The 72,089-nt window shown below is 38.5% G+C and overlaps 4 protein-coding genes and 1 pseudogene across 4 annotated transcripts; 4 read left to right on the plus strand and 1 right to left on the minus strand.

Annotated features, from left to right (window-relative positions):
- Positions 1-2,081: 2,081 nt before the first annotated feature.
- On the plus strand, positions 2,082-6,913 carry LOC121243118 (myrcene synthase, chloroplastic-like). The gene is made up of 7 exons (XM_041141175.1): positions 2,082-2,224; positions 2,313-2,580; positions 2,675-3,050; positions 3,496-3,711; positions 3,805-3,943; positions 6,256-6,504; positions 6,603-6,913. Exons 1-7 carry the CDS (start codon positions 2,111-2,113, stop codon positions 6,903-6,905), a joined length of 1,665 nt encoding a protein of 554 aa, XP_040997109.1. The 5' UTR covers positions 2,082-2,110; the 3' UTR covers positions 6,906-6,913.
- A 13,804-nt stretch (positions 6,914-20,717) lies between these two features.
- LOC121242305 lies at positions 20,718-21,299 on the plus strand. Its single transcript, XM_041140190.1, has one exon. It carries the CDS (start codon positions 20,718-20,720, stop codon positions 21,297-21,299), a length of 582 nt encoding a protein of 193 aa, XP_040996124.1.
- A 2,508-nt stretch (positions 21,300-23,807) lies between these two features.
- Positions 23,808-26,566, plus strand: LOC121242307 (annotated as a pseudogene).
- Positions 26,567-67,628: 41,062 nt separating this feature from the next.
- LOC121242308 (protein FAR-RED IMPAIRED RESPONSE 1-like) lies at positions 67,629-68,705 on the plus strand. Its single transcript, XM_041140191.1, has 2 exons — positions 67,629-68,332; positions 68,465-68,705. Exons 1-2 carry the CDS (start codon positions 67,629-67,631, stop codon positions 68,703-68,705), a joined length of 945 nt encoding a protein of 314 aa, XP_040996125.1.
- A 1,858-nt stretch (positions 68,706-70,563) lies between these two features.
- Positions 70,564-71,071, minus strand: LOC121242309. Its single transcript, XM_041140192.1, has 2 exons — positions 70,817-71,071; positions 70,564-70,728 (listed from the first exon to the last, which is right to left on the minus strand). The coding sequence occupies exons 1-2, from the start codon at positions 70,982-70,984 to the stop codon at positions 70,564-70,566; spliced, it is 333 nt and encodes a 110-aa protein (XP_040996126.1). The 5' UTR covers positions 70,985-71,071.
- Between the last annotated feature and the right edge of the window lie 1,018 nt (positions 71,072-72,089).

The following is a 72,089-nucleotide window of genomic DNA, read 5'->3' on the forward strand; positions in this document are numbered from 1 at the left end:
GCTAAAAAAAAATTCAGAATAAACTAGGGGTATAGTCCAATAACTTAGACAGTAAAAAAAAAAAAAAAAAAAAAATGACTTGTTTAATAGATACTTGTCTTTATAGATTGTTTGGATGAAGTTTCCTCCAATTCAATGTTTGGAAACTCTGTCCAATAAACAAAATACATCATTTGGCAATAGCACAATTGGACTCCTCACCTCTAGATCTATCGGATCTCAATTTTACTGCTCCTCCCTCCTCCACAGGTGTGCCAGGCCCATGCACGGGCACCAGCGCTCGTCCCTCCAATAAGCCATGCCACCGATCTAGACCATCCAATTTTAGATTTATGACTATGTTACAGCTTTCTTTAATAGAGAATCTTGAGAAAAAGAATGTGAGTATTTTCGTCAATGACTCCATAATCCTGATAAGATGATTGCAGTGCTTTCTTCGCAAATGTGGATCACAACTGCATTCAACAAATCCACAAGTTGGATTTCAAAACTATTTTTATAGCGGTTCCCATCCTTGGCTTGGCTAAGAAACAAGAGTCCAAGCCTAATCTATTGGTCCCATTGATTATTTATTTTTCCATTGATTTCGTCTTCATGGCATGATCAAATAACACCTGCTTCACACAATATAATGACTTACAACATTCTTAAAAGAGCAATGTTATATATGGAAGATACACTTTTCATACTATTGGCATGATCACGATTTTATTTGTAAGATGACTTAATTTTAAACTTCTCTTGCCAATCAAATCGCACAATGCCGAGGATCACGTGTGGTACACACCAACTTGTAAATATAATTAGCCTTATTTATTTGCTTACTCTTTTGTGTTAGAATATTATGTTAGAATATTACCATATTTAAAAGATATTCATAATATTCTAGTATTTATGGTAATATATATGACTTATTCCATATCATATTTAGTTTAGGGTATTGTTCGCAGCCCAACGGTTACCGCTAGCATGCCTGCTAGTGTATTTAAAATTTTTCTTTTTTCTTCTATTTTCTCTTTAACATTTTTTTAACATTCTTAATCATTAAGAAAAAAGAAAAAAACAAATATACAACTTCACTAATAGTCACTTCCTTAATCATTATGTAAAAATTAAAATAATTAAAATAATCAAGCAGTAAGTTTGAAGGACTACACTAGCATTTTCATTTTGTTTATTGTGTATGTAAATCAATCTGAATCATTGATTTATTGTATCTTTATTATTTCTCTAGTCTCATGTCCCTATAAATAGTTAGAGACATGTATTACCTTTATTTTCTTTTATTTTTAAGTAATGTTACTCGTCTTCCATTTTAGCATCATCTTCTAATCATCTCATGATGTGATATTAAATGATTGAAGACTATTTATTATATTTCACTTATAGACTTATCATTTTATAATGTCAAGTTAAGGAATATTGAGAGGATGATGATAAAAAAAAAATGATAAATAGATTTTTCTTTTATTTTTAATTTCTATATTTTGTACGTACACCATCTTCACGTGGTTGGTCTTTGCCGCCGGTAAGTAAGCTCTCATGACTCCATGAAAACAGGCTATCAACTCCCAGTACGTACTACTTATTCAAACTTCTTGACAAAATTCGTCTGACCGATCACATATGATCCAAAATTCCAGTCTTATGTTGTCAGCTACACGTACATTTTTCTTCTTGTGAGTTGTTGGCATCCAAAATTCTTCTTGTGACGTGGGAAAGCTACACCTGTCTCTGTTGGCTTTGAAAGAGCATAGAAAAGACTATTCACTGCCGTAATGGAATGGGGGTGTTGGAGATATTGACAAATTATAAATATCTAGAGACAGGTGGCCGAGAAACCGCGTTCCATGCATGGGATACTAGACTATAGCCACCAAGGATCGATATAAAAAGGTCATATGGTTGAAGGCTGAAGCATTATATGTTCCACAACAATTCATTTAAACACAAAAGCAAAGCTTCACTAATGGCTTACACAATGCATCTAATTAGCATTCTTGATTCTATACGAAATTGCAAACTCTCTACATTGCTCCCACCCAAAAGACCCGTCTCAGCTTTAACAAGAGGAAAAGGTGGCGATGTAGTATCTCATCCTTTCCATAGAATGACCCCTGAAGAAAACTCAAGTATTGACTCTACTATTGTCCGACGATCAGCAAATTACCATCCTACCATTTGGCATTATGATTACATCCAATCAATAAGAAGCGAATATGTGGTAAAGTGTGCGATTTCTATTTTTTATTGTTTGTCTCAGTAGTTTTTATAATTCTTGTCGGTTTATTTGAGAATTGGTTTATTTGTAGGGGGAGTTATTCACCCAAAAGATTGATAAGCTGAAGGGAGAAGTAACAATGATGTTTCACAAAGTGGTGGATCCTATAAAGCAACTTGAGCTGATTGACACTTTGCAAAGACTTGGAGTATCTTACCACTTTGAGGACGAAATAAGGAGGATATTGGAAAATAAACACATTACTAATCATAATGGTGATGTTTGCGAGAAGAAGAGTTTATATGCCACAGCTGTTGAGTTTAGGCTCATGAGACAACACGGATATGATGTACCTCAAGGTAAACAACATTCTAGTAATGCTTTGACAAAAATAAATATCATACTCATAAACCCTCGTTTATTTTTAACATTGATGAGCATTGTTGATTGCAGAGACTTTCAAAAGTTTCTTCAATGAAAAGGGGGATTTCAAAGAATGTCTATGTGCTGATATTGAAGGAATGGTTGCTTTGTATGAAGCCTCATTCCACTTGAGAGAAGGCGAAAGCATCTTGGAGGAAGCAAGAGATTTTGCAACCAAACATCTTAAAGAGTATGTGGATCAAAGCAAAGATCAATATCTTTGTACGATGGTGAATCATGCCCTAGAGCTTCCATTGCATTGGAGAGTGATAAGGTCTGAAGCAAGGTGGTTCATTGATGCATATAGAAGAAGAGAAGATATGAACCCTACCTTGGTTGAGCTTGCAGAACTGGATTTTAATATGGTACAAGCAGTTCACCAAGAAGATCTAAAAGAAGTGTCGAGGTAAAAAGACATGTTTATCCTCAATTTATAACTTGGATCTTAGCCTTAAAAGCTACAAGGAGATTTAGGGCAGGTTTGGATACTTGGAGTATTTTAGAAATTGTGAATAGTAGAGTGAAAATGTTTTATAAGAGTTTTGGGAAAGAAGAGAGAAAAAGTTGAATAAAAATATTATAATATTAAGAAATTGTTTATATTTTGAAGTTTGTAAAAGTTATATTGATTTTTGTGTTTGAATATTGATTAGGTAATGATATGATCAAAAGATTGGAAATTTGAAATTAAAAAGTATTTCTATTTGAGTAACGTTTGTGAGTGAAATTTTGAGAATTCTCATGTCTGCCAAACATCCCCTTATTTGATATATATTATATTAGAGAGGAAAGAAAATGCAATATATGCTCTATTTCTAAAACTAATATTATTTTCTTGTCTCGTACAAAAGGTGGTGGAGGAGCACTGGCCTTGGAGATTTGAGCTTTGCAAGGGATAGAGTGGTGGAAAATTTCCTTTGGGCAACGGGAGCATTATTTCAACCTCAATTTGGACATGAGAGGAGAATGTTAGCAAAGCTCGGTGCATTGTTGACAATAGTAGATGATGTCTATGATGTCTATGGCACTTTAGAAGAACTTGAGCTCTTCACGGATGCTATTGAAAGGTTTGCATTAATGGCAGCACACCTCAAATACTTAAAATATGGCTGCTTATCTTTGATGCAAATACTTACATATAATTTGTTCATGTGATCTACGTGGGATGTCAATGAAATGGAACAACTTCCTTATTATATGCAAATTTGTTTCCTTTCTGTCTACAACACGGTTAATGAAATGGCTTTTGACACTCTGAAGGAAAAGGGATGCAACATCATTTGGTACATGAGAAAGGCGGTAAGGCTCGGACTTTCTTATTCATCACTATTTACCCTAGAACTTATTATCTATAATAACTGTGGCGCCCCCAATCCCCCTTATATAAATACACAGGGATCGAGATGCCAGGATGGTGACAACACGGTCACACATCCCAACGAAGTGCCAGTGTGTGTACATGCAACAGTGTTCAAATAAAATAACGCAGCGGATAGTCAACTAAGTACCAGAATTTAATTACAATCAAACATCAGTAAAGATTTAAATAGCAGTTATACAGTCATTCATAAAATAATTTACAATAGTTTTAAAAATGTACAAACGAGTGATCCCAGATCACTCGTCAGGCGGAGCCGTCTCCTCAGGCTCGCCCTCCTCCTCCTCATCAGCATCAAATCTGCGACACCACAAAATGGTCTCGCAGGTAAGTATAACCCAAACAACAACGTAATACAAAATGCATTAAATGCAACTAACATGCATGCACATGAAAACATGCATTTTTCCACAAAACATCATTTTCCCCGAAAATGATAAATTTCCAACACACACCAAAATCCCATTTTGGTCCAAATTATCCGTAAATCATTTTCCCAGAAAATGATTTACCCAAAAATCAACTCGCACTATTTTCCCAGAAAATAGTGCATTAATACCAAATGCACCATGCATTATTTCCATATGCACCATGGTCTCCCCTATGGACCGTCCGCACGTCCTGGCTTCGCAGCGGTGCTCAGTTCCGCGCCCAGCGCGTACGTGGCCAAGCACTCACACTACGCAACGAGCGATGCCCAGTTCCGCGCCCAGCGCGTACGTGGCCAGACATCCTCTAGTCCCCGCCAGCAGAAGGACCACGGAGTCGGCACGAGACCATCTCGTCCGATCCCATTGTCGCCCGGCGGCAACCCAGGGGACGTTACTCAGTATATTCCGCTCCCGAGTAACCAGAGGAGCTCCACCGAGTTAATGCCCCATCTCGGCTTGGGGTCGTGATACACACGCACCAAAAATATTAACACATAAAATCATAGCTTTTCAAAGCACATGAACATGAATGCAATACACGAAAACCCAGTTTTCTTTTACAAACATGATCATGCATGAAATGATGAAATGCACATGTACCAACACAACATCCAAACCAACAAATACCAATCCAATCAAATCCAACCAAACAACTCCAATCACAAATCCATCCGACCCCCGAACTCCTCGGACTCAGTCCGGCATGCCAAAAATACAGTGAAATGGGTTAGTGCAAAAATACATTTAAATTACGAAAGTTCTTTGGAGAAATACTTACAGTGCAATATAATAATTTTCCGAGGATCGCGAAGTAGAAAAAGGCGACGTTTGAGCAACACCACAGTGTAAAATACACTGTGGCCGTGGGTCACAGATACCCATTTTTCAACGAGGACAAACGAAGACCCAAGATTGATAGGGTAGGGCCTAGGGAGGTCGGTGAAGCTAGTGGTGGTGGTGGTTTGCCGTGGGTGGCGGCGCAAGGGGTGGTTTTAGGCCAAAAAAGTGCAAATCGGAGATGGACTTGGTGGGGCTTCACCGGTGACGGATCGGAGCTGGGGTTGGGTCCAATGGGTTGCCAAGAGGCCGGGGATGAAGTGGTAGGAAGATGGTGGCCGGAGGTGGCGCGACGGCGGCGCAATGGAGGAAAATGTGCCGCGGCGTCGTGGGTTTCGTGGGCTTCGTGGAGGCTAACGGCGGCACGAACGGCGGTGATATTGGTGGGGTAGGACGGCCGGCGTCTGGGGAAGCTGTGGAGCCGGGCGGTATCGACCACCGCCGGCGGACGGCGGCGCAGCTGGTGGGGGGAGAAACGGACGCGGGGAGAGAGAGAAGAGGAGAGAGAAACGTCCGCATGGGAAGAAAGAAAAAAATAAGGAAAAAGAAAAAGAAAAGAAAAAAAAGAAAAGGAAAAGAAAAAATAGAGGGAAAAGAAATGAGGTCCAATCCTCATAACTTGGGTCACAAAAATGATCCAACGGAAACGATTTTAAAACCACAAGTTAAATAAAATAATTTAAACGTAATGGTAAAGTCAAATTGAAATAATTAAATTCCACAGTAATTAATTTAAATATTAAAAGCAATTTAAATGCATAACAATAAATAAATATTAAGAAAGCATATAAAAATAATTTCCACCAAATAAAAATCATAGAAATAAACTCACTAAAAATCCAACCAATTTAAAATAAGAGAAATTATTTTAATTACATAAAAATAATTCCTTCAGTAAAAATACACTAAAATACGGGGTGTTACAATAACTCTTCTAATTCATTGATCCACCACCAATCTTTTAGTGGGCAGATATATGCAAATCTTATTTGTTGGAGGCAAAATGGTTTTACAACGGATATACACCAAGCCTTCAAGAATACCTTGAATATGGATGGATGACAATAACAATAGCAAATATACTGGTGCATTGTTATTTTTTCGTCACAAATCCCATAACAAAGGAAGCCTTGGATTCATTGGAAGAGTATCCCGATATAATTCGTTTATCATCATTCATTGTACGACTTGCAGATGATCTCGGAACATCTACGGTTAGGAAATTATACTATCCTAATTCTTTTTTCAACATTTATTTGGGCTACTTCACATGAACATAGGATAACATGTTTTTATGTGTTTTGTAATGTAGGATGAGTTAAAGAGGGGGGATAATCCTAAATCAATCCAATGCTACATGAACGACACTGGTGCCAGTGAGGAAGATTCTCGTCAATACATGAGATCCTTGATTAGTGCAACATGGAAGACAATTAGTGGAAATCGCATTGCAAGTTTTCCATTCACTGAAACATTTAATGAGATCGCAATGAACATTGCAAGGGTGTCCCAGTTCATGTACCAGCATGGAGATGGGCACGGCATTGTAGACCGTGAGACTAAGGACCACGTGTTAGCGTTGTTTATTCACCCCATTCCCATAGCTAAGAATTGATGAATGATTGGCTATATTTCTACTTTTTTCCATGTTTATTTCCTATATTTGGAGATTGCATCATATGTCAAAGGTAACTTGTCTTTTTACCTCACTAATAATACCGCTCCTTGCGAAAATAAATGATGTACAAGCCATTCGAAATTCAATAAGTTTCTTGTTTCTCTTGGAAAGAAATACAAGTTGATCTCTATAATATTATAGATATATTGCATGCTACATTTGTTTCATGATATATATATATATATATATATATATATATTTATATCCCTGCATGCACACGATGTAGATCAAGCCGAATTGATTTCTGACTGCGTGTATGTAACTATTTTTACGTACTTTTTTATTGTTCATCTCAACAGTTTTTGCATTGTCGGGACTAATTGACTGATGAAGAGAAACATTTATTGGTGTTAGTATTTTTTAATAAATAGTTTTTTGTAATTTCTTTTTAATGTTCTCATTAAGATTGGGAGTTAGAATGGATTAATTGTTTTCTGTTTTTTTTACTATAAAACATATACTTCATTTCAAAGATTAAACATTACACAGTTTGTCGAACAACAACTCCCTGCACATTTCCTCAGGGCATTCCTCAACCCAAACTAATTCCTCTCTAAGAGGTAAAGCCAATCTAGCCAATTTGTGTGCTACCTTATTTCCTTCCCTGTGATCATGTATAATATCCCATCCCTCTCTATTAACAAAGAAAGCTCTAATATCATCAATCAAGTGTCCATACCAGGAGCACATGTCTTCTCTGCTACCAACATCAGTCAAGTTCAACTCCACGCACAATTCCACTACCCTCCACAGAGCTATAATCTCAGCCACCACTGGCTTAAAGACACCCTTCTTGCTCATACATAGTGAAATCTGAACTTCCCCCATTGAATCTCGAATGATAATGCCAGCACCCATTCTGCTATCTTCAAGTCCACAACAGCATCACAATTCAGCTTTAATCTGTAATCTGATCTCTCACCACACCTTGAGGATGAACTGCTAATTTGCTCCCCTCTTGAGCCTACTGAAACATCTCCATACTTGGATTTGTGAAGGTTTGTTCAAAGAAAAATCTGTTTTTGTCCCTCATAGTGACATCCACCCAAAGAGAGTCCCATAACACTATGAAGTCCTTCTCTGATCCATTCCATTTCTGAATGGAAGCAGGGAGTTCCAGCCACACATCAGAAGCAGCACTGCAGCCCCACAACACATGCTATACAGTCTCCACTTCCCTCATGCAGACAGGACAAAGCTGGGAGTCATAAATCTTCCTTATGAACAAGTTTTTCCTAGTTGGAAGACATTCATTTAAAAGCTTCCACAAAAAGGTGTTCACAACACCCGGGACATTCAACCTCCATAGCCTCCTCCATACTTCTATCAAGCTATCCATCTCATGGATTAATTTTTGGATCGTTAATTGAGTGCTTATTATTAAAAAACACCATCTAGTTTAACCCGTAAGAAAAAAAGGTCTGCATTTCTTTATTTTGGAATAAAATGCCTCTCAGTCCAGCCGCCTCTACGTTATGGTTCAAGATAAGCGGTTTTCTCCTTAAGAAAACAAAACTGAAGAAGTAAAGAAAACAGAGCATTACAACCATTCGAAGAAATGACTCAACGAAAAGTAAAGTCTGATCCAAACTCATCTTCTATTGGTATATATTTTCTACTCTTCATACAACCACAACAGTGTAGTATTTATAGGCATTATATGTCCTATATTTACATAAAGAAAATGATAAGAAAAGACTAGTATTCGGTTACAAAAGTATTCGAGAATCTTCCTCCATTCCAGCACGTTCAAGGTGTGAGTTAGTTAGGAATGCAGTGCAGAATATTCCAGTAATGCTGAGTCACTATTTGCTCCTTTATCCCCCCTCGATGCAAACGACATAGGCAATATGGTTAAGTTTGATCGTAATGCAGAGAAGCGAGTAGTGGACAGAGGTTTAGTAAGTATGTCAGCCAGCTGGTCATTACTGGAGATAAAAGTCACATGCAGTGCCTTGGCAGCCACACGGTCCTTCACAAAATGAAAATCAAGATCCACATGCTTGGTTCTAGAATGCAAAACAGGATTTACAGAAAGATAAGTAGCACCCATAGTATCACATAGTAGAGTAGGAGGATCAGCAAGACAAATTCCTAATTCTCGAAGAAGAGATTGTAACCATAGTAATTCACAAGCCGTGTTGGCGACAGACTTGTATTCAGCTTCAGTTGAAGAGCGAGCAATCGTGGGTTGCTTTTTGGAACCCCATGCAATTAAATTTGAACCAAAAAAGATACAGAAACCACCGGTAGACTTCCGGTCATCAGGGCAACTAGCCCAATCAGCATCAGAGAAAGCTATTAGCTTAGGAGAGGAAACAGAAGAAAAACAAAGAGCGAAGGTAGCAGTTGAACGAAGATACCGAAGTATTCTTTTAACTGCTTGCCAATGAGACGTGCGTGGACAATGCATAAACTAGTAAACTTTGTTAACAGCGAAAGAAATATCAGGACGAGTAAAGGCAAGGTACTGAAGACTTCCAACGACACTACGGTAAAGCTGTGGATCCTCAAAAGTGGATCCATCAAGAGCACTAAGTTTAGTCGAGCTTGCCATGGGGGTAGACACTGGTTTACAGTTATCCATATTATTGCGGGACAATAAGTCAGAGATATATCGGGACTGAGAGAGAAACAAACCAGTGGGGTTACAAGTCACTTGTATTCCTAGAAAGTAATGTAAGGTGCCTAAGTCTTTGACAGGGAAGGTAGTGCGAAGAGCTGTGATGAATTCAGTGATAAGTACAGAATCAGAAGCCGTAACAATGATATCATCTACGTAAATAAGTACATAGACAGTTGCAGAACCAGAATTAAAGATGAACAAGGAGGAATCAGAAACAGATGCATGAAAACCCAAAGCAATTAATTTTGAACTTAGTTTAGAAAACCAAGCCCGTGGGGCTTGTTTAAGCCCGTAAATGGATTTTTTGAGTTTACATACATACTGAGGAAAGTCAGAATTGACAAACCCGACAGGTTGTTGCATGAAGACGTCCTCCTCTAAGTCTCTATGAAGGAAGGCGTTCTGAACATCGAGCTGATACAAAGGCCAATGCCGAGAGACAGCAATGGAGAGTAATCAACGGATGGTGACAGGTTTTACCACTGGACTGAAAGTCTCAGAATAGTCAAGACCAGGTTGCTGATGGAACCCTTTAGCAACCAGTCGAGCTTTTCGGCGCTCTAGAGTACCATCAGCATGCCTCTTGGTCTTGAGGACCCATTTTGAACCAAGAATATTCTGAGAGGGATGAGGGGGAACCAAAATCCACGTTTTATTGTGAAGGAGAGCTTCAAATTCACAAGCCATGGCAGAACGCCAGGCAGGGAATTTCGAGGCTTCAGTGTAAGTGGAAGGCTCCTCAGGAATAGGCTTAGCTTCGGTGAGATGAGATGATGGATGAGTAACGGGCCAAGATATAGTGCCATCAAATCGCTGTTTTGGTCGAGTGGTGTGTGTTTTGGATCGGGTGAGCATAGAGTGGGTATTAGGCTGCAGATTTGAAGAAGGAGGCACGGAGGAGGCCGAAGATGGTATTAATTGGGACCTAGAGTCAGTAGAGGAAGGAAGCGGTGCGATCTGTGAAGGGAAGGAATTAGGATTTGTGGGGATGGGTGTCGGCGCTATCGTGGTAGAGAAGGAATTAGGGTCTGATGAGGAAGGAGACGACGTGGATGTGGGTATGGGAGGATCACGTGAGAGCAGAGACTCACCTGGAAGGTTGGGTATGGGACGGTCGGATTGATGGGGTTGAGTTGGGCCGGATGATGCGGAAGGAAGATCTGGTAAGTGGGAAGAGGTTTCGGGCCCAACAGGTAGAAATCCAGAAGCTGTTTGGTCTAAGGGATGGATCGGAGGCATAGACGCTGGGGGACCAGTGTTGTGGGAAAAGGGAAAATTGTTTTCGTCAAAACACACATCCCGTGAGATGTACATTCTACCAGTTGGAATATGAAGACAATTATACCCTTTATGATCAGATGTATAACCAAGAAAGACACAAAGCTGAGAGCGCATGTCCATTTTGTGTTTATTGAAGGGACGTAAATTTGGCCAACAAGCTGAGCCAAAAACACGTAGAAAGGAATAGTCAGGGGTTTGGTTAAACAGAATTTGAAAGGGGATTGATTTTGTAGAATTGGGGTGGGCATGTGATTAATAAGAAAAACGGCAGTTTGAAAAGCATCAATCCAAAATTTAGTAGGTACAGAGGATTGAGCAAGTAAGGACAGTCCAGTTTCAACAATATGACGGTGATGCCTTTCCACACGACCATTTTGAGGATGAGAATATGGACATGTTATTCGAGGGAAATACCAAAATGTTGTAAAATTTTTGGAAGTGGGCGGAATTCACCTCCCCAATCCGTTTGTATTGCAATGATTTTAGAAGAAAAGGTATTAGTTATATATTGAACAAATGCCAAGAAAATAGTAGTTACATCAGATTTAGCATTTAGAGGAAAAAACCAGATGTATTTACTAAAGTGATCGATAATAGACAAATAATAACGAAAACTATTGGAGGAGAGCACAGGCGCTGGTCCCCAAACATCTAAAAATAAAAGTTGAAAAGGTTGGGAGGATTGAGATGGTGAGGAAGGGTGGGGAAGAGCATGAGCCTTGGCTTGGAAACAAGCAGCACATGGTGTCAGATTATTTCTTGTAGTAGTAACAGGAAGATGAAATTGCTGTATGGTAAAGGCAGTAACACGTGAAGACGGATGACATAGACGAGAATGCCAAATTTGAGGGGAAGTACGTTCACCAATAAGAGCATGTTTGGACATGGCCTGAGCATCAGCAGGAAGCACATATAAGCCATCCTTAATGGTTCCTTGAAGAAGAACCGTCTGTGTGCGCAAATCCTTCACAAGAAAATCAGAAGAATTAAACTCAAAGAAGACATTATTATCATGACAAAACTGACGAACAGATAATAAATTTCGTGAAATAGAGGGAACATGTAATAAATGACGAAGAAGAAATTTGCCATTTGGGGTGGGAAGAAGTCCAAAGCCAGAGTGCTGAATTGGGAGAGAAGAACCATCCCCGATGCAGACTTGATCAGTGCCTTGATACTGACGGGAGTCAAGATTCAAGTTAGAGAAGTCGGCTGTAAAATGATTTGTAGCCGCTGTATCAGGGAACCAACTGTTTAGATAAGTGGGAGTTTGAGTGTAGGTAGTGGTATTAGCCGAGGAGGATTGTGGAGGTGGTAACTGATGGGCATGATCAAAGCGATGGTGACAGACCATGGCAGTATGATCGATTTTGTAACAAACCTGACAGACAGGACGATTGGAGGAGACATTAGAAAAATAGTTTGGAGATGAGGGAGCTCGACCTCCTCCTCGTCCACGCCGAAAACCACGACCACGGCCTCAGTTTGGTGAGGAAGGAGAGAAAGGTGGACGAACAGAAGTGGAGTTGGCGGAAAGCGAAGTACCAGAGAGCAGAGACTGAGTTTGATGAGTGAGGCGTGATATATGGTTAAGAAGATAACTGAATATTTGAGAAGAGGATAATGAATCAGGTCTGGTGGAAATGGACGTGACCAAGGATTTGTAGTCTGAGCCAAGACCAGCCAAGAGATAGACATTGAATTCTCTAAAAGAAATAGGACAACCAGCAGCAGAGGGGGAAGAGGAGAGAGCTTTGACTTTATTAAAATACTCGGTAATGGAGTCACTTCCCTTTTTAAGAGTTGCTAATTGGAGATGTGTTTGCATAAGATGGGCATCAGAATGAGCAGAGTAGAGGCCTTGAAGAGTTGTCCAAACCTCATGCGAGGAGGAACAATCCGTGACCTGGGCAAGAATGCCATCGGTAAGAGTAGTGGAGAGAGCAGAAATAAGTAATTGATCATGAAGAATCCACTTATCATACTCAGGATTAGGAATATCATTAATGGTGGGAGAGGGTTTACGGCAAGAACCATCCGCAAAGGCAAATAATTGGTTGCCTTTGAGAAATGGTATAACCTAGGATTTCCAGAGAATAAAATTTGTGGTAGAGAGTTTGATTGTGATGGTGTGGGCAGCAGAGGCAGTGAGATTGGGGTTGGGAGGAGGGAGTTTAGCCATGGAGGATCATAAAATGGGACGGAGGTCCTAAGGGCTCTGTGATTCCATGAAGAAGTAAAGAAAACAGAGCATTACAACCATTCGAAGAAATGACTCAACGAAAAGTAAAGTCTGATCCAAACTCATCTTCTATTGGTATATATTTTCTACTCTTCATACAACCACAACAGTGCAGTATTTATAGGCATTATATGTCCTATATTTACATAAAGAAAATGATAAGAAAAGACTAGTATTTGGTTACAAAAGTATTCAAGAATCTTCCTCCATTCCAGCACGTTCAAGGTGTGAGTTAGTTAGGAATGCAGTGCAGAATATTCCAGTAATGCTGAGTCACTATTTGCTCCTTTAAAAACGAACACTAAAGTGGTTTTTTCTTATATATATATGTGTATATATATATATATATACTAGTTAATGTGCAACGTGCAAAGGGGCGCCCAGTTGCATTGCACTTTATGCCCAGTTGTCAAAACTACATGCTTACTTATCTGGTTATGCCATCCCTATTTTTTGCATATTTTATATAATGATTATTGACATTTGTTTCCCTCTTAAATATGAGAATTTTCAAGTTTAAAATGGTCCAAAAAAAAGTAATGCTAGTTACAGTTATAGGTTGTGCAAAAATCGGGTATTATTTTTAAAAAAGAGTGAATTTATTATTTAGAAAATCATTTTTTCTGAAGATCTTATATTTAAGTTACTATTTTAAAAGAGTATGCAATGCTTGCACAGTTTATAATTGCAAATATCATTTCTAAACAAAATAAGTAGGTACTAATGGTTTCCAAAAGGGAAATATTTTAGTAACAAAAGAATTATATAAAAGTAAATCATAAACTTATGTGGGTTGATATAATAAGTTTGATTGTAAAGTTACTTTTGTTATAAAGTAGATATGAAGAATACCATAAATTCAAGTCAATTTATGAATTTACTTTTAGGTAATATTTGTGCTATGTAATTGTGAGGGAGTTATCCCCTAGGTCAGACCAGGAGAAAGGCCCGGGTTGGGGGCCGGACCAGGAGAAAGGGCTCGGGTAGGAACCCAAACATGAAGTCTTGGGCAAGCCGAGCACACTAAGAAGACTCAGGCTCTAGCCCAGCTATGAGGTCTGGGCCGGGTCGTGTATACGTCAAAGGTCCAACTAAAGAAGATGCGAAGATAGGAAACCGTGGCAAACATATGGTAGGGAAGACAGTCTGGAAACCACTAGCCAATGGACAAGTACACTCACTGACTCTAAATATTGCCACCCAAACATGACAGAAAGAGAAGAAAAGCTAAGGAAGGCACGCCGCATTAATGGAGGAAATGAAACTTAGAGAGGAAGGCACGCCGCATTAATGAGGTAGAAGGAAACTTAGAGGGGAAGACATACCGCATTCAATGCGACCCAGGACTTGGAACGCACTGGGAGAGGCCCAGTGTCAGGAGCAGTCATCATCAGACCTGAACATCCTATAGCATGATAGATGGGCAACATGAGTGTCCGATCTCCTACTGAGAGACACCCCACTACCATGAAGGCCGGACCATTGGGTATAAATAGTCATCACCCATGAACTATAAAGAGGTTAACCATCTATATACATTTCTACTATTACTTTCATCCCCAATATTGAGACTAACTTGAGCGTTGGAGGTACCACGGACCTTGAGCTCCCCATTCTCCTCTTTGTAAGGAAGAGTCTAAGAGCTGCCAGCGTGGAGTTGCCCAGGCCCGCGAAACACGACATCAACAGTGGCGTCGTCTGTGAGATCTTTGTTTCCCATAAATAGCGTGTCGTTCGTATGCCATTGATGAGTGTATGAAAGTGTACTCTAAATACCCTATTATTAAACTAAAATGCAAAAATGTTAATAGAAATCATTGAAATTAATGTGTATTCTTGAATTGAGTTTCTATTTACTTTGGAATATTCCTAAGCAGATTTTTATGTTTAATTTCAGAGTCTATAAAAGAGCAAGTACAAACCCATTCAAATTCAAAGGACTTTCAAGTGGCAAGACGTTGGAATAACCTAAGAACTTTCAACGAGTGTAGGACTCTTCAAATAAGGACAATGATGGGGTTTGAGAGTAATTCGGATCAGAGTCCAAAATGCGCTAGGAGATAGAATGAACACACTTTAGTATTTTATAGTCACTTAAAAGCCCTCCCGAAAAGAACTCACTTGCAGCCATTAAAATATCTTGAGCAACTACAACAGACCATTAAGATTTGATAAAATGCAATATTGGAATGAACTTTGCAAGGATGTCCCAATGCATGTACGTAGCAGCATGGAGATGGGCACGACATTGAAGATCGCAAAACTAAGGAGGACCAAGTCTTAGCATTGCTTATTCAATATCCCATCTCTCTACCTAAAGATTGATGAATATTGACTGATATATCCACACATGTGATAGACGCTTCAACTTCATAACTACATAGAAATATTTCGTTTCTTTGTTCCTTTTTCTTTCTTATACTTGGAGACTAGATGCGTCAAATGATAACTCCAGTCATATTTCACAAGTCCTCATGATATCTAGCCCCTTATGAAAATACATCATGTGAAAGCCAAACCAAAACTAGCTTGTTTGTCTTAAACATAAATAAGAATGCTCTATAATACTATAGATATATTGCATGCTACATTTCTTAGTTGACTTCGCTGCGTATGATGCCGAAACTGAATTGATTACTCAAACATTTTATAATTTTATGATCAAAATGAATCTTTTAAAATATCTACTTTATATATTGGAGAGGATATTCCAACCGGTTAGTCCTACATGGGCCTAGGCCGTTACTCAAGCCCAAAGCCTACCTCACTACCTGAAACCCAACTCAGTATCAACAAGATCCAACCCATGCCACTGTCAATATCAACTGGATAACTATCCAATGGTTGCAAGGGATCGAAACGGTTATCATTCAAATTTACTAAGAGATGAACCCTCATCTCCAAGTTTGAATTTGAATAACAGATGTGTCCATTATCATTTAATAACAGAACGGTTCAAAAGCTTTATATAAGAGGAGAACTCATGTATGTAAAGGGGATCCGATTCATTGGTATTAAAGAGTTATTTTGGTCACTAACTTAGGCATCGGAGACGTTCCCATGAACCCCCCAAGCCGTCTTACTCTTTGATTATAGGTGATCGTGAGGCAGTGACGGTGAAACACGTCCATAACATATATATATATACATTTATATTTATATTTAAAAATATAATAAGTTAAAGTTTCTTATAAAAGGATGATATATTCATCATGGAGCTTTTCATTTTCGCTCTAGCTGCTAGACTTCTTAAAAGTTCCAATTTGCGTACTCAGCTACTTTCGTGTATCAGTTTTTAAAATTTATTTTGAAGTAATGCTTCTACGATTTCATGCCATGTCATTACAGGGTGCCGCAACCTAGGTGTGTGATTCAGGTCACACCGCTTGGACACACGGTCCAAACCGCTGTGCTTGGGTCCTTCCGAGTACGTACAGTATTGTAGTTTAGGTTTTCTTTATTAGTTTTTTATGTTTTAGTATTAAAATAATGATTAATGCTAGATATAGATGTGAAGTGTGCATGTATCGTGTAATTCTTTTGAAAAAGAGTGAGGTTCACAATTAAAAACAATTAAAAAATTAATTTTTTTTCAAGTATATTCCATATTTAGTCACTTTTTTCAAAGGGATTTTGCAATACTTGTGCACTCCACAACTATAAATATCATTTTTGTAAAATATTTTTTCAATTTTTTAATGATGTGTAACAAACCCTTATTGGAGATGATGATGTATTTTAACGGATTTGTAACAATATTTTCATGTGCGCTACAAATTTGCTGCTAAAAGTCCAAAAAACGTTGCAAAAAATTTTTTCCAACGAATTTTTAATCGCTGCAGGTTGGTTGTCAAAAAACGAATGCAAGTTCTTATTACCATTGATTCACTATAAATGCTGCAAAAAATTATATTTCCAATGTTTCCTTTTCTGTCGCAAATATGCAAGTAGGAGTTAGAAAAAAGCCCTCCAATTGGAGACGCAATGCGTTGCAAAATCCTTTTCTCGTCGTTAATAAATCGCTGCAACAAATGTTTTTGTGCCGGTATTAAATAACTTTTTTGCAGCGTTCCAAGGAATCGATGGGAATGAAAAATATTTGTGTCGGTTATTGTCGCTGCAAAATGTATATTTCTAACATTTCCTTCCCAGTCACAAACATGCAAGTAGGCACTGGAAAAAAGGCCTCCAACTGGTGATGCATTGCGTTGCAAAATCCTTTTCTCGTCATTAATAAATCGCTGGAATAAATATTTTTATTAAAGAACTTTTTTTTGCAGCGTTCTAAGGAATCAATGGGAATGAAAAATGTTTGTGTCGGTTATTGTTGCTGTAAATGTCGTATGCATCACCGCAATTAGCCTTATATCATTTTTAATGCTCGCCACAACCATATATCATGCAACAGTCACTTTTTCCCAACCACATTCCCATTTCACTGCAACTGTCCAATAGTCACATTTTATTTCTAGCAATTCCGGCTGAAATGGAAAGTCGTCGGTATACATGTTTTTGTCCTGATGATTTGGATATGTAAACCGACGTAAATATCTATTATATTTTTAAGTTTCCCTCAATAGCATTCATTCATTCTGGAAATGCATTTTGTTAGGAACCTTGCTGGGACAATATTGCTGCACATGATACACTACTGGCACCAGTTTGTGAAACTCCTATGTAATACTCGGCCCAGGGTCTGGGCCCATGAATTTTTTTTGTTTCTTATTTGTTTTAGTTATGGGGACTCCACATGGCGTCGCTTCCAGGTAAATCTTCCCCCCCCCCCCCCCCCCCCCCGTTTTCATTTCCTTTGTTTCCTGTAACCTCTGTTTTGTCATGCCCAGTTTCTCTCCATTGATTTTCCCTCTCCCAATTTCTTCTCTCTTTTGACTCTAACCTCTTCCCACGTTACTACTTTTTATTCTCGGTTTCCCACTTGAAAAATTCCCTCATTGCATTTTGAACTACTCAGACTCTCCCTTTTACACAGATTTTTGGTTCATCCTTGGCTAGCATTGCATTTTTTGTGAGCCCTCGAAATCTCATCGTCGTTGGCTGGTTTCCACGACGGTGAGCCATCGTTCTCTCTCTCGTTCTCTGTTTCTCTTTGCCTCTTAGACAATTTCGTGATTCTTTCTTTGGGTAATGGCGCTGTTCAGCTTCCTCGTGGGTCTCGAAATCCTAGTGCCATTGTCGAGTCCTCTCATCAGGAGTGCTATCATTGATAACTATCCCTCCCACTCACTGATTTCACTCTTATTTTTGTTCTATCCTTTGTTATTGCACACACAAACCCTCTTTTACTCTGTTTTTCTTTGGTTTGTTTTTCACGCACAGACCCACTCTGTTTTCGTTTGCCGTGCACACACTTAGACCCCTCAATCTTTCTTTGCGCAAAACACTATCTCTTTCACTAGAGATTTCAGTGAATTTTGGGCTTAGATTTGAGTAGGTTGCTTTGATTTGAGGTGGTGCGAAGCATTTGTGACTCTTTTAGGCAATGCTCTTTCGAAGCTTTTGGTAGTATTTTTGGGTATTACATGGTTGGGTTTTGAAATGTGGATAAGGTGTAGTTGATATGGTGGTAGTGTGGAATTTTAATTACATGGCGGATGGGGAATAGTAGTGATCAAGGGTGGAGTGGAATTTTTGTTGTTGGTTGTTTTTCTTTTGATTAAATGCATGTCGCCAAGAGGTGAGCTGTATGAGTTGTGTTTGGCTGCTGTGTGGAGATGTTAGTGGCCGTATTGGGGTTTAAATGCTAATGGTTTGAGGAGGGGACTGTTTGGGTTTAATTTTATGATAATTATTGAGTTAAAAATGGGCTGTTTTGAATTATTACTCAATAAATAGTAGCTTACTGGTTTGGTTTATTAAATGTTGGGTATATGTTTTGTTTAGGTGGTGTTACTATTAGAGTTCCGACTCAAAGTGTTGATAAGACACGGAAGTCAGGTAAGCGGGGTTCATATATGAGTTTTGCATAAAAGAAATGAAATGAGGCTGTCTTTGAAATAAACATGTTTATTTTTGAAAAGAAATCTGAAAACGACCTCAGATGTTTATTCTGCATATGCATAAATTCTATATAAGAGAAAGTATTTTTTGTCATGACTATTGACATGAGCCGATTTTGTACATTTTGTTTCTGAACTATGCAAAAGAGCGAATATGAAAATCTAGAAGTTTTTGTTATGAATAAATGAAAATATTTTGATTCTGTTTATTTTGAACATGTGAAATGATCTGAAGCTATCCAGTACTTTGTTTTGACATGATGTGTCATCTGAAAACCTTGGCATGAAGTTCTGCTTCTGTATATGAATGTGATTTGATTCTGATGGCGTTTCGTTCTGTTTCTGTTAAGACCCAGCCACGGGTATAATGGTGGTTTATAACCCTACCACGGGGGTGAAACATGGTATACGGCCCAACTACGAGTATAATGGTGGTTTATAACCCTACTGCAGGGATTAAACATAGTATTTGTCCTAATGTGATGCTATGAGGTGATATGAATAGAATGTTTCAGTTTGGATATGCCAATTGAATGTTTCAGTTTGGATATGCCAATTGATTTTCTTTTTGGGAATAAGTTTGTCTTTCTAGAAATTTCACTCATATTTTTGCACCAAGTTTGGTTTATACATTCGAAAGTAAAATATGTTGTTTCTACATTCTAAAAGAAAATGTTTTGTCTGCATATCAAACGTTATAAATGCTCATGTTTACATGCTAGTATATGCTCTCTGCTTGCTAAGTTGTTGATAATTCACCCCTTAATCTTCATAATATTTTTCAGATGATATTGATGATTCAGCTAAGGATCATTATTAGAGTTTGTGGACAAGATTAGCTGTGAATGGTTATTGGGTATCTCCGGGATTAGTGCTGCTGTTGGATGTTATTTATTTATTAAGTTGATTTCAATAGATTTAGATGGTTTATGGAGGCTTATGTCAATTTTATTTTATTCTAGTTTGTTATTTGAGACATGAAGAAAAGTTGATATTTTATTTGGGTTGTTATATTGAGGATTTGATATGTGAGTATATATGGTTTATTAATTTGAAGTATTTACTTTTGATTTAAAGATTTGGAAGTATATATTCTTGGATTTGGAAATATATTAGTATTGTTGGAGTTGATTAACAGGTTATATGAGTTAACTCTTCGGACCCTCAGGGTCGGGGCGTTACAGTTGGTATCAGAGCCAGGTTTGAATTATGCATACTATAAACCTTGAAGGATTAGATACCCGTGGGTTCATAGGATGTAAAAATTTCAGCATAGGAACTTGAGGACTATAAGGATGATCATGTGGATATTTAAGTTTGAGTTTCTAAAAACCTTATGATTGATTTTGATGGGATTTGAGGTTTTAGATTTGGCAGATGTTAGGAATTGAAATCGTAACTTTGAGGTTTTAGATTCTAATGATGTATGTGAATATTAAGTGATGTCAGGCTTAAATAGTTATCTGATATATATGTATTTGTGTTTATACGCATATTTTATTTATTTTATTGATTTATTTTATTTACTTAGTATTTTTGGCTTTATTTATTTTAGAACGTTTCACCAAGTTTAAGCTTTTAGGATGGCGGCTTGTCGTCGAGTTCGAAGCCTTGAAGATTTGAACGAAAACAACAATGATGAGGGTTGCACGTTTGAACAATTTAATCGAACGCATCCTTCCATCTTTGATGGAAGAGGAGATACGAACGCAACGGAGGATTGGATACAAGACATTAAAGAAATATTCAATGTTTTGGAGTGTACCGATCAGCAAAAGTTTCTGTTCACAGCTTTTAAACTAACTGGAGAAGCGAAGAGATCGTGGAATTTTGAAAAAGTCATCAGGGAAGCTGAGGGGACTGGAGTGATTGTTTGGGCTCAATTCAAGCAGAATTTCTTTGACCGATTTTTCCCCAAAGCGGATAGAAAAGCTAGAGCTCGAGAGTTCACCAACTTGGTGCAAGGGACCATGACTGTGCGCCAGTATGCTGCAAGGTTTGCGGAATTATCACGCTTCGCCACATACCTGATTCTTGATGAGGAGAGGAAGACCAGGAAGTTGGATGAATGTGTGGATTGTGATGGGGCATATTTTCTGTGTTGCTTGAACTGGAAGACATCTAGGAAATATGTAAAGTTGCAGAAATTATTGGATCAGGCGTGAGCTGTAGGACTGGCCGATACCATGTAAGATAAAAGATAAAATATGATGGAGTAGGTTTTGATACCTTACTCCCTCAAAATGTTTGTATATTTATAGTGTTGTATCAAGCTGTTTGTTACAAAAGAAATTCAAGTTTACAAGGATATGCAAAATCCTATTTTAACATACTAATTCAAAATTCAAAAATCAAATGTTTATAATTCTGTTTTTCACATTGGAGCAGACTCGGGATATTCATTTATCTCTGCATACTCAGTCAAACTAACAATTTGAACCAAAGATTTCATAATAAAGGGAAGGGACTCATGAATACCCAAACAAAGTCGATCCCAGGGAAAGTCGATCTTAAAAAAAATACCTAGAGGATTAATCTATTTTTGTCCTCTTTAAACCCAAGCATAAGAGAACAGTTGAGACTCCAATCAGGCAAGAAAAGTCATAGACACAAAGAAAGAAAGTCGAACCTAGATGATGGAGAAGTACCGCCAAGTGAGAGTGTGCAAATTTGAACGCAAGGTGGAGAAGCAATAGAGGGTAATAGAACCTAAAGGTCAACGGAGAACGGCGACAATGACAACAAACGAAGAACAAAGATGGTGGCTAGGGTTTGAGGAGAAGAAAGGTGTTTTTGGTGATCGGTTTCAAGTCTTTCGACCCATAATGGGATGTTTAAACTTGTATTAGAGTGAAGACCCTCTAAAAGCAACTTTATTCAAGTGGGCCATGTTGGATATCACAGACGGATCGGGTCCAGGGTCTTTTATGCACAGGCCTAAGTGATGGCTCATTGATAGACTGGGCCTTGAGAACTGTTTTGGGTCTGGTGTATTTTACTCCTCACACATAACTTAGTTAATTAACAAATATATAATCATAAAAAAGAGAGCAATTGTTTGCTTACATACGTAATATATGTAACCCTTAATTTCCTTTACAAAATAATATTTAAATTAAATACTATTAATTTAATACATCATTTTTTCTAACATTAGAAATTTCAATATTGTTGTTTTATATACAAATATCAAAATAATATACTATTTAAATAGGTTGGAGGAAATTCTTTCCAACCTAATGTAAGGCGGCTTAAAAAAAAATTAAAAAATGGAAGCCCTACGTTAATTATTTAAATAATGCTATTTTCTTGACGAGATTTAAATATTGCTATTTTCAATGACAGACAGGCCTGAGTTCGAGAATTCCTAGCTCGTGCTTCTAAAACAAGTGACTCCTGGGAGTGCCACTAGGAAGACTTTGACGGTTGATTGGCGTAGCCAACATTCTGTAGTAGTAGATTGATCTTTTAGACCACCAGATATGACAATTCTTCAATACATGACCAGACTTCTAGAAAAATTGTCACGTGCTTCTTATCACCATCTCATAATCAAATATTTTTTCTTAGGACTTTTGCCGCCGCTAGGTAAGCTCTCATGACAACATGAAGACAGGCTGTCAACTACCAGTACTTATTCAAACTTCTTGACAAAATTCTGCGTCTTCTGTCAAAATCTTTTAATACAGCATACGACAGCATCATTGATCATGTGATATGTAGTTTAGATAATAGAGTCATTAATACTGTATGTTTTTCTAATTTGTTTTACTTTATTGGTATTTTTAATGATCTTCTGATTATCTTATGATCTTATATTAAATAATTAAAAATTATGTATTATATTTTATTTGTAGACTTATTACTTAATGTCACGTTAAGAAATATTAAGAGTATGATGATAAAAAAATATAAATAGATTTTTCTTTTATTTTTAATTTCTACATTTTGTACACCATCTCCACGTGGTTGGTCTTTGCCGCCGCCAAGTAAGCTCTCATGACTCCATGAAAACAGGCTTTCAACTCCTATAGTACGTACTACTTAAACTTCTTGACAAAATTCTTCATGACCGACCCATATCATCCAAAAAAGTCGTTTTCTCAACATAACATGATATCTTTATATATTATTCACAACGCTAATCTGTCAGCTTATATATGTTGTCAGCTACACGTACGCGTGACAAAGGGACATTTTTCTTCCTTTGAGTTGTTGGCATGCATGAAGTAAATTTTATCTTTCCGTAAAAGGAAGATACTTTGGAAGTCACATTTGATTTTATATATATTATTGATTTAGTAGGCTGGAAATTTTTTCTTCCATCTACCAACTCGATCGATGCGAAATTTGAAACCGATCCGATTAATTTTAAATATTAGCTACCAATTATATTAATATATATATATATAACCGATCCGATTAATTATAAATATTAGCTACCAATTATATTAATATATATATATATATATTAGCAGCTACCAATTTGAACTCAATTTCTTCACAAACTCTAATAATATATACTAGATTCTTTGAAATTCGTGCACGAGTTTTCCATGCAGGATATCGTCACAATAGCGACCAGGATCGATATAAAAAGGTCATATGGTTGAAGGCTAAAGCATATGTTCCACAACAATCCATTTAAACAGAAAAGCAAAGCTTCAGTACTAATGGCTTACGCAATGCATCTTAGCATTCTTGATTCAATCCGAAATTGCAAACTCTCTACATTGCTCCCACCTAAAAGACCCGTCTCAGCTTTAACAAAAGGAAAAGGTGGCGATGTACCTCATCCTTTTCAAGGAATGGCCCTTGAAGAAAACTCAAGTATTGACTCTATTATCGTCCGACGATCAGCAAATTACCATCCTACCATTTGGCATTATGATTACATCCAATCAATAAGAAGCGAATATGTGGTAAAGTGTGCGATTTCTATTTTTTTATTGTTTGTGTCAATAGTTTTTATAATTGTTGTTGGTTTATTTGAGAATTGGTTTATTTGTAGGGGGAGTTATTCACCCGAAAGATTGACAAGCTTAAGGAAGAAGTAACAATGATGTTTCAGAACGTGGTGGATCCAATAAAGCAACTTGAGCTAATTGACACTTTGCAAAGACTTGGAGTATCTTACCACTTTGAGAACGAAATAAGGAGGATATTGGAAAATAAACACATTACTAATCATAATGGTGATGTTTGCGAGAAGCAAAGTTTATATGCCACAGCTATTGAGTTTAGGCTCATGAGACAACACGGATATGATGTACCTCAAGGTAAACAACATACTAGTAATGCTTTGGCAAAAATAAATATCATACTCAAAAACCCTTGTTTATTTTTAACAATTGGTGAGCATTGTTGATTGCAGACACATTCAAAAGTTTCTTCAATGAAAAGGGGATTTCAAAGAATGTCTATGTGTTGATATTGAAGGAATGCTTGCTTTGTATGAAGCCTCATTCCACTTGAGAGAAGGTGAAAGCATCTTGGAGGAAGCAAGAGATTTTGCAACCAAACATCTTAAAGAGTATGTGGATCAAAGCAAAGATCAATGTCTTTGTACGATGGTGAGTCATGCCCTAGAGCTTCCATTGCATTGGAGAGTGATAAGGTCTGAAGCAAGGTGGTTCATTGATGCATATAGAAGAAGAGAAGATATGAACCCTACCTTGCTTGAGCTTGCAGAAATGGATTTTAATATGGTACAAGCAGTTCACCAAGAAGATCTAAAAGAAGTGTCCAGGTAAAAAGACATGTTTATCCTCATTTTATAACTTGGATCTTAGCCGAAAAAGCTACAAGGAGGTTTAGGGCATGTTTAAATACTTGAAGTATTTTTGAAATTGTGAACAGTAGAGTGAAATGATTTGAGTGAAGATGTTTTATAAGAGTTTTGAGAAAGAAGAAAGAAAAAGTTGAATAAAAATATTATAAAATTAAAAAAATTGTTTGAATATAATTTTTTTAATATAATTTTTATTTTGAAGTTTGTAAAAATTATATTGATTCTTGATTTTCAATATTGATTAGGTAATTATGATTTGGTCAAAAGATTGGAAATTTAAAATTAAAAAGTACTTTTAGTTTGAGTAAGGCTTGGGAATGAAATTTTGAGAATTCGCATGTTTGCCAAATATCTCCTTACTTGATATATATTAGGTTAGAGAGGAAAGAAAATGCAATATATGCTCGATTTCTAAAACTAATATTATTTTCTTGTCTCGCACAAAAGGTGGTGGAGGAGCACTGGCCTTGGAGATTTGAGCTTTGCAAGGGATAGAGTGGTGGAAAATTTCCTTTGGGCAACGGGAGCATTATTTCAACCTCAATTTGGACATGAGAGGAGAATGTTAGCAAAGCTCGGTGCATTGTTGACAGTTGTAGATGATGTCTATGATGTCTATGGCACTTTAGAAGAACTTGAGCTCTTCACGGATGCTATTGAAAGGTTTGTATTAACAGCAGCACACCTCAAATACTTCAAATATGGCTGCTTATCTTTGATGCAAATACTTACATATAATTTGTTCATGTGATCTAGATGGGATGTCAACGAAATGGAACAACTTCCTTATTATATGCAAATTTGTTTCCTTTCTGTCTACAACACGGTTAATGAAATGGCTTTTGACACTCTCAAGGAAAAGGGATGCAACATCGTTTGGTACATGAGAAAGGCAGTAAGGCCCAAACTTTCTCTTTCATCACTATTTACCCTGGAACTTATTATCTATAATAACTCTTCTAATTCATTGATCCACCACAAATCTTTTAGTGGGCAGATATATGCAAATCTTATTTGTTGGAGGCAAAATGGTTTTACAATGGATATACACCAAGCCTTCAAGAATACCTTGAATATGGATGGATGACAATAACAATAGCAAATATACTGGTGCATTGTTATTTTTTCGTCACAAATCCCATAACAAAGGAAGCCTTGGATTCATTGGAAGAGTATCCCGATATAATTCGTTTATCATCATTCATTGTGCGACTTGCAGATGATCTCGGAACGTCTACGGTTAGGAAAACATACTATCCTAATTCTTTTATCAACATTTATTTTGGGCTACTTCACATGAACATAGGATAATATGTTTTTATGTGTTTTGTAACCTAGGACGAGTTAAAGAGGGGGGATAATCCTAAATCAATCCAATGCTACATGAACGACACTGGTGCCAGTGAGGAAGATGCTCGTCAATACATGAGGTCCTTGATTAGTGCAACATGGAAGACAATTAATGGAAATCGCATTGCAAGTTCTCCATTCTCTGAAACATTTAATGAGATCGCAACAAACATTGCAAGGGTGTCCCAGTTCATGTACCAACATGGAGATGGGCACGGCATTGTAAACCGTGAGACGAAGGACCGCGTGCTAGCGTTGTTTATTCACCCCATTCCCGTAGCTAAGAATTAATGAATGATTGGCAAAATTACATATATATTTCTACTTTTTTCCATGTTTATTTCTTATATTTGTAGACTGGATCATATGTCAAAGGTAACTTGTCTGTTTACCTCACTAATAATACCGCTCCTTGAGAAATTAAATGATGTACAAGCCAATCAAAATTCAATAAGTCTCTTGTTTCTCTTGGAAAGAAATACAAGTTTGATCTCTATAATATTATAGATATATCACATGCTACATTTCTTTCCTGACATATATATATATATATATATATATATATATCCCTGCATGCACACAATGCAGATCAAGCCGAATTGATTTCTGACTGCGTGCATGTAACTATTTTTACGTACTTTTTTATTGTTCATCTCAATAGTTTTTGCATTGTCGGGACTAATTGACTGATAAAGAGAAACATTTATTGGTGTTAGTATTTTTTAATAAATAGTGTTTTGTAACGTCTTTTTAATGTTCTCATTAAGATTGGGAGTTACAATGGATTAATTGTTTTTTTTTTTTTTACTGTAAAACATATATTTCATTTCAAAGATTAAACATTACACAGTTTGTCAAACAGCAACTCCATGCACACTTCTCAGGGCATTTCTCAACCCTAACTAATTCCTCTCTATGAGGAAAAGCCAATCTAGCCAGTTTGTGTGCTACCTTATTTCCTTCCCCATGTTCATGTATAATATCCCATCCCTCTCTATTAACAAAGAAAGCTCTAATATCATCAATCAAGTGTCCATAATAGGAGCACGTCTTCTCAGCTATCAACAACCTGCACCACTACCAGTGCATCTCCCTAAAAAATGACATCAGTCAAGTTCAACTCCATGCACAATTCCACTACCCTCCACAGAGCGATAATCTCAGCCACCACCGGCTTAAAGACACCCTTCTTGCTCATACATAGTAAAATCTGAACTTCCCCCATTGAATCTCGAATGATAATTCCAGCACCCATTCTGCTATTCTTCAAGTCCACAGCAACATCCCAATTCAGCTTTAATCTGTAATCTATTGGTCCCTTCCACCTAATTTGATCTCTCACCACTCTCACCACACCTTGAGGATGAACTGCTAATTTGGTCCCTTGTTGAAACATCTCTAGACTTCTCTTTGCACCTTGTATTAGCAGATATTAGCAGACTTAGATTTGTGAAAGTTTGTTCAAAGGCAAATCAGTTTCTGCGCATCCAAATATCCCTAATTGTGACAACCACCCATTCTAACTCATCTGCAGATACTCTCTTACAAAGAGAGTCCCATAACACCAAGAAGTCCTTCTCTGATCCATGCCATTTTGAACAGAAGCAGGGAATTCCAGCCACACATCAAAAGCAACACTGCAACCCCACAACACATGCTCTACAGTCTCCACTTCCCTCATGTAGACAAGATAGAGCTAGGAGTCATAAATCTTCCTTATGAATAGGTTTTTCCTGGTTGGAAGACATTCATTTAAAGTCTTCCACAAAAAGGTCTTCACAACACCAGGGACATTCAACCTCCATAGCCTCCTCCATACTTCTATCAAGCTATCTATCTCACGGATTAATTGTTGGATCATTAATTGAGTGCTTATTATTAAAAAACACCATCCAGTTTAACCCGTAAAAAAAAAAAAAATGACTGCATTTCTTTATTTTGGAACAAAACACCTCTCGGTCCCGCTGCCTCTGCGTTATGGTTCAAGATAAGCAGTTTTTTCCTTAAGAAAACAAAATGAACACTAAAGTGGTTTTCTATTTTATATATACACATATATATACTATTTAATGTGCAACGTGCAAAGCACATTTGTCCAATTGCATTGCACGTTATGCCCAGTTGTCAAAACTACATGCTTAATTATTTGGTTATGTCATCCCTATTTTTTGAAAATTCTATATAATGATTATTGACATTTTGTTCCCTCATAAATATGAGAGTTTTCAAGTTTAAAATGCTCCCAAAAAAAAAAAAAAAAGTAATGCTAGTTACAGTTATATGTTGTGCAAAAATCACGTATTATTTTTAAAAAAGAGTGAATTTATTATCAAGAAAATCAATTTTTTATGTAGATATTATATTTAAGTTACTTTTTTAAAAGAGTATGCAATGCTTGCATAGATTATAATTGCAAATATAATTTCTAAACAAAATAAGTAGGTACTAATGGTTACGAAAAGGGAAATATCTTAGTAACAAAAGAATTATATAAAAGTAAATCATAAACTTATATGGGTTGATATAATAAGTTTGATTGTAAAGTTATTTTTATTATAAAGTAGATCTAAAGAATACCATAAAGGCAAGTCAATTTATGAATTTATTTTTAGGTAATATTTGTGCTATGTAATTGTGAGGGGAGTTATCCCCTGGGTTAGACTAGGAGAAAGGCCCGAGTCGGGCGCCGAACAAGGAGAAAGGGCTCAGGTAGGAACCTAGACATGAAGTCTGGGCCAAGCCGAGCACACTAAGAAGACTCGGGCCCTAGCCCAACTAAGAGGTCTAGGCCTAGTCGTGTATACTTCAAAGACCCAACTAAAGAAGATGGGAAGATAGGAAACTGTGGCAAACATATGGCAAGGAGGACAGTCTGGAAATCACTAGCCGATGGACAGGTACAGTCACCGACTCTAAATATCACCACCCAGACATGACAAAAAGAGAAGAAAAGCTAAGGAAGGCACGCCGCATTAATGGAGGATTTAAAACTTAGAGAGGAAGGCACGTCACATTAATGAGGTAAAAGGAAACTTAGAGGGGAAGATATAACGCATTGAATGCAATCCAGGACTTGTAACACACTGGGAGAGGCCCAGTGTCTGGAGCAATCACTATTAGACCTGAACATCCTATAGCATGACAAATGGGCAACATGAGTATCCAATCTCCTACCGAGTGACACCCCACTACCATGAAGGTCGGACCATTGGGTGTAAATAGGCATCACCCATTATCGATAAAGGGGTTAACATCTGCATACATTTCTACTACTGCTTTAATTCCAACATTGAGACTAACTTGAGCGTTGGAGGTACCATAGACCCCGAGCTCCCATTCTCCTCCTTGCAGGGAAGGGTCCGAGAGCTACCAGCATGGAGTTGCCCAGGTCCGTGAAACACGGTATCAACAGTGACACCGTCTGTGGGATCTCTATTTCCCATAAATAGCGTGTCCTTCGTATGCCGGTGATAACGCACTCTTAGAACTCACGACGTGAAGAAGCTAGATCTGAAGCAATGGAAGAAAGAATAGATGAACAAGCTGTGACCATACAGAAACTCATGGACGACATGGAGACCCATTGTTAGGAGAATGATGTCTTGCGAAGGGGCGACGGGGAACCAGAAGGAGAATAAGAAAGCCATAACTCTAAGACTCGTCAAACTCCAAACACACCGGCGACGGAGGAAGAACGACGTAGTGTGCACCACCTGATCCAGAAGCTCCAAAACAAGTATGATGAGGTGGTCAAACGGGTTGGCCCACCATCAGCTGTGGACCAACTTCTCACTAGTGCCGAGCGGCAGTATATCGCCAAGGTTATGGTGGTACCTTTACCTCTGAGGTTCAAAGTTCCACAGATAGATGCATATGATGCGTCAAAAGGTCCATTGGAACATTTGGAAACTTTAAGGGCCCGCATGACCTTGCACGGTTTCCTTAGTGAAGTTGCATGCAGAGCGTTCCTCCGTACGTTGTAGGGAGTGACACGAGTTTGGTTTGGGTCCCTACAGCATAGGATTATCATTGACTTCATCGAGCTAGCCTGTCTCTTCTTAACGCAGTTCATGGCCAGCTGGAAGAGGAAAAGACTTGTTGCCTACCTTCTGACAATGAAGCAAAGGGACGATGAGAGTCTAAAGTCATACCCCTCTCACTTCAATAAAGAGCGTATGATGACGAATGACTAAGATGAGAAAATCACCTTGGCAACACTATTAGGTGGGATCTAGCCTCACAAACCCTTCATGAAGAAGATTGCTTGAAAACTCCGACTTCGTTATGGGAGTTCATGGACCGAGTAGACAACTTTATAAATGTCGAAGATATACTTCGAGCATTGACGGCCCCCAAACAAACTAAAATGGAAAGAGTGGACAAGAAGGCAGCTAACCATAGAAGAAGGTCAAGTTGAGAAAGCAATAAGGAAAGGACCCATGAAACAAAGTGTAAGGAAGAGCAAACCTCGTGTGGGAAAGCTAGGCCACGCATACATTCCAGCCTAGTAGTAGAAACAGAGAGAGCCAAACTCCCAAGACGAGCGAGGATGGGATTCATCCCATCCCATATACTGCACCTACAACACTGGTGGCCACCGAACCGAAGATTGTTTTACCAGGAGGCGAAAAATTGAGGAAATGGAAACTCAAATAGACTAACGTGGTAACGAGAGACGCAGTCAACAATGTGATGATCGTGGGCACCCTCAGAGAAGCCAAAGTCCTACAAGGAGAAGCAGGAGCCCTGCCAGGAGAAACATAAATCTTACCTAGAGGAGCATGAGCCCTACCTGGAGAAACCGAAGCCCTGCTAGGAGAAGTAGGAGCCTTGCCCAGAGAAGCGAAAACCCTGACAAGAGAAGAACTGTAGACTGACATAGAGCAAGCTTGCATTGAAGGAGCCCATATAGAGGAGAACCCTAATAAGCGAAATTCGTACAATAGCTGGAGGATATGCTGGGGGAGTGACTACCTCATCAACACGAAGGGTCCATGCCAGGAAAGCTAGTTATGAAGAAGTGTTCACCACCTATAGGCCACCCCTGGTATCAAAGGCCAACCAAGAAAGCACATTATAACTTTAAGTGAAAAGGACGAAAAAGGCTTGTTGTGCCCCCATGATGATGACCTGGTTGTAACGGTGCAAATTGCCAACTATTTGACAAGGAGAGTGTTGATCGATAATGGCAGCTTTGCCGATATCCTATTCTGGGAGGTGTTTATTCGAATGGGGGTCATGCTAGACCAGTTGTGCCTACTGCCAACACCCCTCAAAGGCTTCACTGGAGACAAGGACCAGCCTATCGGAGCAATCATTCTGCCCATCTTGGCCAGAATAGCCCTCAAAACGACAGCCCTCATGGTAGAATTTCTTGTGGTGAAAGCTCCCTCCTCCTATAACGCAATTCTCAAACGTCTAGCCTTGAACCGCTTGAGGGCGGTAACTTCCATATACCATCTTAAGGTAAAATTTTTGACTCCATCTGGGGTGGGAGAAATGCATGTGAACAAAAAATAGCAAGAGAATGCTATGCGTGTGAAATGAAGCTCGAAACAATAGAGGTCTGAACTCTCAAAGAAGACTGAGCTAGACAAATAAGTGAGAGATGAAGAGGCCCTACGGCAAGCGGAACCCAATGAACCATTAGTCTTGGTGCCAATGGACCCTAGAAGGTCGTAGCACACTATCTGAATGGGGACTAAGATGCCTACTGAGCTGAGCCATGCCATGAGACAACTCCTTGTCGAACACCAAGATGTGTTCGCATGGAGCCACGAAGAGATGCTCGGAATTGATGCATCAGTAATCGAACACCGCCTCAATGTGAACCCCAAGGAGAAAAGAATCAAGCAAAAACATTGCAGCTTCAGTGTAGAGAAGTATGCGGCCATCGCCGAGGAATTAGATCGTCTTCTAGCTGTAGGGTTCATCCAAGAGGTACACTACCCCGAGTGGCTCTCCAATGTTGTCTTGGTAAAGAAAATGAGCAGTAAGTGGAGGATGTGTGTGGACTTCACTGACCTAAATAAAGCTTGCCCAAAGGACAACTTTCCCCTACCACGGATAGGTTTAATAGTAGATTCAACGGCCAGGCATCCCCTACTCAGCTTCATGGATGCATACTCAGGATACAACCAAATCAGATTGAACTCAGATGATGAAGAAAAAATGGCTTTTATCACCAACCAAGGACTATATTGCTATAGGGCAATGCCATTCGGTCTCAAAAACGTGAGGGCAACTTACCAGAGATTGGTTAACCGAATGTTCAAAGATCAAATTGGGCGGAATATGAAAGTCTACATAGATGACCTCCTAATCAAGAGGAGGAAACCCGAACAACATCTTAACGATCTTAAAAAAGCCTTGTAAGTACTCAGAAAATACAAAATAAAGCTCAACCTGTTAAAATGTGCCTTTGGCGTCGAGTCAACGAAATTCTTAGGCTTTATGGACTCTGAGCGTGGAATTGAGGCCAATCCTAAGAAGGTCAAGGCAATTGTGAATATGCCGCCACCACAGACGATCAACGAAGTCCAAAGATTGGTGGGAAGGGTGACTGACCTAAGACATTTCATAGCCACGTCAACCAACCGTTGTCTTCCTTTCTTTAAGGTCCTTAGGAAAGCACGAGAATGGGACAACGAGTGTGGCCGTACCTTCAGCAAATTAAAAGAATACTTAGCCCATCCATTGCTCCTCAGTCAGACTAGTCCCTAGGAGGACCTAACCACATACCTTGCAATATCACCGAATGCCATATCCGCTGTAATGACTTGGAGCAGTCCAACAGCTTGTCTATTATGTAAGCAAAGCCTTCCAAGGAGCAAAGGCCAGATATCCCCGAACGGAAATGTTAGCATTCGCATTGGTCATCGTCGTTAGATGACTAAGGCCATATTTCCAGGTCCATGCAATAAAGGTACTCACAGATGTCCCACTGATGAAAATATTGCAGAAACCCGATATATCCAGCCGAATGACTAACTAGGCAATCGAACTGAGTGAGTTAAAAATCGAATACCTCCTCTGTACTATAATTAAAGGTAGGTATTGACGGATTTTGTGGCTGAATTCTCAGACTTTCCAAAAGAGATAACCATTGCACCCCAAGGCAAACCCTGGTAGGTCTACGTCGACGGCTCAACATCCAAGCTGAGGAGTTTGAATAATATTTGCATTTAAGTGATGTTTAGATATTGAGACGAGATGAGATAAAACCAACTCAACTTCCAAACAGAGGAGTTTAATAGTACTTTTTTTTTTCATACGATATTGAGATGCTTTATAAAAAAGAAAAAGACAGTGTGTAGATACTTTTGAGGATTTTTTCATGCTAAAGAGAGGTGTTTTCTCTAGTAGATATTTGTACCCAACCCCTTGTGCAGAGTTGGTTCGAGGTATATGAGGATCAATTAAGCTATTGTATCCTAGAGAAAACAAGTCAAGAGTATGCCAGTCTACTGCACTGGCTTGTTTGAAACTTTGTAATTTTTATTTTATTAATGTGTATTTCACTAACAATTTGCAGGGAGAGTCATACCCCAAAAAAGTTGATAACATGACCGGAGAAGCGATAGTAATGTCTCATAAACCGATGTATGGAACCTTTGAACTAGCAACTCGAGTTGAGTAGTGTATATCTTGCAGAGGCTTGAAGTATATTATGGCCGCTTTGAGGATGACATGAAAGAGGATATTGGAATATATATACATAATACTGATCATGATCATGGTGATCATGCTGTTGGGCTTGCATTGCTCATCATTATGCAGTACCTCCTCTTAGGGCTGAGCAAAAGTTCAAAAATCTGATTCATAATCTGCCTCCATTCTGACTTCGCTCCGATTTGGAAAAAACAGAGTCAAAGTCGAAATCTGATTTTTTTTTTAATCGGAGTCAAAGTCGAAGTCGGACGTGTCGCTGGACCGACTCCAACTCCAATCCAATCCAACTCTGACTTTATGCACCAACTCCGACTTTGACTTTGAATCCGATTATGATATTGTACATATGTTATAAAAATATGTATTTATCTATATATTTATCGTATATACTACTATAGTTATATAGTTATATAACTAGAACTTATATGGTTAGCTTGAATAATATATTAGTATGAGCTAGTTATTATAAAATAATATACTTATACAATAATACAAATAGACTAATGATAGTTTAGTATATGTAAAAATCATAGTATTATTATCATACACAATTAAGTATAGAAATAAGTTAGACACTAGTATTTAAATAAGTCTAGTATAATAAGTTAATAACACATATATTAATTTACTAAAGTATAATAATATGGAATTAGACACTAGAAAGTTTAGTTTATAATTAAGCCAGAAATAAGTTAGACATTAGTGTAATAAGATGTAATTAAACAATATAATTTAAGTATAGAAATAAATTAGACACTATTATGGAAACGATAATGATAAAACACCTACTGCTTTACTATTTTTCTACAATCTTAGAATAAAATAATATTTTTTAAAATATATATTTTAATTTTGATTTTGATTTGATGTATTTAAATTATAAAAAAAAAAATTATTAATTAGTTGTAAATGAATGGTAGATAGGTTGTCATTGTTTCATTGCTCTTATATAAATAACTAATAAGTCTAGCATAATAAGTTAATAATATGTAATACTAATTTATTGAAGTATTTGAACTCAAACTCCTTGTGATGTTGATAAAAGATATCGATTTGGAATATCGCAAATGATGATTGAGATCACTGATTCATTAATAACATGTAATTAGACACTAAAAATATGTCTAGTGTAGAAATAAATTATAAATAAGTTAAACACTAGTATAATATAATAACATGTAATATTATAGTATAATAACATGTAATTAGACACGAAAAATAATATGTAATACTATAGTATAATAACATGTAATTAGACACTATAGTGAAAATCTAGTATAAAAATAAGTTGGATATTAGTATAGAAGTAATTTAGCATTGAATGATTTAGTTTTAGTTTTTAATTTTTAAGAAAAATTGAAATTTGAAAGCCCACAATAAATTCCTTTTTAAAATGGGCTAAATATGAAGCTAAAACAAAACCCAAAATTGAAAGTCGAAATCCGACTCCGCTTTGATAAGTCTAAGTTGGAGTCGGATCGGAGTCTACACAAGTCGGGGTTTGGATTTTAACTCTAACAAATTTGGAGGCAAAGTCAGAGTAGTAGAATCAAACTCCGACTAAGTCAGTGCTCACTCCTACCTCCTCTTGATGGAGCTTTGTGGCGGAGTAGTTTTCCTAGCTATTATATATTGGCGTTATTTATTTGCTAATATTTATAATCATTAAGCTTGTATTTAAGTCACCGACGTTTTATGGGTATGTAGATACTAATTTTAATTTGCCTCTTCCAACAGGCCTAGAGTTAGGTGACTTTTTCCACAATATATTAAATAGAGTTTGTAATTTCAAGTTCCCATTTTGGGGCCGGAATATATTGCTTTTATACTGTTTACTAATTAACGGAAGTCGGTTGCTATTTGCAATTATAAGCTGATCATTGTTAATCTCCAACGCTTCATGTGTTGATCAGCTCATGTTTGTCTGTGTTTTCATAAAAGAAAGGATTTGTGAAGTCTGAAGGTAGATCACTATCAAAACTTTATTTACTCTCACTACAACAGATAAGGAAAATCTATTTGTGGCGAGTTATATATTGTCGCAAACATTAAAAAAAAAAATCCAGAAATTGTTTTATAAGAGAGAATATAAGCCGGAAAAAAAATGAACAAAAGAATGGTCTATTACGAAAATAAAAAGTACTAAAACATAATACTTAAAAAAATACAAATCCACATTATAGTTCAACTCAAACATTTTATTTATTCTTCTTCGTTAGCTAAGATGCTTGCAATGGTTTGATCATCTTCCGTATCTTGGACGCCGCTTGCGAAGACTAGAGCTTTAAACATGTGCATTGTTGTGGCCCTCACTAGCATCATCATACATCATAACATATACACTCATTAGCCTTAGGTATCATAACATTTTACTTCAATCCGACGTTCTTTAAAGATAACTCATTCGAAACTCGTTGACTGTTTTTCGTCAACCTAGGAGTTACCACTCTATTTTTACTCACTCCAGAGTGGACAGAGCGGTTCCACTAGAATAATTCTCAATCCCAGCCTTTGGGAATGTAATAAAAATTATTTTCATGTTATGCTTGAAAAATGTAGTTCATGACAAGTGCATATGTAGCAAGCTTTTATGTAAAAATGACATTTATATGCAATTTGCTAAAATGGAGAAAAAGTCACATATCATGTAGGCGTCGTCATGTACTGAATGTATCATATAACATGATGTTTCATGCACAAAATGACAATTATAACATGAATGTAGCATTTATCAATAAATCATAAATAACTTATCAAGGTGCTAGTTAGAGGCAAACTTACAAACTACCTGAGTTTAGAAAAACTTAGCGGCTGTAATCAAAGTTGTGCTAAGTTAGGATCTATACTACTTAAGGAAGAGTTTCATAATCAAAAGGTTTTTAAAATGGATATTTACAAAGATACCCCTAGATTTTCAAAAATTACGAATTCCAAACTTCATAAACCATATAGTTTCCATATTCTAAAATCATCTATGCCCTTAGAGTTCCAAAAATCAAAGTGGAACTAGCCCAAACACCCTCAACCTGTGGCATGTACTCTAGTTTATGCCCAAGTGTAACTCCAACTATTGATCTCTATGAATGCATGTATATTCAAATGTCTTTAATTGCAAATAATCACTATAATCCTTAATGAAATTTTAAAGCTTAATCTTGGGTGAGCAAGTTCATCCCAGCACTTAATCATGACTAGAAACCTTAATCTCTATTAAACTAGTCCTTAAGCATGCATGATATTTCTTAATCTTATCACCAATAAAAGGTTCAAAAACTTAGAATCAAATCATGCATTTCTCACCTTATCTCAATCATAAGATTTTTCCAAATGTTCATATTTCAAACCGAGGTGAAATAAATCAAAATTTCGCAAGTTAAGCATGATTTAACCAAACCGTGCATGTTTTGATGATCAACAAAAGATAGAAATTAAAATCTATCATGGCATGCTCTCAATGTAACAACCCGATCCTATATTATTAGGGATAAATGATGGATAATTAATTAGGTTCAATAAATAAGTTAAAGCCCATAAAAGATTTATCGGATAGATTATTTTTAATTGAACCTAGAGTTAAGGCTCCATTATTATTATTATTATAATTTTCTAAAACTCCAAACTCCTTAGTGTTAGACTCCAAACACTATTGACATTCTAGATAAAACTACTAACTATTGAATTTCCTTTTATGAATTTCAGCCATGCACGTCTCTAATTTATTTATCCACTCACATGCACATGCACATACGCCTCTCAACTCCAAAACTCCATCCACCCTCCTGTGATCCACGATACCTCGCATTCCCCTGCCTATAAAACTACCCCGAGACCCTCTAGTAATAACACAACAAAAATCGGCAGAGAAGGAAAACTCACACTCACAGCAAGCCCCACGTCGAAAACAGAAACTCCGTAGCAATTTCTCTCCATACCAGACCACCACCTCACTGGAATCCACCACAGAGTACATCCAAACACTGGCCAGTTGCACTGCAGCCTCTGCCTAGCACCACCGAGGGACCAAGTACGCCCCAAACTGCCAGCCCATTGCCCAGACCTGCGTGAGCCGTCTGTCCGTTTGCCATTCAACACCGCCCACCACCACATCACATGTAATTCCACACTGTTGCAAACCACATTAAGACAACCTCCATTCTACTTAACCAGAATAGTTGCCCAACCAACAACCTTGCAGAAACCTTCAACACTCCTACACCACCGTCGCGCAACCATTGAAAAACCACCAACAAAATACTCTGTTTTACTGCACCGAAATAGAGGAAGTATTCTTCCCCACTGTGAGCCACAAGCCAGTCACCCATGTCACGGCCATAGCTCGGTTGTGCTACCCCAACGCCACCATCGCCTCATACTCGCCTTGTCCCTCACGGTGAGCCACCGCCAAAAGATCCCACTGCTTCTCCGTCCCTTTTTGACACTGTGTTCACTCTTTCTCTCTCTCTCACTCCCTCTCTCGGCATCGCACTAGCCTCCTTCCCAGAAGTACCCAGTCGCGCCGCCTTGACTCCCAGCTGCTGTGCCGTGCAGCTCCTCCCCTTGGTGAGTTTAGTCCTCCTCCCCTTGGTGAGTTTAGTCCCCTGTAAACGTACGCCTCTCTCCCACTCTCCCGATACCCTCTGTTTCTCTACAAATTATAAGTTGTGTTTTAGGTTTCAGTAGGTGTTAATTGATACAATTACAAAAATACCCATGTTTATTTAGGATTTACGGTTGGGTATATTTTTAGGAAGATTTTAGGAAATATAGATTATTTTTAATATTTTTAGAAATTTATGCAAATTACTTGTTTATTTTTATAGGCAGCAGATTACGTGCCAAAAATAGTAGATTAGCGCTGCAATGTAAGTAGCATAATCATACCCTTACACGTATGTATGGTAAATGACATGTCGTTTATAAAAATATTTTGCATGCATGCCCTTCATTGGAAGCCCCTTTTTACGTACTCAAGACATGATAAAATTACGAAAATCTATGATTTTATGTGAAGTATTCTGCATTAAGTTATTTATGAAAAATCATGATTTTTATGAAAGGAGTTATGCATTAAAGAATTTATAAGAAGTCACGATTTTATATAAGAGTTAGGCATTAAAATAATTTATGAAAGGCCATGCATGATGTTATGTGAAGATTTATGCATTAAAGTATTTATGAAAAAATCATGATTTTATATAAGGAAACATGTATCACATAAATTATGAAAGAATGCAATTTCATTTGAAATCTATGATATGATATGACAAATATGTATGCGATTTCTTTTGAAATCTATGATATGACAAGTATGCAAGTATGATTATGATTAAGATATGTAACGGCCTATGTTATGATATGAAGACGATACCTATGTTATGGGCATATTGCATTGCCAGGTTGTACATGCTGGTAGTGCACCCAATATGTCTTCCTTATGTATGGATTCCACAACCCGTAGCCACGGGCGGAATCGGAATCTACTTAGATTCACTAACCCTAACTCACGGGGGTCAACAGTGGGTAACGGCCTATGATAAGTGAAAGATAAGTTCATGTTCATGTTAATTACGTATGTATTTATGAGAATGCACATTTTTTCAAGAAAACCTTATGTTTATTATGTTTACTGTATGATGTGTTGCGTATTGAGTATTCGATTCATTTTTGTATATTTTTATATTTTTAAACCATCCCAGGTGATGACATTTATGAGGATGAGACTACAGAATAGGATTTGACCCCGGGAAGCGAGGCAGAGGCCTAGACAGATTATGCTATAATTATTTTTATGGTTTAAGATTTAAATAAATTATTTTGGTAAGCACATGAGACTTTTGTATTTCTTTTAAATAAGTGTTTCCGCAAACTCTATTTTGGATTTTAAGTATTTATTAAATTTTGTTTTATTTAGGGAATCTTTCACATCTGGCGCGTTGTTAAAAAAAAGAAAAGTTTTTTTTTCTTTTAAATTCAAGTAGTAGTAGCGCACTGGCTCCCCGAAAATTCTAAAATGTCTTCTCGGGAAGTGGGGTGTTACACTCAACCCCAAATCTAAACCTTCAAAAATAATTCTAAGACATTAATAAATCATATCAACAAAATGCTAAGACATGCCATAGCTAAAATTCCCACTTAAAAATAATTTAAACACTTAATCTACACTTAATGGCCCAATTTTGAATTAAGCATGGTAACCTTTTCTAAATTCATCCAAAAATTACTCCAACACTTAAAAATCATAACTTGACATGTAAACTAAGATCTAGGGCAAGAAAACTTACAAATTTTATGGCCCTTTAAAGCTCCCAACATAAGAACTAAAAAACTCAAGAACTTCCAAGAATACTCACTCGGTTTCTAGTCTTTTGTACTCTAAGGGAAGATGATCCCTCAAGAACCCAAGAGGAGCTTGGAGAAGAGGTGTGGAGGAAATGAGGGGGTTGAGGGGATTTTTATAGTGCTCAAAGGAGGGGAGGGGAGCCGGTCATGGCTTGGAAAGGTGGCTTGGGATTGGTGGAGTGGGATGGTGGTGGTGATGATGGTCTTACTTGAGCTTGTGTCATGCTTTACAGGGTGAATAGTGATCTGAACTACCATGATCTCATCATGGTAGGTGCTACAAGGTTGCTAGTGGGGTAGAGCTACAGTGGTGCAACAAGGAAGAAGAGAAAAAAAAAAACCGAGGCATGATGCCTTGCCATGATGCGCAGGTATATATACCTAAACTTTGGGCAGATTTTCTTTTTTTTTGTTTGCATCCCTTTGTTTTATCTTCATGGTTGTTTTGTGCAGGTATCAAGTCACTTCTTGAAGGCTTTTTCAGGTAGTAGAAGGTGGAGGGGTGGGTGGCATGAGATGATGATGGTGCAGCTCAAAGAAGATGGTGCAATGGAGGGTGATTGGTCTAGATCTAAAGGGATGAAATGAGGTGTGATTGGTGAGATTGAGACAAAAAATGAGATGGAATTGTTTTTAGTGCAATGCACATGAAAGTACATAAGTGAGCCGATTGGGTGGATTTGTGCAATGTCATGCTTTTGCTCTTAATGACATGTGTGGGATTAATACTAAACTTCTAATTTAGTCTAAGAATGATTAAAAATAAAAATAATAAAATTCAGATAAAAAAGGCTAGAAAGATTATGAAGGGAAATTAAGCTCAAAGCATGGTTTAAAGATCACTAATCATGTAGAATTTTGATCAATGGTCTTAACCCAAATTCAAACTTTATTTTTGGTCCAAGAAAAACTCTTAGGGGCATGAGGCACAATATGGGCTTGAGGAAAACTCATGGTATGGTGTAAGAGGGCTCAAATTAGAAGGGTGAAAAATGCAAGATAAGGCATTAGGCCGTGTTGGCCTTAAAAAGGCCATGAATGAGAGTTACATGGTTTATGGGCTTTGGGTTTGGGTTGATGAAAGGCCTTGGATCTAGATTTGAGGAGGTCATGAGAGGCCTCAAGACCGGCAAGAATGGGGCTAAAAAGGCTTGTTGTAACATAAATAGGTCATGGGTCAATGCTAACACTAAGTTGTGCTTGAAAGGCCTTAAGCCTTCCTCACACTTGGGCCAAACCTTTCTAAGGCTATCCTACCAAAACTTAAATTCTTATAAGGCTTAGTTCAAGGCTTCTAAGTCTTGGCCCCTAATATTCTGAAATTTAAGGGCTTTAAGAGTAGCACTAATGGGCTTGCTCACTAAACCACTAATGCTAAATAAAATAAATCCCAATATAATATGGTAGCATAAGCTCATACTAAGGGCTAATCCTAATGGGTAAATAAGCGGGGTGTTACAATGACAAAACATGTTTAAGCAAAATCAATTTACCCCTTGAAGTAACTTCCCCATACAACATGCTATTTTGTTTTTAATTTTATGAAAAATAGGCTCCAGCATAGCAATTGTGAGAATTTTAAAATATATAGGTGCTCCAAACTAAGTAAAAGGGAATTAACCCTCCCCAATGGAAGTAACCGACATTATTAATACTTTTCTGGATTGCGGTACAAAGTTGTGTACCAAAGAGGAACTCTTTTGCGAGTTTATTAACTGCCTTGATGCATTTTCACACTTTATCAGAAAATGAGTATCTTTGCAAGATCACTTCTTGATCCATTTGTGGAAATTAGTATATCATCAACAAATAATAAATGTGAATTAGAAACATAGCCTCTTGGCACTATGAAAGGAAGAATCCACCCCTCATGTACCAATTCAGTCAAGCCTTTGCTCAAAGGCTCCTCACACAAGATAAACATATATATATATATATATATATATATAAAACAGTGGAGAAAGAGGATCGTCCTACCTTAAACCCCTGTCTAAGCTGCAAAAACCTTTATGAGTGCCATTCAAACAAATGAAATTTTTTTTTACTCTTTGAAACATTGCGTTATTAGCTTAATCCACTGAGCAGAAAAATCCAAAATGAGACAAAACTTTGGATAGATAAGATCATTTAACTCTATCATATATCTTAGCCATTAAAATTTTAAGAATGACATTCCCCCCTCTCGATTTTTTGGCTAAACTGCAGGTCTACTCCTGAGCCAATGCAATATTTTCAGTCATAATTCTTCCACTTACAAATGCACCTCGATTAGGAGAAATCAACTTTGGCAGTAAATGAGTCACAATCTTCCCACAATTATTTTAGAAAACATTTTGTAGGAAACTTGATACAAATTAATGGGCCTAAATGCGGAAAACTCCCTAGGTTTCTCTATCGTAGGATTAATGAGAGCAATAAAAGATGCTTTGTAGTAGTCACTTAATACCCCTCCTGAAAAGAACTCACTTGCTACCATTAAAATATCTTGAGCAACTACAACATACCATTAGGATTTGATAAAATGCAGTATTGGAATGAACTTTGCAAGGATGTCCCAATGCATGTACGTACCAGCATGGAGATGGGCACGACCTCAAAGATCGCAAAACTAAGGAGGACCGAGTCTTAGCATTGCTTATTCAATATCCCATCTCTCCACCTAAAGATTGATGAATATTGACTGATATATCCACACATGTGATAGAAGCTTCAACTTCAAAATTATATACAAATATTTCGTTTCTTTGTTCCCTTTTCTTTCTTAAACTGGGAGACCAGATGAGTCAAATGATAAACTCCAGTTGCACTTCACAAGTCCTCATGATATCTAGCCCCTTATGAAAATACATGATGTGAAAGCCAAACCAAAACTAGATTTAATAGTAGATTCAACGGCCGAGCATCCCCTGCTGAGCTTCATGGACGCATACTTAGGATATAACCAAATTAGGACGAACCCAGATGATGAAGAAAAAACAGCTTTCATCACCGACTGAGGAATACGTTGCTACAGGGCAATGTCATTTGGTCTCAAAAACACTAGGGCAACATACCAGAAATTGGTCAACCGCATGTTCAAAGACCAAATTGGACAAAATATGGAAGTCTACGTAGACGACCCCCTAGTCAAGAGTAGGAAACCCGAACAACATCTTAACGATCTTAAAGAAGCCTTTTTAGTACTCAGAAAATACAAAATAAAGTCAACCCATTAAAATGTGCCTTCGGCGTCGAGTCAGGAAAATTCTTGGGCTTTATGGTCTTCGAGCGTCGAATTGAGGCCAATCCTGAGGAGGTCAAGGAAATTGTGAATATGTTGCCACCACGGACGATCAACGAAGTCCAAAGATTGGCAGGAAGGGTGGCCGCCTTGAGCTATTTCATAGTTAGGTCAACCAACCATTGTCTTTCTTTCTTTAGGGTCTTTAGGAAAGCACGAGAATGGGACGATGAGTGCGGCCAGGCCTTTAGTGAGTTAAAAGAATTTGTAGCCCATTCGTCCCTCCTTAGTTAGACAAGTACCGGGGAGGACCTAATCGCATACCTTGTAGTCTTACCGAATGCCATATCCGCCGTATTGACTCAAAGTAGTCCAGCGGTCTGTCTACTACATAACCAGAGCCTTCTAAGGAGCAGAGGCCAGATATCCCCGAATGAAAATGTTAGCATTCACGTTGGTCATCGTCGTCATACAACTAAGGCCATATTTCCAGGCCCACCCAAAAAAGGTACTGACAGATGTCCTACTGATGAAAATATTGCAGAAACTCGATCTATCCGGCCAAATGACTAACTGGGCAATCAAACTGAGCGAGTTCTAAATCGAATACCTCCCCCGTACTGCTATTAAAGGGTAGGTATTGAAAGATTTTGTGGCTGAATTCTCTAACTTTCTAGAAGAGATAACAATTGCACCCCAAGGCAAACCCTGGCAGGTCTACGTCGAAGGCTCGTCCTGACGAGCAAGGGTAGGGGTAGGAGTGCACATAGTCATAGAATCTAGAAAAGAACTCAACTATGCAATCAAACTCGGCTTCAAGGCCACCAACAACGAGGTCTAGTATGAGGCACTACTGACTAGTTTGACAATAGCCAGGTCATTAGGTGCTACAAAGGCCACCAACAAGAGGAAAATTCGCTGCTAAAGGAGAAAATTTGAAGAAGTACCTCCAGCGAGTAGGAGAGGAATGTGACCTCTTCTAGTATTCCCACATATAACAAATCCTGAGGGGATAAATCCATAAAGTAGATCACTTGGCAAAAGCTCCTCAGGCCAAGAAGGAACACCCCTTCTAGATCACACCACAATCCAAATGATTGATGCGCCAACCGTCAGAATCAGCGTATCCACAGTCCATATATTACAGCCCCCTGATCGGGCCATCGACATCATAAAATTCCTTGATAGGGGACTGGTTCTGGATGACAGGGAAGAAGCATGAAAGATCAGGAACAGAGCAGCTCGCTTCGCACTGGTGGAGGGAACCTTGTATAGGAGAGGTTTTGTAGAGCCACTCCTTAGATGCATCTCATCCTAGCAAGCCAAATACGTGCTGGTTGAAATACATGAAAGAGTCTATGGAAACCACTCTGGCGGAAGAGCAATAGCAACACGAACCACACGGGCAAGATACTATTAGCCTAATGCCTTAGAGACATGGAGGACTTTGCAAAAAAACGTCCCAAGTGCCAAAAGCAAGCATCTATTCCCCATTGTCCTACCGAAGAGCTCACCTCCATCATCTCCCCTGGCCCTTTTCACAATGGGGGCTCGACCTCATTGGTCCACTTCCTGTGGGCAAAGGAGGAGTAAAATTAGTTGCAGTGGTGTTCGATTACTTCAAAAAATGGGTGGAAACAGAAGCCCTAGCAATGATCACGACTTGAGCAATTACAAACTTCCTCTGGAAATCTATAATCTGCTGCTTCAAAATTTCCCAAAGCTTCATATCAGACAACGAAACGCAATTTGATTGCTCCCATTACCGAGAGGTGTTCAAAACTCAGAATCAAAACTAAATATTCGTCTCCAGGACTCCCGCAGGCGAACGGACAGGTAGAAGCCACCAACAAGATGCTACTCAACATTTTAAAGAAAAAGCTAGGAAACCAAAAAGGGAAATGGGCCGAAGAACTTCCCAGCATATTATTGGCCTACCGAACATTGGTAAGGACCCCTACTGGAGAAATGCCCTTCGCCCTCGTTTATGGGACTGAAGCTGTGATCCCAACAAATTTGGCCATACCCACATACCGCGCACAACACTTCAACCAAGAGCGCAACAATAGAAGATTGAAAGAAAACTTGGATTTCTTAGAAGAAAGATGAGAGGGAGCAGCAAGATGAACAACAACCAACAAACGAAAGGTGGAATGATACTTCAACAAATGAGTCCGGCCTCGAACCTTCAAAGTATGAGATATGGACCTAAATCAGACGGAAGTCACCACCCAGGAGGAAGGAAAACTGGGTCCCCAATGGGAAGGACCTTACTTAGTGACAACGACTGGAAGGCCTAGCTCTTATCAACTCAAGTGTCAAGAAGGCCGCGAATTACCCCACCCATGACATACCGAGCACTTAAGAAAATATTTTTTGTAAAGGCCATAATGCTGCCCCACAGTGTGAGGTAGCAACTTGTTAATGAAATTTCTTTGAACTAATTTCAATGTTCCATTCTCCTGTCTCCTTTCTAAAAGCTTCAATCATATAAGCTAGTCCCTAGGCTGGACTTGTCGACCTTCGCGAGGTACAAGCCCAATCTCTTGATTGGCCACAAGGTATTGGCTAAGGAGCAGAGTCTTGAACTGTGCCCGAACAAAAGCCAGTGGGAACACAAGTCTCTTGACTTGCCGGCCTTCTTGTGAGGTTGCTGCCTACGACGCATTGGCTAAGGACCAGAGTCCTGAACTCTTCCCGAACAATAGCTAGTCAGAACAGAAGCCAGTTCTTAGGCTGGACTTGCTGACCTTCACGGGGTACAAGCCCAGTCTCTTGATTGGCCACGAGTTATTGGCTATAGACTAGAGAGACCTGAGCTCTGCCCAAACAATAGCCAGTAGGAACACAAGTCCCTTGACTTGCCAACCCTCATGCCAAGTTGCTGCCTGCGATGCATTGGTTAAGAACCAGAGCCCTAAGCTCTGCCATAACAACAGCCAATTGGAACACAAGTCAGTCCATAGGTTGGACTTGCCAACCTACACGGGGTACAAGCCTAGTCTCTTGACTGGCCACAAAGTATTGGCTAAGCCCTCGAGAAGCACTAGTCAAAGGGCCATCAAGAGAGGCAAATGAAATGAAAGGAAACAGAAGGAAAAGCGGCAAAATAAAAGAAAAATGTAGCAAGGAAAATGCAGAAACCATACAGCCGAATACACAAAATCATTTTATTATTTATGCAGGATTACAATGAGCAGATTACATCATAAAGTTGCAAAGTTACAAGGAACAAAAAGAAAGCTTGATGGGAAAGAATACAAGGAACAAGTTAAATCATAAGACCGTGCGGGCTGCAAGGTGGAAAAGCGTTCTAGTGCCTGACCCCTCCCTTGCCCTCGTTTCTGGGCACAAGAAATGAGTTCAGGGCCTACAGCTCTTGAAGCAACGATGAAAACAGCTCTGAAAATCAGAACATCTCGGAGTTAATTTCTACGTTGAGAACCGCTTGCCAGGCGAAAAGCCCTTCTCCACTGCTACCAAGCATGCAACGAGTTCAGTGTAGGTAGCAAGGTAGGAGAAGAGTTTTGAGGTCGAGCCTCGTAAGCAAAGAGGCAAGAACAAGTGAAGCACAATAAGCAAAAAGGCAAGAATGAGAACAAGGGGCCCAAAACCCAGTCAATGTTGGCTATGGGATGCTCCACCCTTCGACGCTTAAGCCACCATAGCTAGTGACAGCCAAAACACCACCAGAGAACATGTCGCCCACCAGGGTGTAAAGATGCCATCGGAACAATAAAAAGGATGAAGAAAAGCAAAGCAAAAGGAGGATACTGGGAATCTAGGTAGTGAGGCAAGAGTCACAGAATAAAGAAGAAAAGACAAGCAAATGGGATGAATTCCTTAACGGAAGGGAATGTCCTTATATAGGCAGGATTGACGTTTGGCCAGCCGAGGCATCATAACTCCATGAATCACCATGACTCACCACTTGTTCCCCCCTAGAGAACCGGAATCCCTTGATTATCGCAACATCCAGGGTTAATGCACATCTACTGGTATAGTGTGTCGAGATAATCCCTTGATTATCACAATATGTAGAGTTAATGCATGTCTATTGGTACACTGTGCAGAGTTAATGCATATCTACTGGTACAATGTGCAGAGTTGATGCCCATAAAAAATGGAGCCATGGCGCAGAAATCGAAGGGATGCCATTTAATGGGGAAGCATAATTGACACTATGTTGCCATGTACGTAAAATGCAAATGTCGCTCGGCATGCGGTCAGGCAAACTGGGAAATTCTTGGGGGTGTAAGTAATCAAAGAAATAAATTCTTCCTGGATAGGTCCAAGAAGAATTAGCAGGGCAACTATAAGGGAATCATCTCCACCAACAGTGTGCCCTGCCCAATTTCTAACCATTGCCCGACCCGAGTCCGAGGATAAAAAGGGAATGGAAGTGAAAATAAGAAAGAGGAGTAAGGAGGGAAGATAAATAAACACGAAAAACAGGAAAGAAAGGCGAAAAATGAAACAAAAACTCAACCATGATCAACAAAACTGAAGGTATATTCATATATTAATTTTTCAAATTACACTAAAAGCCCATGCAGGCCTGAAAACAAAAACAAAATAGGAGCTCAAATTATAGAGGAGCATCATGGAAGGCTAGGGGCATCTCCTCTCTACCTAAGGTCTTCATATGGCAATAAGACTTGCGGTCTAGAGGGAGCATTTGAAGGTCGAAGGTGCAAAGGTCAATCTCAGGGTTCTCCTTCAATTGATCTCATAGACGCTCAAGACCATCTCTGTACCCATAGATCCAAGCGTCATCATGGACAGCAGGAGCTAATCTGAGTTGAGACTCAATGAGATCCGCCTGCTGCTGAGCAGCATCCAGAGAAGACTCCAAACTGGCAGCTTCAAGTTGGAGCCGCTGAGCAGAAGTCCTTAATTTATCCCCCAACATGGTAATCTCGATATACTAGTGAAGCATTGGAGAATGAGTCTCGAAGGCATACCTCTTCTCCCTCGCCAACGTCTCGAACGCCTCGGGTAAGAAGGAGATCGAAACCCTGGTGAAGGTCGTCGAGCTCCTTCCTAGTGGATTGCAACTCCTGGGCCTTCGACGCGATCTCTAGATCCCTCAATTGGATCTCTTTACCCTTCAACGTGATCTCCAGGTCCTTCATTTGGATCTCATGATCCTTTGACCTGATTTCCCGGTCCTTCGCCTCAATCTCCTTCCTATGAGCCCGTATCTTCAGACGGTAGAACTCATTATCTGCCACCAAAGAGTCACGTTCCACGAAGAGGTCATGGATGCATGAGGCTATTTAGTGCCCGCTAAGCCCTAAGTTCCTCCTTAAGAACCTCCCAATCCTTGGCGACCATTTTAGCAAACTGATCGGTGGACTGAGATCAGAAAAAATAAAATATATAAGAAAAAGGCAGAGTGACAAACAAAAGCAACAGAAGGAGAAAAACCTACGCCAGCAAATAGAGGCCTAAACTTCTGAGCCTCTACTGCAACTGACTCCGCCCAGACCTTCTCAAAACCTAGCCCCATCTCCTGCGCCTTAGCTCCCCTAGGATGGGAAGAGGATCCTGCACCAACCAACTCAAGACCAATTTGGGGAAGTATGGACGGCGGGACAGATTCCTCCCCCCCTAGAGCAGGAGTTTCGCCCTTGGGGACCTCAACATGGCCAGAACCATTCTCGGTCAGAGGGGATGTGGGCGAGGGCCTATCCTCCACTAAGATAATGTTAATCCTGGTCAAAGAAGGTCTCTCGACTTGAGGAACCCCAGATTCCTAAGATAGACGAACAACAACAAAACAAGAGACAATGGTAGAATAAAAGGAGTCTATGCGAAGAATAAAAGAGCAAATACCTGAGAGGTTGTTGGGGGAAGGACCATCTTCCAAATGATTGAAGGGATTGGCTCGGAGGCTGTAGAAGGAGTCACCTCCATGACCAATGGTGGGCCATGCTCAAAAACCTTGGGAGGGGTCGGCTCCATGACCTCTTGGGAAGTTGGCTCGGTTAGCTCTACGATCTATTGGAAGTTGGCTCTACAACTTTTGGAAGGGTTGGCTCCACAATTTTCGAGGGGGTAGACTCCACAACTCTTTGAGGGGTGGCCTCCATAGCCATCATGAGAGATGGACGGGGAAGGGTGCCAAGACCCGTCTGCACTGGGACTACAGAGAATCTTGGGGGAGTAAGACTCGAGGACTCTGGGAGAGATACATGAGGTGTCATCAAGCATCCAACAAAGACCTCCTCCACCTGGGCAAGCCTTTCCTCAAAGGGAGTTGGCCCACCGATTGGCGGCTCACGCCGGGGAACCTCCACCTGGCTAAGCATCTATTCGAATGAAGGAAAAACCCCCATCATCGAACTAGACTCACAAGCAGCTCGATTACTGAAAGTTTGGAAGAAGAGGGAGCCAATGTCAACTTATAGAGCGTAACAAGGAGAAAAGAATGGCATAGTTTACCAAATTTCAAATATGTTACCTATTAGTTGGTCTGCCGGTGGAAATAGGCAGGCAGGAAGAGAACTCATCATCGGAGTAGCTCAGCGAGAACTGCTCTCCCCTTGTGAGGGGCTCCCGATGAAGATGGTCGTGTGGAACTCTCAGAAGCCCTCGGGCCTTATGACCTTGTGCTTCAGGTGCCGAGCGAGGAGAACCACCATACTAGCTAAAAGGAGATGTCGCTGGTGGGCGGAGTGAGTAACTAGAAGGCTGGTCACGACAACGGGCCGGTGGAGCAGTTTGGGTGGCCTGGACGGATGAGAGTGAGTGCCCCCAACCCCAGTGCAAGCAGACAAAGAGTTGGCCTAACGTTTTTCCCTAGGAGGAGAAGGAGGAACCATCAAGAACTCCCAATTGAGCACATGCGAACGGTAAGGAAGCGTTAAGTAACGCCGAATATTGGTGTTCGTCAACAACAAACCAGACTCAATGAGGGTGGGGTGAGCTGCCGCCCAAGACATCATGGTGGCAACCCTAAGTTCTTCTCTCTCCGATAGCTTGATGGAAAGAGATTGAAACTTGGCACCTTGGCCCAGACCGCTTAGACTAGGAAATCCCAACCCTCCAACTCCTCTTTTGGGAACTCCCATATCGAACCAGAAACAAAACAAAAAAAAATATTGTTGCCAATCTTTAATCGAAGAATAACGCTTCTCCAGAGTGACGAAGCATTTCTCCAAAGATTGGAATTGGAAACTACAAAGATTCCCATCAAGCCGAGTGATGCGGAACACTGAAAAAAACACTCAGGCTGTCAAATCAAGATAGTCCTTCGAAGAACCACCAAGAACTATCTGAAAGGCAATGCAACTAGCCATCATCAAGCACCAGGCATTGGGACTGAGTTGTGCCGAGGCCAATCCCAGGAGGTCTAGAATGTCCCTGATAGGGCAGCAAAACGGCAACCGCAATCCGTTGGAGAACATAAGAGGATAAAGAGCAACTCGTGTCGCCAGTCCATCGGCATCCACCGCAATGGCACGAGGACCAGGAATCTCCATAATGGTCTCTAGAGGGATGTTGTATGACCTACGGTACGCACAAAGGTCATCAATAGTCATGATGGACAGCCACTGTTTCCCAGCGAAGTAGTTGAAACGGGCTTTAGAATCGCCTCGGTTAGCCATGGCTGGAGGAAAGAGAAGATTGAACTTTAAAGTTTCAAAAATGAGAGGGAAGAGGATGAAGATCCAAGGAAGAAGACAAAGGAGAGGTCTGGAACGAAAAGGTGGCAGAAGGGATAAAAAAAGGAAGTGATGGGCTTAAATAGGATGAGAGGACGGCTGGACTTCTAAAATTGCAGCACTGGATTCGAAGGGATGTGCCAGTTGATGGAAATTGAATCAGGTTGTACCAACAGGGCGTGTGCCTTACACAAGCCAACCCCGAACAATGCGTGTTGGCATGGGAGTCCATCCGAGGGAACAACTTCGATCAATGAGGGCAGGGACAATCATTAGCTCTACGCATGGGGAAGGTGAGGCGTCCAAGGATCGTTTCGTATGCCAACAACCTAGAGAAGGTAAATGGGTGAATGTGCATGTGTGGATATCCCTGCCCTCCATCATTCCGACACGTGGCGAAGATCATCATAAAAGCCCCTCGATTTAAATTCAGAGGAACATGAAAATATTTTCTTCATAATTTTCAGCCCCCAAAGGGTGCTAAAAATTAGTGGGGTACTGTGAGGGGAGTTATCCCCTGGGTCAGACCAGGATAAAGGGCTCAGGTAGAAACCCAGACATGAAGTCTGGGCTAAGCCGAGCACACTAAGAAGACCCGGGCCCTATCCCAACTATAAGGTCTGGGCCGGGCCGTATACTTTAAAGGCCCAACTAAAGAAGATGTGAAGATAGGAAATCGTCGCAAACATATGGCAGAGAAGATAATCTGGAAAGCACTAGCCGATGGACAGGTACACTCACCGACTCTAAATATCACCACCCAGACATGACAGAAAGAAAAGAAAAGCTAAGGAAGGCACGCCGCATTTATGGAGGATATGAAACTTAGAGAGGAAGGCACACCACATTAATGAGGTAGAAGGAAACTTAGAGAGGAAGACATACCGCATTCAATGCGACCCAGGACCTAGAACACACTGGGAGATGCCCAGTTTTAGGAGTAGTCACCATCAGACCTAAACATCCTATAGCATGATAGATGGGCAACATGAGTGTTCGATCTCTTACCGAGTGACACCCCACCACCATGAAGGCCGGACCATTGAGTATATATAGGCATCACCCACAATCGATAAAGAGGTTAACATCTACATACATTTTTACTACTGCTTTCATCTCCAACATTTAGACTAACTTGAGCATCTTGGTACCACAGACCTCGAGCTCCCCATTCTCCTCCTTGTATGGAAGAGTTTGAGAGCTGCCAGGGTGGATTTGCCCATGCCCGCGAAACACGATATCAACAGTAATAGTTTTTTGCCAAAATAAGAGAATGAGACAAGGAAAAAGAAAAGAGAGGAGAAAGGAGGCAAAATGACAAGAATCTATAGGTTTACGTGCCATTTGGATTGTGAGTTGAGATGAGATGAATTGAGATGAAAGTTGAAAGGTAAATAAAATATTGTCAGAATAATATTTTTTAATCTCATTTTGTTGAAAGGTAATTCTCATTTTTTTTCTTTTTCTAAAATAATTTAAAAGCTTTTTATTTAAACATCTTCAAATGACATTTGTATATTTTTGGCATTGATTGAGTTTGATATGTCCATTTATGATTAAAGAAATAGTATCATACACTCAAAATTAAATACTTCAGTGTGTATTCTGTCCAAAAAGGTCATATCAATAAATTATGTGTCTTAAGAAAAAGTTAAAATATGTTTAATTTTACAAAATAAAGTTATATAATGTCGAATTCCATTAAAAAAATGAGACTAATAATATTTAAATAAGTTTAAAAAATATATATGTTTTAAAACTAAATACAAGAAATTTGCACACAAATTATCTTTCATTTCTTGAAATCAGAAGTTCACTTGCTAAATTTTTTTTAATCAACTTACTGTTTTGGTCATGTAGCTTTGGAAGTTTCGTTTTTCATGGTGAAGTAACAAAATAAAAGGTAACATCAGAGAGTAGTGATCAATATTCTCTTTTAAGAAAATTACTTTTGGGAGAAATAGTGTTGTACACTTTTTAGCCAGATGCGACATGGAAGTGTGGCAACACACAAACTTGGCCAGTGTTCTTCCTTCCTTGTAGCCCCAATGTTCTCCTAAATATTATGGTTGTTGTGGATCAAGCGGCGCCCCTAGTCTTGGTGATTGGTGAATCGGTCGTGTTTATCATCTTGGTGGCCTCGGCCAGAAGGCAACTGGCGGCGCATTCTATTTGCCATGAATTGCGTAAGGAACTGTTTTGCTAGCTCCTCAAAACTGTCAATGGATTTAGGGCGAAGGGCTTGAAACCAGCCTCATGCTATCCCCTTCAATGTTAGCAGAAAGGCACGAAAAGCTACCTCCCTGAAGAAGTCGTGCAGGGTCATGTGAGCTTTGAAATTTTCGAGGTCGTCAACAGGATCCTTGGATCCATCATACAGGTCGATCTGTGGTACCTTAAATTTGGGCGGTAGTGGAACCACCATGACCTCCTCTTCGTAAGGGAGATTTGTCTTCGTAAGGAGCTGCTCCACGAAAGAGGAACAACCCATCCCCTTCGCATCTCCTTGTACTTGTCAACTAGACTCCATAGTTCGTCGTGCATCCTTTTCTTCTCCATCTCTTCACTATTTACCCCCTCCGCACTGTGCGCATCTCCTTCAACTTGCCCATTTTGGGTTGGGGGTTATCCTTCTTCCGTTTCAATTCCTCATTCTCCTTTTGCAGTTGCTCGACAACTGCCATCACCTGTTTCAGCCTTTCTTCTATTTCTGCTAACCTCGTCTCCACTTCCATCATGCTTGTTTTTGGATCCCGTTGTTTGTGTGATATCATAACAGTTGGCATGTAAAAATCACATTGTTGTCTATCAAAAAAGCCCAATGACGGCACCACTGTAAAGGATGTGTTTCACAACACCAACCATACGGATGACCCACGACAATAAAGGGGTAGCACTGGTTGCCCTAGAGAGTCTCTAATGCTTAAGTCAGTAATACAGTATGAGAACAAGAGTATGTCAAAATGAAGTGAAGTGTTTGTTACCTCTCGTGGGTTATTTATAGGTAGATGTGGTGTAATGAAGACTAACTCTAATCATCATTCATGTGTGTGCATCCTTCATGATCCCTCATTAAACGAAGAGGATATCACTTATTTCGTAGGAGTTATCTTGCCTAAGATGATCGTATCCAACTGTGGGTCCTATCTCCAACTCTCTGGGGGTTATCTGCCACGTGGTTATGGTTATGGGCTCTTCGGTCGTGGCCCTCTCAACCCTAAGCTAAAGCTATAGGCTTGCTTCCTAGTCGTGGGCTTGGTTATCCAGGGGGATGCAAATATCCCCTCCACCCATATAATAGTTAGAAACAGTGTTTTCTTAAGGGACTTAAAGATGGATGGGTTGTAGAGGGTATGAATGGAAATGGGTTCAAGCTCTCTGGCCAAGTTAAAAGGCTCATCGTCTGCTTCTCCACCCATCTCATCCTCCATATATGAAGTGAAGTACTTGATTCCATTTTTATTTGTTATTTTTTTATGATCTTTTGTGGATTTCGCTTCCTCTTGCTCATGGGTTTGGAATTTTTTTGGTTGTTAATTATTTGGTGTGGTGTTGTGTTCCTACATATATAGATGGCTTTTTGGTGCCATGTTTTGATTTTACATAACATTTGCTCAGTTTTGTGCAATTCTCCTTTGTACTTGGAGATTCTTGTTTGTTCTACAAGTTTTTAGTGAGAGGGAATTTTGGATTTTTTTGGGTTAATTGACTATTCGTGTTAAGTGTCGAGACTAATGTAGATGAATCAATACTTCAGTTCCAGTATGGTCTGGGCGAGGAGTTTGCATGGCCGAGTAGCATGCCATGGGTGAGGAATCCATGACAGAAGGATCTACCCCATGGACGAGGACTCAAGTGTCATGGTGCATGGTCGTGGGGAGTGCTCAAGGGCTGTGCTGCATGGCCATGGGTGAGGGCTCAAGGGTCGTGAGCATGGTCGTAGGCGAGGGGACCACTGGTCGTGATGCATGGCCATGGGTGATGTAACCTCTGGTCGTGGTGCATGAGTGGTCCTCTAGTGGGCGAGGGGTGACCTCAGCCGAGGAGTCCAATGCACGTTTTGTGCACTACGTGCGTGGCTTCAAGCCACCATTGCTTGCCGTGTGTCAGGGTGCAACGATGGCATTCAGGCAGGACAGACCACGTCGGCGGTCCACATGGTGGCTGCCGCCACCCCTACTGTGCCACAGTGGGACTGGGCCAAGGAGTCTCGGCTATATGTAGACTCGTGTCCATGGCTAGCCTAGAGAGGATCTTTGCAGGAGGTAGGTGGTCGGGGACCACTCCAGGAAAATCAGACGACATCGGCAATAAGAGTGGTTGCTGCCGGCGAGCCCATGCAACTCGTGACGTGCTCCTGTGAGTACTCAGCGTGCCTCACTGCGCCACTTTTCAGGATTGAGAGGGACAAAAAAGTAAAATTGAAATAAAAGTAAAGCAAAAGGAGAGATAAAAAGGTAAACATGCAACAAAACAAAGGGACAAAGAAGGAAAAGCAAAATTAACTAGAAGCCAGTACCTTTCAGGATTGTGAGGGACAAAAAAGTAAAATCGAAATAAAAGTAAAGCAAAAGGAGGGACAAAAAGGGAAAGCAAACTAAATAAGGGGCCAAAAACATAAAACAACAAGCAAATGAAAGAAAACAAAGGGATAAAGATGGGATATGTGAAAAACGGAGGGGCAAAATGGAAAGAAAATGTGAGACGAAAAAACATTGTTGTAGGATAAACGCTTTTGTATATAAGAATATGTAACGCCCCGGTCCCACAAGGAGCGAAGAGTTACTCCCTGTAACTTAAAATTCACAATTCCTCAATACATTTACAGAATCCAAAAATATAGTCATCAGAATACTACAAAAATCTTTGAATAAAATCCGCCGATTCTTAGAAATCTTCTATGAGTAATCCACTATGCTTAAATAATCATATCACCGATGCTCCATAATCCTGATCCTTAGCTGAACTATCAAAATCATCTGAAAAATATATGGAGATAAGGGTGAGTTATCAACAACTCAGTAAGCAGAGGACATATACTAGTGTGTAAACATGAGTATTTTCACAGAGTTCAGAATACAGAAACAAAACATTTAAGTATCAATATGCAAATCTCAAAAATACTATCAGAAAATCAGAGCGACTTTTCGAACATTTTATATTCAGAAACCAACTTTTCATATTCAAAGACTCCTTTGGTACAACATGACTGAATATCTTCGTCTTATCATATCATATCAGAGCATCATATCAGAACAGAGACCATGTTTAACCCCTGTGGTAGGGTTGTGCATCCTGCGAAAAGCCAAACAGAACATAAATCACCATGTTACCAAAGCGATTGCACTCAGAACAGAAAACCACTATTATATCCCGTGGTGGGCCAGAGGTCACTATTGTATCCCGTGACAGGGCCAAACATCAGAGCAAAACAAAATCAGAATCACCATATCAGAATTAGAATCAGAGTCATCACAGAATCAGAAGGTCATGCCAAAGGTTTTTCAGAAATCACATCATATCAGAGTAAAGAACATCTTCAGAACAGAACGGAATCAAATCACAAAACATAATTTATGCACAAAATTTCATATTCGCTCTCTTTTTCAAAGTTCAGAAACAGAATATAAAAAATAAGCTCACGTCTACACCAGTCATGACAGAAAATACTTTCTTCTTAAACAGAATCTCATGAATAATGCAGAACAAATATCCGAGGTTGTTTTCATATTTCTTTTCATAACAAAACATGCACATATTCCAAAAAGGACCTCAGTTCATTTTATTTTATGCAAAGTCTAGCGTAGGAACCCCACTTACCTAGACTTCTTAGCTTCTCAGAAATTTCCTCAAAATGCCGAACAATTATTAATTGTCACCTATAACATAATAACGTAATTCTCATAAATTTCCAATTAATCACGTATTTCGATATTTAATCCTAAGCTTGTAAAATAACCTATTTAATTCCTCAAAACCTAAAATTACAAATCATCACTTTCTAAAATCGTCAATGCTAATTTAATAACTATGACTAAAACATTTAAAAGTTTGATCTATTTATTATTGAAAACCAACTATAAAGTTTAATACTAGATAATATAATTATCCCAAAATATTTTAAAATAAACCATAACTATTTTTAAATAGACTAAATCATATCTAAAATATAAAAATAACATTACACCAATATTGTTCACTCTAAAAATAAAACTTTACTTAATAACATGTTAAAATAATTTTCTGTAATCATAATTAAAATGTTCAAAATAAAATTTCACACTTACTGTAAAAAAAATAGTATGCTACTATTAGTACAATTTGAAAACCCTATTTATTTTCTGTAAAATTTCTTATACTTCCCGCATAAACAATGTAAAAACAGATTTAATATAAACAAAATTTCAAATTGAAACCATCTAATAATAAGGACAAAACTGAAATTCCATATCTAAATAGTACGTAGTAAAGGGTATTAATGTAACTTCTCCATTCTTTGAAAACCAACGAAACGGAAAACCTACGTAAAACACAAAACGTGCATGGGAGGGCTTACCCAAGGAGAAAACATGCCGCAATGGGCGACGTAGCGAGGGCTAGGCAGACGGCAGTGATCACAGCGAAGCACTGGAAGCGAGAGAGAGAGATGAGCGAGAGACCTCACGTAGAAAGAGAGAGGGACAGAGAGAGAGCTCGGCGTGAAAGAGAACGGAAACTCACCTTGGGGCAGCGAGGCTTGCGACGGTCTGGGGCTGGGCGTCGACCAGGGTAGTGTCCAAAGGTGGAGGCTTGTCCTCTGGCGTCTTTTGATGGCAATGGCGTCGAAGTTGAGGGGGGCTGACGACGTGGCTCACGGTGGGGATGCTTCCCCTGTTTCAGCATGTAAAAATAGAGTCCTTCACGTCCCAAAGCGTATCAGCGGCTTGGTATAGAGGTGCAGGGCAGAGCAGCGGCAATCACGGTGGTTTTCATGTTTGCCATGGCTGTGGGCAATTTCCTACTGCAGCGTTGCTTCCGGTGGTTGTTTTGGCTGAGCAAGGGGAAGCTACGGTTTCACGTCTGGGTCACGATGGTGGCTTATGGTAGCGGTTTGGAGAAGCATGCAGCGGCCTGACCTCCGGGAAGCTGCAGTTCCCGTGTGATGGTTGAGTAAAACCGTGAAACTGCAGACTGGTTTTTGGCCGTGCGTGGGTGAGTCTCTTGCCGTGCAATCTGTGGACTCGGCGTCTCACGTGGTGCTACCCGTGGTGATGCTCTTCCTCTACTGGTCGTGGGTGGTGCACTGCATATTATTGATGTCTCCATGTTTATATCCAAGTACTAGTTATTTCCCCTGCATGATGAGAATTTTATGCTTACAAAAGACATTACACATTCAATTTACTTTTCAAAGGGTGGGGAATAAATGAAAAAAAAATTAATGTAGCTAAACTTATCACCATGCATAAACATGCTTGAGTTAAATTCATGTAGGGTGGGGAATAAATGAAAAAAATTAAATGTAGCTAAGCTGCATTCTGAACCAACCCCAACCTCTTGGTTTGCGATGCATTGCAGCTGTTAGTTGGCATTTTTTAATCTAATTCCCAAAATGCATCTTGTTCTGTGGATTTGATTTCTTTTTAGATTACTGTAATAGAATATAATAGGTTAGGGGGGGGGGGTTATTTTGTTTTTAAACCAGTGAAAGGAAGCATAGGTTAGCAAACGTTTTTGGTTTGCTATTAATCTCACTGATCAATTTCTAAAATTATTGGTTAGTACTCAAAGCAGATTTATGGTTTTCAAGCTTTGCTCTTGCTCCTGCAAAACTAAGTTCAGTATTTTGGGGCTCTTCAATAAAATAAAATAATAAAAAAAAAACAATGAAGAAGGTTCTTTAAATTATACTAAGAAAAAGAACTTACTTGTGTGATCTGCTGGAACTCATGTTACAATTTGTTGTACACGTTCATCGGGACTGGCATCCTAGTCTATACAGCCTCAATCCTTGGTTGAAGTCACTCACTTGGAAGGCCACGAGATTGTCTATTTCAATGCCTCCCTTCGGATCTGTTTTGATTGAATGGTTGCATAGAATGTATGAAATTATGTCCGTAAGCACTGCAAAGTTTCGGTAATATGCAAAGTTTTGGTATTTTTTGGTTGATTTGTTGACATTGTTTATGGGTTATACATTGTTTGTTGAAGCCCGCTTCTTCATTAAGATGTCATTGTTAGCTTCTTCATCTTCTCTTCTTAATCGTACTTTGACGTGCATTTGGGTTTCTACAAAAGTTTGATATTTTACATACATGTCGTTTGTTTGTATATAATCAGGAATTACCACAATTACGACACTGCAACTATTTCAAATGGCTAGATAGCAATGAGGAAAGAGAAAAAGAACTTGTGAAGATAGAAATTGAGTTCTTACGGAATGAGGAAAAGCTTTGAAGAAGAGAGGAAGAGATTGTAAAGAGGGAGTTGGGAGTCCACAACAACCAACTTGATATTCAAAGGCAACAAGCAAATATATGGCGTGAACGCACACTTCTTCGTGTATATTGAATTATTTCTATATTAATTTCATTGTATTTTATACGGTTACAATGAAACTATATTACTGGAGGGAACTTTGTATATATTTTTGTGGCCTTCGTTGTGTATAACCTCAACCAACTAGTTGTGAACTTAGAACTTGTAAACGATGCATGCACATCTTGTAACACCCCCTTCCCGTAGGTTAGGTGTGTCACGTGTTTTTCATAAAATAAACCCGGCAATAGATCCCATAATTTCATAATTGAAAAACTCAAATTTATTAAGCGGAAAAACGTCTAATAAAACTGTCTTCCAAAATATTAATGAAATAAACTGAATAAATTCATGTCATAAAAACATGTTTTATTTTAGAAAATCTAAACTAAAAATAAATGCTCATTCTACTCCTGACCTGCCTGCTCGTAATCATCATCTTCACCTGGGTGGTTAAAAACATGAAAATAAACTAAAATGAGTCGATGACTCAGTAAGAAATCTATCACAACGTAAACGTAATAAACATAAGATTTTTATAAGAACTTTCATGCTGAGCTTAAAATTCATGACTATTCATGCTGACGCTTATACTATGTATGACTGGTTTATCTGAACTAACTAACTGATTTATCTGACTGGCCAACACACTTAACCCTGTGTGCAAGGTTGTGCACCAGCCCCACGTCCCGCTGCAGCAAGGGGAACTGCTGATAGTATTCTAGCATACTATGGTGGACCACGACTGAGTTCGTGGCTTGCACACCACCCTGAAATTGAACTGCATTGGTACCATACATCTGAATGGCCATCTTATTAACTGATCTGAACTTATCTTACACTTGAAATTAAGATGGCTTACGTGTCTTATACACATGAGATGCATGACATATTACATACATAATCATAAATTCTGAATTTAAACATGATGCGGAATGACATGGTCGTATGCTATGCTAGATGACATGCTTGCATATGACATGAGCGGTTCATAAATAGTGGCTATCAATGAACTGGCTTGGATAATACATACATATAAGCTAACTGTGATGATCCTAATTTATGATCAAATTTACTTACCTCGCTGTGCTTATTCCTGAATATCACTTCGTAACTCGACACCTATACGCAATAATAACTATCACTAAATCTGTTTGGAAACAATATGTACTAATATCCTACTAAATCAAATTCACAATCTAATAGGTAATCAAACAAATCTTTTGTTTAACCCTTTAATCAATAAATCATAATATTTAAAATACTAAAATACTAATCTATAATATAGTGGAATACTTGAGCTATTTTAAAATAATTCATAAAACTTAAATTCTTAAACTAAGTTTTATTTAATTAAAAATTCACATCGTAGAACATAATCAAATAAATATTCTGTTTATCACTAAAACAATGAATACTGATATCTTAAATTATTTACAATACTAATAGCATATTCTTACTTTCAAAATATAACTTAGTATAATACTTGAGATATAATCAATTCTATTAAAGATAAGTCATAAAAACTTAAATTCTTAAAATAGGTTTCCTTTCTCATAATTAACATAATTAAACAAGAAATCGAATAAATAATAATATCATTTAAATATTCTTAACATATTTCTTTATTCTTAAATTTACAACTCTAATAGCATAAAAATATCAAAATCTATTATAATAACATTAAAGATTCATTTCACACCATAGATTTAAAGTATTTAAAATAAAAGATTCAAACACTTACTATTTACTAGTGAAATTTAATTGTAAAATTAATAATAACTAATATAGTTTAAAATTCCTTAATTTCTTTTTAAAGTATAACATATAATAGGCTCCATAATATACTTTAAAACACATTTTAAATTCTTTAAACACTTTCTTATACACAAAGAGCTTATGACTAATATCTTTATTTAATAAAATTAGACTCAATTTGAAATATTAAACTCAACTTCAAATAAAAATGACGTAATAGTCTCCGTACTTAACATATACTTAATTGTAAGTCTATAAATGTAATTTAAAACAATCCTCCAAGATACTAGATAAAATAGAAATAAAAGGGCATATATATAATATTCTCAATTAACACCTGAATACTTAAAACAAAACATGTATCGTTAGAAGAGAAAACAGAGGCACGGGAGAGACGTGCGAAGCAGAGGACTCACCGAGAGAGAGGCTGACGTGCGGCAGTTCTGGGTTGCTGGCGGGGGTCACGGCGGCGCGACTGGGGGCTCGTCTGAGGTGGTGCGACGCCGAAGGAAGTGAACCATGCGGCAGTGCAACCGAGAGAGAGAGAGAGAGAGAGAGAGAGATGTTTACCGAGAGGAAAAGAGTGAGGCGAGGGTGGCGGACGGCGGTAGGCTACCCGGAAGGGAGTGGGTGCGACGGGACTAGGACGGCCGGCAGTTTCTGTCACCGTGGGTGGTGCTCCGATGTCCCTTGAAGAGGTTGGTGACGGCAGTAGAAGTATACGGCCAAAGAGCCACTGCCGATGTCTTCTGTGGTGGCTGGCAGCGTGCCCTGGTGGTTCTCGCGGTCATGCATGGTCTTCGTAGTGGAGTCGCTGCGGTGGCTCCGTCGTCGAGTCATGGCCTTTCATGGTTGTTGCTGACGATGCTCTGTTCGATGGGTGCAAAACAGGGCTGCTTTCGTGCATGAGGGGCATGTGCATGGCAACGTAATGCATGGCAGTTTTCTGTGGGGTCTCGACGTGGAGGAACTGTCGGTGAGGGTGCTGTGTAGTGGCTGGGTGCGTGGATCTGGTTTGTGGTGTATTTAATAAGAGGCTTCGTGACCTTTTATAGAGGAAAAACTATGGTAGGGTTTTCTCATACGAGTTCGTCTCCTAATAGGATTCGAATTTATCAATTTAAGGGATAAGGATGAGTGTGAGGTTGTTGCTAACGGGTTGGGATAGGAAGAAATGATATTTAAAATTTAAACAAAACTCTAAAATATTATAAAATAATAATAATATTTATAACTATAAGAAAAAATACATAAAATTTATCTTATATCCTAATTTTTGGGTCGGGTTGTTACACATCTTGTATATAATTTCATTGTATTAAGCTAGGAAGTGTGATTTTTGTGAGATAATTTTATTATTTTTACGTTGGTCATGGGTGTTTTAGATTAGTTATTCTGAAAATATGCATGCGCATCAGTACTCTTGGTATTTATAAATGGGAGATTCAACTGCAAAAATAGACAAATCATGGCAAATTGTATGGCAAAAATCGACCATACACAAATGTAATTTTCAAATTCTTGCACTAGTGGCATAAACTTAGAACTTCATTCAAGTCCCTGATTCCACAAACTTCCCTTGCGACATGTTCCAAGTAAAAAGAACTCAAGAGCTAAAAATATCAACATGTTCTAAGTACAGAAATACTTAAAATGGCAATAATATATTTTTCTCAACTTCCCATCTATCCAAAAAGAAGTATTTAACATCAGTACAATATTCCTCCTGATCTAACACCAATACATCAGTACAATAATCATCAAACAGATTTTCTCCAAACACATTGACTTATAGCCACGGTTGTGTCCCAGACAAGCTATCCGACTGGGTTTCATCCACCCCAAGTTGCATCTGTGAACATAATATAATAGTTAAAAACTCATCCACATGTAACAAAATCAACATTCATGAAGAGAAGATAGAAGTCAATCTGAAAATATAATTGACTCTGGTGGCACATTATACAAATATACTAAATTTTATGTCTTTGAAAGAAGAGAATGCTCTCTCTAGTCATCGATATACGCAGCAAAAGCAACTAATTACAAAATTTTAAATAATATATCTCATCATTAGACCCAAAATAACCAAAACTGCCATAAACCGAGTCAATTCAAGTAATTGCATGAGTTGTTAGCACCAAAACATCAAACAAGAGAATCTACTAGTTTTTTCAAAAAACTTTTTCTTCTCCAGTTTCTCAGCAACAATGCAGAAGCAAAATTTAATACAAACCCATTGTTCCATTACACGTCAAGATAAGCTTATTCCATTCCATAAATAAGCTTTCATGTCTAACATACCAAAATCCAATGCTTAATATTAACTTCTGTGTCGAAAGACTCGCCTATTGTAGGCGATAGATCTTCAAAGGTATCAGATGTAAAACTCAAAAGTAGGCTACTCTTCCCAACGCCAGAGTCCCCAATCATCAACAACTTGAATAAGTAATCAAACTCGGGGTGATTCAAAGTTGAGTCCATTGAAGTTCACTCTCAAGCAATGCCTGACCCAAAAGATAGAACCGGATTTCAACCAACGCAACAACCTGCAATACAACAATAGTGTATCAATTATCAAATCGAAATCTGGGTACATATATATAGCATCAAAACCACATCTATCACCCGAAAAGAAGAAAAGCGATATAATATATAACATAAAAAATGAGAAGAAAAACAGAGAAATACCCAGTTCAGACATCCCAATTGAATTGTTATTAAAGCCCAGAAATAAATGGGTTACGTCACTTGTGATTCGAATGCAATGTCTTTCGACTCAAAAGTGTACTGACATAGTTCAAAAGAGAGAACGAAATTCAAGATTTGGGGGATGGAGTACTTGAGACCGTCGACACAAAGAGTCCGTTGCCGTCACTCGTAGAGGAGACCGTCGCCGTCGCGCTCAAAGGAGATGCCGGCATTGAGAAAGAGATTTGGGGGAGATGCCTGAGTTGAGGAAGAAATTTGGAGAAGATGAATGGCGTTGAGGAAGAGATTTGGGGGAGATGAATACGTTGAGGAAGAGATTTATGAAAGATGATTGCGTTGAGGATCAAGAGATTTGAGACAGATGAATGCAGGCCGCGCAGTTCCTTCGTGAAGATGTTCTTTCTATCTTGCGTTGTTTTATGTTTTTTTTTTTTTTAACAGTTCTGCTAGGTACAAGCCATTATGCGTACCACTTGTGCACCGAGAGATGACATGGCAGATGGAGGGGCATTTAAGTAAATTTAAAAAATAAAAAGAAAATGAAAACCAGTCTCATCTCCCTATGTTTCCCTCCCAGCCCGCGTCTCTGTTCCCTCCCAGCCCGCATCTTCCTTCCCAGTTCCCAGCTCACTTCCCTCCCTTCCCACTTCGTACAGTCGCTCCCCTCTGTCTCTCCAAATCTCTATCTCAACAAAGCCTTCCCCAAATCTCTTCAGCTGCACGCGATGGTGAGATTGATCTGAAGTAAGTGTACACATTTATTTATTATATTTTTGCAACTAAAATTTTTTAGAGGGAAAAATGTGAGCTATCTGAATGTACAAAAAAAAAAAGGCACGATTCAGTGTTAAAACCCTCGTAAAAATGGGTTAAATATAAGCCATGATGAGTGAAAAAGAGATGAGCTTTTCCTCTAAAAGAGTCGCCCATCGTGGAATGAACTAGTATGTGTTAGATGGGCTGGTGAATTCATATTTTTCTATGTGATGCGCACTTGTTATGCCCGCATGCTTATGGATGTCATGCCTTTTGCTTCTTTGAATAATGTTTCATATTTTCTCTGCCATGCCTCATGCTTCTGCTATTATCCTGTTTTGTTTCTCAGCTATGGGCTACTCACTGCCAATGTTTCTTTTAGAGGGAAGATTACATCAAGCTTAAATTAGGTAAATGATTTCCTTGAATGAGAGAATAATGCTTATTATTGCCCATAATCTCACTTTGATATGCCTTTTAATTGTGCTATAGGCTATTGGGAAAATCACTTCTAGAAGAGTCTTGATTCCTCAAAATCTCACTTTGATATGCCTTTTAATTGTGCTATAGGCTATTGGGAAAATCACTTCTATAAGAGTCTTGATTCCTCAATACCTCCTTACCAATGAACTTTCATTTCATTATGGATCTCATAATTGAGTTGGAAATCATATTAAGGCAACGTTTTGTACAATATATCTTGATTGAAGGGTTAAAATGATTGAAGAACATAAAAACATCACATGACTGGTGGGAAAGGGGAAGTAGAGCTGTCATTGAAAAATTAGTTGTTTAAAGTTCTATCTATGTTTAGCATTTCTAGAATTTAGAATATCAACTTGTTATGAATTTAGTTTGAGATTTTTAAGAAGTTTTAAATATTTGAAGTTTTTTTTTGCATTGCTGGGATTTGGAATCCCAAGTATGTTAAAAGTTTTGTCTTGTCTATTTAGTGATTGTATTGGATTAATTTCCAGTTTACACTCTTATTCTTGTGCAGGACATTGAAGCACTGATCAACAAAATTATTAAGTCTATAGTGGCTCCTCTTCAAGCAAAGTATTCTGATGGAGAAAGGGAAAGAGCACGCATCTCCTATCACACCTCCTACTACAAATCCATCAACAAATCCATCAAATCAGAAGATATCAAGACCATTTTATACATATTTTTCAACACCTCATTGCATAGATACATCTATCAATCCTGCAAATCAGGTATTATGAATTTAAAAAATTTTGAGCATGCCAGCCAATAGATTTAATTTTGATTTTGATCTATCTTTAGACCATTTTAGTTTGAATTGTTATATATATATATATATATATATGAATTGATTGGAAAAATAACATTAGATGCTTTCTTTTTGAGACAAGAAAGTAGTAGTGGTGTAGGTACTGCTTGTAATTGGTTGAACTAGTACGTGTATATAATTAGATGCCTTATATTATATATATAAATATATATATATTTATATAATTGGTTGAACTAGTACGTGTATAAAATTAGATGCCTTATATTATATATATATATATATTTATATAATTGGTTGAACTAGTACGTGTATATAATTAGATGCCTTATATTATATATATATATATATATATATTTATATAATTGGTTAAACTAGTACGTGTATATATATATGAAAGTAGTAGTGGTAGGTACTGCTTGTACTGCTTATAATATATATGAACAATCTTTAAGAGAATCTTAGCTAATGAAATAGATTTTTAATTTTATTTGATTATAATTAATTATTACCTATATATCATGTTTTGTAAGGATCGATCGGTCGATCGCGCGCAATAGGTGATTGAATTAATGTATATATAACTTGTTTTATATTAATGTCTATATTTATTACTATATCTTTGATTAATTGTCATTATTGATCTACATGTTAGGTGATACCAATGTCTTTTTATCCGGATTTCTCAAGCTATATGTTTGAGGGCCATACACCAATGCCACATGCTTGGTTCCCACCATTCTTACCTCGTCCTAGTGCCAACCCAACTCCATGGACTTGTCAGGTGATGAGTTAAATTTTTAAGTAGCGTGTGTATTTTTCAAAATGCTTAAATTAATCCAAAATATTGTTGTCAAGTGAATGCAATCTTTTTTTGGGATTTCAGTCATCAACCTCCTCTCCGATTGGTTTAAACACTGCAAGCTCAAGCCATGTAGAAGAAATTCAAGAGCCAACACCTGACTCGAGGGAGGTTGAAACTTTGTCTACGCCCTCTGAATCCAAAGATGACAACGAGACCGAGACAGAATTTGCAGTGCATACTGAGGGGGGGGCGATATCATTGAGGAGCCGAAATTGGGGATGGTGTTTAACTCTGAAGAAGAGTTAATTTCTTACTATAAAAGCTATGGGAAACAATGCGGTTTTGGGATAATGACACAAAGGAGTCATAGGTTTGAGGATGGGAGGCTCAGATATATCACATTGGGTTGTGCTCGTGGTGGGAAGGCACGGAATCGGACCACAAATGTCGCTCGACCACGTCCGACATCAAAGACAGGCTGTAATGCAAGGATAAACGCTACGTTTTTTGAAGGGGTGTTGAAGTTGTTGACTGTTCACAATACCCACAATCACGGCCTAAGTCCACAAAAATCGAGGTTCTTCCGCTGCAATAGAGAAGTGAGTTTGTCTGTTAAGAGAATGCTAGATACAAATGATCAAGCTGGTATCAGAATGAACAAGAGTTTCGCTACTCTTGTGCAAGAAGCAGGTGGGTTTGAGAACTTACCATTTAATGGAAAAGACTGTCGTAACTACATTGACAAGGCACGCCACCTTCGACTTGGGAAAGGTGGTGCTGGAGCCCTCCATGAATATTTTGCTAGGATGCAATACAAGAATAATGGATTCTTTTCACTACTGGATATGGATGATAATGGGAGGTTGAAAAATGTCTTCTGGGCAGATGCACGGAGTAGGGCATTATACAAATATTTTGGTGAAGTTGTCACGTTTGACACTACCTATTTGACAAATAGGTATGGGATGCCGTTTGCACCATTTGTTGGTGTAAACCACCATGGACAGTCAATCCTTTTGGGGGCAGGATTGATTTCTAATGAGGATACAGAAACGTTCACATGGTTGTTTCAGAGTTGGTTGAACTGTATGGATGGTGAAGCTCCAAAAGCTATTATCACAGATCAAGATAGAGCCATGAAAAATGCAATTGCGCTTGTCTTTCCGAATACCCGACACCGATTTTGCTTATGGCACATACTGAAGAAAGTACTTGAAAAACTGGGTTCACATGGTGCATACAAAGATGGGTTGAAAAGTCAGTTGCTTAAGTGTGTGTATGACTCTCAAACAATAGAGGAGTTTGAGAAATGTTGGGAAGTGATGATTACAACATACAACTTGCAGGAGAATGCTTGGTTGCAGAATTTATATGCTGAGCGTACCTATTGGGCACCGGTATTTTTGAAAGAAGTTTTTTGGGCTGGAATGAGTACAACCCAACGAAGTGAGAGCATGAATGCATTCTTTGACGGGTATGTTCATGCAAGGACAAACCTAAAAGAGTTCGTTGATCAATTCGATAATGCGTTGAGGAAGAAGATTCAAAATGAAAATGCGGCGGATCTTCACTCATTCAACGTCACAATTCCTGCAGTCTCTATTTCTCCACTTGAGAAGATATTTCAAGCCACATACACCAACTCTAAATTTAGAGAAGTTCAAAAAGAAGTAATAGGAATGGTTGGTGTTCTTCCAACTCTAAATTTAGAGAAGTTCAAAAAGAAGTAATAGGAATGGTTGGTGTTCTTCCAACTCTACACCGAAAGGATGATGTAATTGCAACGTACCATGTAGAAGATGAAGTTTGTGTTGATGATTTCATCAAGGAGGTGACCCAAACGGTGTATTTTAATGAGGTTGAAGTTGATGTGAAGTGTTCATGTGCACTGTTCAAAATGAGAGGGATATTGTGTAGACATGCATTAGCCATTATGAGAGTTAACAAAGTGAAAAAGGTGCCAGAAAAGTATATATTAGATCGATGGAGGAAGAACATTAAAAGAACATACACTTTTATACGAAGTACTTATGACTCAGTTGATGCAAGGCCAGAAGTGAGCAGGTATTCACGTATATTGAAGGTATGTCATTTTCTTCTTTTCACTTTGTGACATTCACGTTGATTTTGTTGGTCGTGGTTTGTTACGTGGTGGGATTTTGACATTCTTTTTTTCTTCTGAACTTATAAAAAAAAATATATTAAAGGTATGCTATGACGTTGCCACAAATGCAGCGTCATGTGATGAGCATGCTAATGATATGATAGATAAGTTACATGCAATGAACATCGTCTATCGCACGAAGAAGTCGCCCCAACGACCCTTGGAACATGTTGCATATACAATTGTCGATGCACCTACAGCTTGGAATTCAAAGAAAGTCCTGAGTCCCCTTGTAGTTAGAGGCAAAGGGAGACCGCCATGCCTCAGGAAAAAATCAATGATTGAGAGAGTCAAACCCACAACCAAGAAGGCTACTCAAAAGGGAAAACATAAACAGGTGAACTCAGTATTCCATTATGAATATTTGATATTTTTATCTCTTCAATATTTGTTTGTTAGACTTCATTTGGTTTTTTATTAATCTGTAGCCACATGGAAGAGATATCGACAGGGATGACACGTGCAGAAATTTATTTGGACAAACAAATGTTGGGACACAAGAGAGTGTTGTCTTTGAGGTAGTTCATGATTCTATTGTCTTACTTTTTTATTCTAACCTTTTTTTATTTTTTTGAAGTTCACAATATGATTCTAACCCATACACTTTTATATCTATTTTTAGCCTCTTCAAAACACTACCGAAGTGTTGGACTTTGGTGAAACCCAACTTGGGGATGGCACATATGAAGCTCTAGATGGGACTGAAGATCATGGACATGTGCAAGGATGAAGATGTTGAAATACTTTCATCTCTTTCTAATTATGTGTTGGGACTTGTTTATGTTATGACTCGGTTGGTATAATGATGGGAGGTTGGGATTTTGAGTTGTAAGTGTTAAGTCATACTTGTGAAGTAGGGAGTATGCTATTGGTATATGCAATAGAATCTTGTATATAATGAAATTATATTTTGTTGAGTGAAATCAGGGACACCAATGAAGTTATATTTTGTTAAAGTAAAATCAAAGACTTGAAGTTATGTTACTGTTTTGTAGAATTTTTCATGTAATTTGTGGATGGTTTCTTTTTTCCAAGAATTTGCCATGATCTGTTTAACTGTTTAAAGTACTTTCATGAGGACAAATAATGCCTGGATCATTATTTTCCATGTTAGAATAATCAATTTATGACACTCATGACCAAGGTATAAATAATAAATTGTCTCATAAAAATCACATTTCAAGCTTCATACATTGAAATTACATACAATACTATTGATGCACATGCATCATTTACAACTAAATTTCTCAACTAGTTGCTTAAGGTTATACACAACAAAAGCCACAAAAGTATATACAAATTTCTCTCGAGTAATATGGTTTCATTGTTTACAGATGCAATACAATGAAATTAATATAAAAATAATCCATGAGATTTTAAGTAGTGTGCGTTCACGTCGGATCTCTGCTTGTTGCCTTTGAATATCAAGTTGGTCTGTTGTGGATTCCCAACTTATACTTCACAATCTCTTCATCTCTTCTTCGAAGCTCTTCCTCATTCCTTAACAACTCAAGTTCTATCTTCATAAGATCTTTTTCTTTTTCTTCACTGCGATTTGCCCATTTGAAATAGTTGCAGTGTGGTAATCCCTGATTATAAAGAAACAAACGTAAAATATTAAACTTTTGTAGAAACCAACATGCACGTCAAAGTTAAAAAAAAAAAAAAAAAAATTACCTCTGTATTGTAATTTGGACACCCAAAAAATGATCGGCCTGGATTTCTTAGCGTATTCGATGTTCTAAGTTTTGCGGGCTTCCCACAGGTGCACATTGGGTTGTTCGCCGAAGTCCATGAAGAAGCTGACGATGACATCCTAATGAAGAAGCGGGCTTCCACAAACATGTTCCCAACAAACTTTGAATATTACTTCGCATATTACCAAAACTTTACAAATTACAAAAACTTAGCAAAACTTTAAATATTAGCTCAGTTCTATATTACAATCACTTTGCAAATTATCGTAACTTTGCAATAAAACTAGCTAGAAGAAGATTGTCAGGACTAGTTGGTGAACCAGCTGACCCTTTCAACTGAAACAATGAAATTGTCAGGACTAGTTGGTCGACATAAACAATAAAATGAAACGGGTCGAAGAAGAAGATTTAACATGCTTGTAGAATGTAGATTCCAATCTCCAAGCATGGTGCTCAATACCATGAGCTGGGTGCCCTTTTGAAGCACATATCGACTTCAAAAGCTAGAAGAAGCACCAACAAATTAGGCTACATCATATGAGAATCTCAGATGAGCGATTCACAGCAAATTTACACTCTTATTGTTCTTTTCCTCCTCCTTATTCATTACCAACAAAACCCAAAACTAAACAAGCAACTAGAAAAACAGAGTAGGGATACAAAAGCTGAACATCACTAGCTATAAACACATATGCATTAGAGAATCAAAAGTTATTTGAAGTTTCAAGTTGTTTGTAGAAATTGAACCGAGAAAACTTAAGTAGTACTTTAGAATCTTTGATTTCTACACACAATAGTTAATGGAAATGGCATGCATATGGAGATATGTCAAAGGCTCAGCAGCTCTACACGCATGTTATGTGAAGTTCTACTAACAATATGTGTGACGGTATGCACACTTAAGCAACCCAGAATGTTGAAATGTTGAAGTTCTACTAAACTTCAACCTCTCTTCTTGACTTGAATTACTTGCCAAAGTAACCCAGAATGCTGATTTTCAATATATTCAGCCTCATTAGAAGAAAATTGTGGGGAAAAAAAAATTTCAATAATAGTATCACTTCTCATAAGAAACAATTTCCAAAAATGTCATGATTGTCTCCAATATATAGGTTTTAAACTCATCCGCTTGTCTCCAAGTCACATTTTTTATGATAAATATGTCATGATTTCTCTAATTTCGCCACCAATTCAACATATAATCAGTTCAAATTCATTGACTATCAACAAAACACTGTATGACACTCTAAGAC

The sequence above is a fragment of the Juglans microcarpa x Juglans regia genome, chromosome 8D, assembly GCF_004785595.1.
Source record: "Juglans microcarpa x Juglans regia isolate MS1-56 chromosome 8D, Jm3101_v1.0, whole genome shotgun sequence".
Taxonomy (NCBI): domain Eukaryota; kingdom Viridiplantae; phylum Streptophyta; class Magnoliopsida; order Fagales; family Juglandaceae; genus Juglans; species Juglans microcarpa x Juglans regia.

What these genes read in the sequence shown, in the direction of transcription:
- LOC121242308 (XM_041140191.1), top strand. Translation starts at nt 67,629, where the DNA reads ATGAACAAGAGTTTCGCTACTCTTGTGCAAGAAGCAGGTGGGTTTGAG. An exon ending in AACTTGCAGGAGAATGCTTG is followed by an intron (nt 68,333 to 68,464) that starts GTTGCAGAATTT and finishes TGTTCATGCAAG; the next exon opens with GACAAACCTAAAAGAGTTCG.
- LOC121242309 (XM_041140192.1), bottom strand. Translation starts at nt 70,984, where the DNA reads ATGTTTGTGGAAGCCCGCTTCTTCATTAGGATGTCATCGTCAGCTTCT. An exon ending in GTCCAAATTACAATACAGAG is followed by an intron (nt 70,729 to 70,816) that starts GTAATTTTTTTT and finishes CTTTATAATCAG; the next exon opens with GGATTACCACACTGCAACTA.
- LOC121242305 (XM_041140190.1), top strand. Translation starts at nt 20,718, where the DNA reads ATGGCGGCTTGTCGTCGAGTTCGAAGCCTTGAAGATTTGAACGAAAAC.
- LOC121243118 (XM_041141175.1), top strand. Translation starts at nt 2,111, where the DNA reads ATGACCCCTGAAGAAAACTCAAGTATTGACTCTACTATTGTCCGACGA. An exon ending in TTCACGGATGCTATTGAAAG is followed by an intron (nt 3,712 to 3,804) that starts GTTTGCATTAAT and finishes CATGTGATCTAC; the next exon opens with GTGGGATGTCAATGAAATGG. An exon ending in TTTGGTACATGAGAAAGGCG is followed by an intron (nt 3,944 to 6,255) that starts GTAAGGCTCGGA and finishes CCAATCTTTTAG; the next exon opens with TGGGCAGATATATGCAAATC.